Below are 71,852 nucleotides of genomic sequence, written 5' to 3' on the forward strand. Positions count from 1 at the left end.
GAAAACTGCGAATGAATGGTCGAGCGTTGGACTGGTTGACGAGCGGGCGGGAGAGTGCTGACCGGAATAGCATCAATTGGCGCGGCCGGCTCGTCCCATTCAGAAGGTGTCCGGTCGGACGAAATGGCTTCAGCCACTGGCGCCTTGCCTCGAGCGGTTGCAGTGTCCCGCTCGGAGGGTTGGATAGCTGAGGTAGCCGAGCGCAGGGGAGTCTCCACTCGACGCCTCTTTTGGAAGGGCTGCTCCTCCTCCTGAGCGGAACCTTCCTCGGGGGCAGTTCGTTCTCTTGAGGGGGTGGCTCCGCTAGCCACATTTTGTTGGGAAGCTTGAGCGGCCGACTCAGCTTGAGTCCCGCTCTCTCCTTCATGGGATCCGACCGGCTGGATACCCAGTGCTTCCATTTCTTTGGCGGCCGCAGCTTCTAACGCTGCCGCTCTTCTCTTCAAAACGCCGGCCATCACCGAATCCATGACGATGTCCGCTGCAAAAGAAAGAAAAGAAATCAGTTAGCGATCAAAGCAAATGCCCAAGTAAAGTTCTTACCGAAGCCGGTCGGAAGAGGAGTCCGTATAGGACTCAGGCCGAAGATGTACATCACTCCTTCATGAAGGAGCTTATTGATGTCGAGTCGCAGACCGACTAGTATGTTTGCAGCATGGAGGTAGTCCGGTCGGGTCTTGAATTTCTTCAGCTCGGGAATAGGAGGCAAGTTGACTTGCCACTTTGTCGGGAAGGTGGCCTGATCGGGCATACGGATGTAGAAAAAATAATCCTTCCAATGTTTATTGGAAGTAGGAAGTTTGTTGAAGAAGACCAAGCCGGGTCGAGCTTGGAACATAAAGGTGCCCGGCTCGGCTTGCTTGGGGTAATAGAAATAAAAGAAGACCTCCGGTCGGAGGGGGATGTTGTGAATCTTAAACAAAACAACAACACCGCAGAGGAGACGGAAGGTATTGGGTACTAAACTGTCGAGCGGCACACCGAAAAAATTACAGACATCTATGATGAAAGGATGTACAGGAAAACGCAGACCGGCGGTAAACTGGTCACGGAAGACACAGAAAGCTCCTCGCGGCGGCCTGTGCGGCAGAGCGGAAGGACCGGCTAAAAGAAGTTCAAAATCTTCGGGGATTTTGAAATTGTCTGTCAGAATATCAAAATCACGCTGGTCGAATCGGGACTGCATGGTTGTGTACCATGAGCCGAGCGACTGGTCTTCGGGATTGGAAGAGCTAGCCATGGGCCAATCGGAAGGAATCAAAAGGCACAAAGGCAGGAGAAAAACGACAGCAAACGAAAGGAGGTTTCAAGGATCGAAACTGAGAAAGAAATGCGGAGGAAACACCGGAAAGGAGGAAGGAAAGATATAAAACCTTACAGCGGGGAAAGGGATCAAGGAAAAGGCGCCGGAGAGCGTCGGAGGGCAGAAACAGGATCGCCGGAGCTCCAAAGCGCAGGGGGCAGTGGTTGAAATCGTAGAGGCAACTGAGGGAGAGAAGGAAACGAGGAATTTATAGGGTGGAGGCCGAGCGGCCTCCACCGTTGGATCCAGGTCACGGGAATCAAAGCATGCATCGAGCCGTCCATTTCGAATCGCTTCGATCACATCAAAACACCATGCCATCGCCGCCGTACGCCGATGGCAGTGCTCCACGTGGCATTCAATCATTCGGAGCATTTAATGAAAGCATGCTCAACCTTAATGTCGAAGATTGGCGCAGAACACGAGGAGATCCGGTGAATGCCATTGTTGATTCGCTAAAGGCTACCTCTATGGTTGGCCAAGCGGAGGATACTAGCACGGAGGAGCCGCTCGGCCAGATTCGTAGTCCAGTCAGTCGGACTATTCGCCTCCTTCGACTAGACTTGAAGGGGAGGCAAGTGATCCGGTAGTAAGAACAGGGGACCCCGCCCTGTGGAGTCAACGCCACGTGGAAGTCAAAGTGGCAGTCGTCCATCCGGAGAGAGTCGGGTCCGACCGGACGGCCGGCCGGCCGTCCGATGGAATCGAACATCCGGAGAGGGATGGGTCCGATCGGCTGACCAATCGGACGATGTTCGGCTGATGGTTAAAGGCGCCCTGTCGAAATCAGGGTTCCGGCGCTCAGTGGAAAAGGTCGCAGGGCCGAGCGGACTGCACGCTCGGCCAAAGCCATAAGGTAACATATTGCTAATAGTCTCCACAAAGCACGTGATGGAGAATCTCCCCAAGTAAACCACCGCATATGTCCGGCCGGATGTTAAGAGAACTGTCCGCCCGGACGCCAGATCTGGAGCAAAGGGGAAAAGGACAAGGGACGTCTTTTTCTGGCAGCAGGTATGTTTCACGTGTAGGCCATGCTCCAAATCTTGTGACAGGGGATTCCGCTGTCCCATCGAGGACATGCTTAGACTGTAACAGTATGGGTTAGGGAAGCTCACTGACAAGCCCTTATTGGGGTATGTGCCATGGACACGTGTACACCTCGGTAGGTGTACACTCACTTCTTCGCTGCCCTATATAAAGACCCTCATTCTTCGCCGGAGGTATGCATCCTACGAGTTTTGAAACCACTTTTTCTCTATTGAGTTTCGCCTGACTTGAGCGTCGGAGGGTCGCCGCCAGGAACCCCTTCCCGGCCCGACTTCTGTGCAGGTTCGCCGGAGCTTCGTGCCACCAGTCAAGGATCCATGTCAACAGTCTGAGAGCGCCTCGTACCCAGCGTCCGTTGATTTAGCATTCGGACAGGATCATTGGACATATCGAACGAATTACGATAGAAGATTGCCACTAAAGGTCCAAAAGCAATCACACTCCCTTAAGATGGTGTTTGACAGAACTAGCTAGCCAGTCTCCGACGAATATCGACAATGAATGAAGTCTGAAATGCTACTTCAAACTCTCTCGAGGAGCTCAAAGTGAAAGAATTGACGAGGGAAACGTTCAAGCAGGTGGCCAGGAACATTGTCATCATCATTCTATTTTTATCATAGATTAATTGCAGTACTGATTCTGCTGTGTGCAACATGTAATCATTACGCATGTTGTAGCTGGAGCTAGCCTCATCTGCCTCGCTAATCAAAATAGGAAGGAAGTGACATTGATTGGGAGAGGTACCCAACAGGCCTGCATCTACATGTAGAACTAACTGTAAAGACAAAGAAGAAGGTGGCAAATTAAAGAGGCTTTGGCTCTGTGTTTTTGGTCCAATAATTCTTTCTAGAGCTTCCATGAGCCACTGAGCCATAGCCTCTGATGACGAGGTCACCACATTCACTGAATGTGTGTTGGGAAATGTGCATTCTTCCGTCGTTATTTAAAGGACTAGTTTTGATCGATTGTCAAAGATCCACTGACAGCTTTTTATATATATATATATATATATATATATATATGATTGTATGAATGAAATGGACAAATTTTCTGTGCTTTTCTCTTTCGTGAAGGATCTCTACGCGACAAAGGGAGGACAAAGACAGCAATTCGATGCTGTAACCTGATTAAACAGGTGGAATTGAATTGATCTGCGAGTTTATGGTGCTCCGATAATTCTGTAGCTTGTTCATGAAAAATTCTGATTAGAAAGGCTATGGAAATTAGCCAGTAAAAGAGAAAGCAAGCTAAGAGATCATCGACATTGCAAGATCTTCTGAGAGATTTAGAACACTGTAGGGAAATCTTACCTTTGATGATTGCTAGCTAGATTTCAATGAAAAAGTGTAGGTACTTGGAAAGTGGGAAGAGTTACGGATTAATGAAAATGTTGTATAAGTTTTTTTATTTATCTAAGCAGAGCAAAAGAGGATCATGATCGTGATTGTGGGCATCAAATTAGAAGGGAGAGAAAGAGACAAGAGAATGAGAGATGCAGATGCTTTGCAGTCAGAGAGCACAAAAGTAGCTGACCTTTTGGCAAAGCAATAATGATATATGAGAAAAGCTTGAGAAAGTTGGTTGTAGTTGTCGAGGTTGGAATAATTAGATACATATCAATATTTTTCTCTCTTTTTAAAATGATGTAAAGGGAAAAAAAGGATTATTGTTTTTGAAATAATTATGATAACAATTTACATTCTCATGACTGCTATCGCAATTTAAAATTAAGAAAAATCATGCAATGCACGGAAGCATAATAGGGCCTTTTAGACCCTCAAATTTCAAAACCATAACTCATTCCAAGACTTTAAACCAAGCCATTAAATAGTCTCTATCTTAAGGTTACAAACACTTTTATTATCTCTCACACCATTCATCTCTTCGTATTTTTAACCTTATCCATCCTTGCACTCTAGATTTTCATCCTCTATAATGATGCACCAATCCTCTCTTTTGACACGGGAGAGTAATTTTTTTAGAGTATTTTAGTCTTTTTACATATTTAAGATTGGAGCCTATATATTTATATTTGTCCTGTTTACTATTTTAAAGGAGTTTTGATTTAATATTATTTTTAGCCGCTATCTCGGCAAGTTTTTTTTCTTGGTATCCTTCTCTTAATTAACAAGGAATAGAAGTATTGATTCCGATATTCATGTGTAAATCAATGGATTTAATAGTTTTCCACTACGTTAGTGGGTATCAAATCTAGGTTGATCTTGTAAAGTTAGTTGCCACCTCCTACTTGAGGAAGGATGGATTTTGCTTTTCTATTTCCTAGTATTAGTGCATGAATCAACATATTCAATAGCATTCCACAACATGAAGACCGCAACATGTCGATAACATATCTGAAGATGATATGATCAGTAATTCGAGGACGAATTTTCTCCATCATAAGGAGAATATTGATGCGGGAATAAAAGAATAATTTTTATCTTTTTATTATTTGTATACAACTTGGTATTTAAAATATTGTTGATAATTTCTGTCTATTTTATTTTTAGATTTTAGATTTTTAGTATATTTAAAAATTTTCCTTTCTACCATAAATAATTATTTAAGTTGATGTAAAGAAAATTTTGAATCAATAAAAATTTATGGTCATGTCATTTCTTTTCAAACTTTGAGTTTGATTGTCTATTTCTTAACATTCTACGTAATCAACGGGATTTAGTAGATCACTCATGAATTCATTTTGAAAATTTTAATTCAATCAAAATAATTGATTGCCTATTTAGAAGTTCATTTTTTAATATAAAAGTTATTTTGTTTAAATCAATTCAATTTTGAATATGAATTTTGAAAATCACTTAAAATTATATATTTTTATTAAATCCATTAAGATCTTATTAAAAAGTTTTAATATATATTTTTAATTTTTTAAAAAATAATTAATTTGGTCCAGTTAATTGATGTATATCAACTTAATTTATTCAATTTTAATAGTAAAAAATCAATCGATTTAGTTAGCCAAAAAAAATGACTAGTTTGATTTTAACAAATTCGATTTGGTTAATTTTGTTTTAATCCCCATACTTCACTTTAAGCTTTTGATCAATCAAAAGCACTAGCATCTCTAGTTTACTATATTCCATCCAATTCTCTTCACCTTCCAAGTTCAACTTATAGTAAATCTCCAAACCAACCCTAATGCTCTCCGATCTGCTTGTGACCACTTCATGATTCTTTCAAGCTCTTCAAAAGCAAACACTCTCTAGATATCTAAATCATTCTACATTATCCAACTTTGATTAATCATCCATATACTATATCAAATCATTGAACACATGATGCGCACGATATAAATATACACAATTTAAATATTTATCAACCATATCAAAATAAAGTTAGAAATATTATATATTAATTCCCCCAAGGAGGATCGAGGATAGATACTTAGTACCAAAGATAAATTAAGTTGGTAAAGGTAGACAATATACAGGGAGATAGAATCGAATTCTCACTGTCTTCGTTCTCTTCCACCCTTGTGCTTCTCCGGTTCTTAGAACCCTAATTCCCTGTTAAAAAAAAGAGAAGAATTTTCACTCTTTTCTCGCCAATTAAGTTAATTACCTTGGAAGTGAAAGAGTAAGTGGGCGCTTTCATTTCCCTCTGCTGTGTCTCCTCCTTTGTTCGATTCTTCTTGTCCTCTGTTCTACTGCATTCAGTGTATTGTGTCGCTGTCAGCACAGGCCGTTCCTCTTGTTCTGGTATTGCTCATGGGATCCCGAGACTCGTATGGAAATTAAAGCTCGACTTTTCGCAGGGAAGCGAGAGAGGCGCCACCACCACATGTTCACAGATCCACCGCCAGAACAAGTAGCTAGTGGGAGCAGGCAGGAAGCCAGAAAGCTTGTTCTCGCTGTTAACCAAGAAAGCTTAACTATCATATCCAACTCTTACAATTCAGTTAATCCCGAAAGTGATCATCTAATTTCATGAAAGTTTCTCATAAGCCACCGAGATAAATTTGGAAAGCATCCGACGAGAAATTATCCTTCTTCTAGTGAGGTGGGACAGTAGTAGGGTTGCAGATTTCACCTCTGTTTTTTTACAAAATTATAGAATATTCAATGTATATTTATGTAACAGTTGGGGCTTTCGAATCGACTGCCTCGGCTTCGATTGTCTTCCGAGCATGCGGAGTGAATGGGAGACGAGCATAGTCACCGCGGAGGCCTCGGCTTCTATCAGCTCCACCTGGGTCATCGCCGGCAGCAGCAGGGGCCGCCGGCTTACCCGAGGTCGGGAAGGCTGAGGGGCTTCGGCGGGGAGATTGTGGAGGTCGAAGGAGGCCACATTGTGCGGTCCACCGGGCTGAAGGATCGGCACAGCAAAGTGTGCACGGCCAAGGGCCCCCGCGACCGCCGCGTCCGCCTCTCCGCCCACACTGCGATCCAGTTCTACGACGTGCAGGACCGGCTTGGCTACGACCGCCCCAGCAAGGCCGTCGATTGGCTCATCGAGAACGCCAAGGACGCCATCGACCAGCTCGCGGAGCTCCCCGCGTGGACTCCCACCCCGATCGCCGTCGACGCAGCGGCGACATCTTTTTCCGTCGTTGCTCTGCAACCCTGCGATTCCTCTGCTTCGGAGCAGCCTACGGAGGAGTCTGACAAGAACAGATTTGGGGTCGATGAGCCCCCGGTGACTGCTGCCTTCGGCTTCGAAGGCGACGGCAGTGGGAGCAGTGGTTTCCTCCCGCCTTCGTTCGACAATAACGCCATTGCGGATACGATCAAATCCTTCTTCCCAATGGCGGCCGCCGCCGCCAGTGCTACTTCGCCGTCCTCCAGCACTCTTGCAATTGGTTGCCAACGCTACCCTCCGGGCCTTCAAGACCTCCGCCTCTCTCTCCAATCCTTCCAAGATCCGATCTTTCAACACTCTCAGCCCAGCCACCACCACCACCACCACAGTCCAACTCCTTCCGCACACGATTCTCTACTCGCCGGTTCCGCTCACTCATTAGGCTGGGTTGAACAGAATCGGCAGATGGCGTCGTGGTACATGCCCGAGTCAAGCGGCGGCGGCGGATTCGGAGAATTTATTTTCTCCGTTCCGCCAACGCAACCTGCGCCGCCTCTCCCGACGCTCGGCCAGAGCCAGCTTTTCTCTCAGAGGGAACCCCTTCAGTCCAGTAACCCGCCCTCGGTCCGTGATTGGTCAGAACCGGAGCTCCAGATGCACCCGGTGTTCCATTCCTCAATCTCTCCTATCGGATTCACCTCCGAAGCTGGCATTTTGCGATTCTGCATCCCCACGCGTATTCAGGCCGAAGAGGAGCACGGCGGCATCTCAAACAGGCTGCCCTCTACTTCTCGCCATTGATGCAGTGGAAGCAAGAGAACAAGACCACCATCTCGCAGGTAAATTCCAGCCGCTTCCCTGTCGATTTCCTAAAGTTGCTATCTTTTTCGTCGATTGCTTCGTTCTAGCGTATGTGTGTAGTATATTTTGGTCTTTCGAGGCCCATGCATTGTCTGTCCTGATTGCTCGAACTACTTCTACTCGTGATGTGATATATTTGCTCTGTTGTTGCATGAAAACGGCTCCTTAGATTTGGTGCTTTAAGTTTCCATAACAGTTGAGCAAGCAACACAATTTACATAAGCAAGATCAAGAATTTGACAAGGAGACAGAGAGAAATAGATTTTATTGTAGCTTCCATGATTGCACAAAAGTTCTCCTTCTTTAATCAGCATCAAGGTAAATAAGTAACAACTTCAGTATCTGGGTAGGTTCTCCATTGATTGGAATTCAATGTGTCTGAAGGAGACCTGACCTGCATATGAATACAGATATGTCTCAATCATCCAAACCATAGAACATGGCAATCACCAAGAAAATATCTCTACAGCTGCCTGCCAAACTCTTTATTCAATCAACCATCATTTACATAGCTATGGTCTGTGGTCTTGCAACAAATGAAGTCATGTGACAATTTCTCCTCCATGAGAAGGTTGCTCTTCTTGCTTTGATCTTACACTCTTGCTCCTCGGGCGAGTAGGGTTTATGATCTTTGCATCAGTGCCTCCGAGCTTCGATGACCGAGCTGAAGGCCTCCTCTCCCATGGCTGAGCTGCAATCCATTTGTCTACCCAACTCCATTCCCAATTGCCTTTTGCTAGCTCATACATAAATGGCCCTTGGTTCATCCCTGAGCTTGCTCTCCACTGCACATAGCAGATGGAACACAATTCCTAGTAGTGAAGTTAATGGTAAGTTTGCATCGAGCCTTATAGCAAACCTGATGGGAGAATGCATAAGTCATGGCTCGTTCGCGCTTAACCGCAGCTTCTTCCCTTCGTTGTATCCTTGAAATCACTTCCTCCTTCGTCTCGGTGCCTCCATTCCAATCTACCTGTTCAGAACTTCAGATCAGCTTTTCGATATTTAGTAAGTGTAATATTCTGTTCTTCTTGTAAAATGAAATATACATTGACCTCCAAATCCTGAAGTTTCGCCTCGAGCTTCAACTGGTTCTCATGTTTCTTCTGCCGGATGCGGCCTTCGACAACCATCCTTGCTCGTCGAGCTCTAATTTGCATTTGCATTTTGCTCCACAATTGAACATGTCGCAGAGCGTTGGGTGCTTGCTTTTGAACAGATTTACGATGCGCGAAAACCTGCAACCTTTGTATTTTTTTTAGATTCTGAAGGTTTCTCCTCGCCTATGAAATAAACAAGATGACATATAACTAATCTATCTAACCAGGTCCTAAAACTCCAAACTGAAGATGTAATAGGATATTTATTGTACTCTAAGTCTTCGAAAGGAAGTTTGAATTCGAATAGCAGCTACATCTGGATGATCACTAGCTTCATTCTTCAACTTAAAGTCATTTGATTGTGGCTTTGATGTATCCTATTAACATCATTATATGCATCGATCGATCATAATAACCTTCATTTACAGATATAATCTATCGAAATGCATCATTAATGTTTACTTACCCGAGCTTTCTTTGTTTTCTTCCTATGAATTATCGCCTTAAACCAATCTCCAGAGCCCATCTGCTACAACTGTAACCAATCCTAAAAAATAGGGGAAAATGGAGAAAATGTTTCAAATTGGACCAAGATCAGAAATGAAATCACGTATAAACGATAAACTGATCGATAACAAAACTGTAGAGTTAAAAGAAGGCAGATCGAGGCCGATTCAGAGCACCAGACACAAAGAATCAAAGAACATGAACAGAAAAATGGCGCAGGGAAAATTGATCTTTGTGAAAATAGGAGCACCCTCAGATATCGGAACGGCAGGTCGAAGATGAGGAGGAGGTTTCAGTAGAAGGTGAGGGAATCAGTAAAGCAGCAGCAGCAGCAGCAGCAGCTAAGAGTCCTCAGTGGAAGCAACTAACGCAGATATGGATGATATTGGAAGGGAGAGGCAAGGAGAGGGCGTGGGCCAGAAGACAAGGAAAGGCAATGGCAATGGATCTTCACTCGCTTCCATCTTGTTGGCGCCGCTTGCCCATCTCCCAGCTGGTGGGAGGGGAAATCCAACGATGGGTGCAAAGATTTTGTCAAATAGTTCAGCCGTCGACAACCAACCTAGTGTTGATAAAATTTAATGTAAATGTTATTGAGTTAGTGAGTTGATAAAGTGTGAAAGAGTGAAAGTCAGTTACAAAAATTATCCAAGTTCAATGTATCTAATCTAACTTAGTAGCTAAGTAATTGAGTGAGTGGATGAGAGATAATGGAACAATGGTTGTATTAGAGGGTTTGCTGTTAATGATGAGGAGTTAGTAGAATATAATTAAAGGTTTAGTGGATTAATGAGTAAATAATGTATTAGCCTATAACCAACTATTTGTTTATCAATGAATTATTGAGAAAATTTATTTTATCTTCCATGTTTGTGCTTGACTTTTTTTTTTTTATTATTTTTCTTAGTAATGATATCAAAATCAAGTTTCGAAAAGACACGTCTACCAAAATTTTCATACAACCTGTCACTCATTGATTTGATGATCACTATAATTATTGTAGTAAATTTATGAAAAATTTCTTAAGGTTCAAAAAAAAAAAAAAAAAAAAAAAATTATTGGACAATCATGATTTCTAAATTATCAGAACCGACAAAAAGTGTTACGTTAATAGATACATAATTGAAAGATTTTAAATCAAAGAATTATCTCATTCAAATTTAATCTTGAAAATAATTTTCTACAAGGATACCACTAAGGATACCACTAAAAATATTTGGGATCCATATAAAAGAAGTACAAGATATGACACAGGCTAAGAGGTAGCACTTCATTTAGAGTTTGAAATGGCCCAAATGAAACTCAGTAGAATAAGTTATTGAATATTTTTCAAGAACGAAGATAATCATTAACAAAATGTGGATCCTTGACGATAAGAAAAGGATATTATACGTACTCGGGTTAGTTTTGATATGATCAACTAAGTTAAGTTAGATTTTATGGATTTGATATCTTGTGTCTAAGTGTGCAGGGACTTAGGAACACAAGAAGTCGAGTGGAAGACGCAACGAGTGAGAAAGATGGCACGGGAAGGGAGGCGATGGGCTCGATACATCCGAGGGATGAGGAGCTGCGAAAGAGTACACTAGTGGATGAGAAGGGCACACGTAGCACATCCAAAACACGAGAAGCCGGGAGGAAGTCTGCTCGAGGAGAAGACCGAAGCTGGGTTCAGGTGAGCTCAACTATAGATGGCCGGAGAATCACTCATGTGGCCGGACGGGAAAACAATCAACTTATGAGTTGACCGTTTTCAGGTACTTGGACTAAGTCCAGGTGCTCGAACTCCAAGCCTGGATCCTTTCCAGGTGCCTGAGAAGGGCAACCACATCAGCATAGCCATTGTCGAAAAGGATCAATACGAAGTCCATGTTAGCAGACTCCCGGCGCCCGGAGAGGGTCCAGGCATTTGAGAAGTCCATAACCGTTAGAGAAAATAATTATAGAGTGGATCAACTTGACCAAATCTAGGTGCCCAGACCAGGTCTAGGTGCCTGAGAAGTGTCATGTCAGTAAACGACTAGATTCGACTAGTAGACTATAAATAGAGCTTTGGTATTCAAAGTTCAGATAACACACTCATATGAACTTATGTAATCTTTGGTTTAATTTCTTTTTGTGCTTTCAACTTATGTAAAAGGCTATTCCACCTTCATGAAGAAGATCTTCTAGTTGAGCTTCTATTGTTTTAGATTAACAATATTCCCGAGTATAAATCAAGTAAATTCATTGTCTCTTACTTCTTTATGTTTAATTGTTTTTATTTTAATTAACTGTGTGTTCCTTGCTAAGTATGAAAGGAAGAGTTTTTGAATTTTTAACTTGCAGGATATTCATCCCCCCCCTCTGAACGGTTGACACCGATCTTACAAGTCGTATCAGAGCCTGACCGCTATAGAAGGACTAACCACAAGCTAAAGTAAGAAGATGATGGCTAGATCAAGCATTTATCCGTCAAAATTTGAGAGTAAGTTTGCGTTATGGAAGCGGAGAATGGAAGTATTTTTTTTAAACTGACTATATACTTTTAACAATAAAATATTATTTTATAGCACTCAGAGATTAGCACAGAGAAGAAAAAGAAGAGCACTTTTGGAGCAAAAATGAGCATATATACTGACTTCGTAGCCAACGACAAAGAAGAGTTTCATCTGCTCAACGTACTTCCACCCCAAGAAGTTAACTGAATCGTGTTAGTATTAGCCCTAGTACCAATTATGAGATGATTGTAAAGGGCTCTTGTTGTATCATATTTCATTACTAATAAAAGACAAAGTTAGTTATATTTATTTCAATTCAGTACCGATTGAATAAGTATAATAATGTCCTTGGGTAGTAGGTTCTTATCTACAACATATCAATTGGTTGAATTGATAGTGAGATATTGTAGATATACATAGAACACTACTCTTAACTATTCCTAGTCAAGCATTAATATACAAGGCAATAGTAATACGTTGAGACTAGCATGTAGGTCAACGAATGATTTAATCTCACAAGTCATGGATATGAGATATCAGGTTGACACATGGATATATATTAGATAATATATACCGAATGACCCGCCATGAGAATATTTCATTGATCGTTATATGAGTGTTATAAATATTCTCATGTGACTATTGGTATGAATAGTTCTTAGACCTGAAGTCACTACGATTCCCTACATAAGGAGTTGATACTTTGGTATCGTCAAACGTCATCTGTAACAAGGTGGACAATAAAGTCGATCACTGGGTATACAATGAATTATGCGGAGGGATGTGAGTGATGTAGATGAGATCTATCCCTTCCATATGAGGGAAGCGATATCTGTGGGTCCCTTGATTAGTAGGACACAAGAAAGCATGGTCATGCGTAAATGAGTTAATATGAGATATTGAACTTATTTGATTGAGTGTGTCTACTTAGAGATCAAGAAACACAAAGGTTGACAAGAAGATGACACGGTCTATTTCTCATTGATCAATCTAGATATCAAGGATAGATGAACCAAGTCATACAAGATAATAGCCACGGACAGGTTAGGTCGGATCTCGACTTTCTCGTCACTTGGATAGCAATGATGCTTGCTAGATGTCACTTATTGCTTATGTATCTAAATGTTGATTTGGGTACATTGCCAACGTTATGAGAACCTATTGGGTCACACACAAAGAACAAGTAGGTTTGGAGATGTGTTCATATGATGGATCATTGGATTAAGTGTAATCCGAATTGGACTCATTGAGTTAGACTCAAATAGATCCAATTGTTGGATTGAGTTCAATTCAAACTAGATTTGTTGAATTCAAATTGCATGAGAATCAATGGGTTAGACTCATTGGGTGAACTTGAGTTCACCAAGGAAGTTGAATAGTCAAAATTGAACCATTGGATTGAATGGTCAATTTTGAGCCATTGGATTAGAATATGAAAGGGCAAAACCTTTGGTATTCATGGGATGGATATATATATCCTTTTGGATGATATTTTTTAATAGGATGAGAAGGTGAAAAGCCTTTAGCATTCTTCTTCTTCCTCCTTCCCTCTCCTGGCCGAAACTCCTATTGAGGTTGCTAGCATAACCTTAAGTAGTGTTTTCCTCTCCATCTTGTTTTGTTTGTGAGACAAACAAAGACAAGGCTTGTTCGTGTGGATATCATAGAGGCGCAGACGTGTGATCATGCTGAGATCCGAGCTATCGGGAGATCGTGTGCACCCATCAAGGGTATAATCCTATCATGTAACTTAGTATAGATTGTTTTTAGCAATGTTTCTTCCCTTCGCATGGATCTGCTAGATAGAGGATCTAGTTAATTTTCGTTGCGCTTTCGCGTGTTTAGCGCACTAGATCCCAACAATCGACACCTATGACTTCACTAAAGAGCTCTAGGAGAAGTTCTTGGAGTTACACGAAGGAACCTTGGAGGCTAAACTCGCAAGATGAGATCTGCTCTAGAACTAGCTCAGCAACCTCCGGATGGAAAAGGAAGAAACAGTAGCTCATCTACATGCAAGGATAAAGGAGTTGATCACCGGACTCACGAACCTTGGAGAAACAGTAATGAATTGGGATTTATAAAGGTATGCCTTAAATGCATTTTTGAGAACACCGACATGGACATCTATAGTAAACTTCTACTATATCTCCAAGGACATCGAGGTAAGTACGTTAGAAAATTTATTTTTGACTTTCAAACTTCATGAGTCTCGATGTGCAAGTCTTAAAGACATAGAAAAGTCAAACGACAATATTGCCCTAAAAGCAAAGAAGATTGAGCTAGATTCAGAATCATCGTAGGTCGACGAAAGCGAAGAAGCGTATATGGTAAGAAAATTTTCAAAATTCTTTAAATCTAACAATTTTGATAAGAAATAGGTCAACAAGATTCTCTGGAGAAAGAGAAAGGTTTAATGCTACAACTGTTAAGAAGAAGGGTATATTAAGGACAACTGTCCAAAACTAAAAGGCAAAGGAAAGGATAAAAACAAAGGACCAAGATGGTCAAAGAACAAGAACTTAAAGGCGATATGGGATAAATCCTCGTCATCTGAATCCAAGATAGAATAATACGATGGACTAGTACTAATGACTAGTCACCAAGAAGAAGATATTAGAAACTGCTCCGAAATGAGTATCGAGAGCAATAATGAAGGGGAAGTGACGAACTACAAGTCCGACACTGTAAGTGAGATACGACTCTTATACTCCGATCAACTTTATGATGCAATTAAGATGTTATTTAGAAGTTTTTGTAAAAATAGGACTAAATATATATATATGAAAGAAGAAATATGCATGACTACAAGAAGAGTTTGATAAACTTAAGGCTATAAATGCAAAATTAAAAGATCAAGTGGAAATGATAAAAAAAATTCTGCATGAAAAAATTCAAACTTTATTTATAGTTCAAATTTTAAAAATTATAAAGGCCTTAAATGATATTTAAAGAATTATAAGGGTTAAATTGTAAAAGTATCTAGAAATTATATTCCTAGAAAATATTCAAATTAATCCAGTAGACAACAATTTATTCTGTATCAAGATTTTTTCAAAGTCAAAATCTATTTTTAAGTATTTATATTTAAAAATAACTATTTGCTCAAAGATATTTATTTCGATTAAAATAAAAATATTATTTTTAAAAAATTTTATCATGGTAAGAATTCTTCTTTTGATATTGACATAAAATTTTAAGATTTTTTTAAAATAAAAAATTATTTTTTATCAAAAATAGGATTAATTGTTAAAAATTATTTTTTTTTGAAAAAATAATTTTGATAAAATACATATTCTTGAATATTATATTTACAACCCCTAGAAAATCGTTTTTATTTTTTTCACTATTTTTCTTATTTTTTTTAATGTAATAAGAAAGGTAAAAATTAGAAGGGTTAAGTTGAAGGGGAGTTTGCAATTATTTTTTACAAACATGTATTTTATTGTAAAATTTAATGTTATAATTTTTAAAATTTAACTATCATTTTTTGTTTGTTAACCCTAACTTAACTTGGATTGATGCACATTGATTCGGTAATGATGAGGGGTCTCACCAAAGATAGGTCAAAGTAAGGAAGATCGACTGACGTGAAAGACAAAGATAAGCAGGGTATCCAAGTCCGCCGAGCAGACTGGCTATGACCGAGCAGATCGAGTACTACTCAGCGGACCGAGTTCTACCGAGTGGATGGTACTAGCTTGAGAGATAAGTAAGCCGAGCTTTTCTCGGTCGAGTAAATTGCCCTCCGACCACAAAGATAGATAAGCAGCCACTAGTCTCATCGACATGGCACCACACCCGGTCAAATGAGGATAATTGAGGATAGTTGAGAAGCTTTGAAAGGGACGAGCCAGTAGGCCTAATGACACTGTCGAGCGGGAGAAGCCCGACCAAGTGAACGTCGGTCGGTCGAGCATTGTCCCGCTAAATATCTTATCATATCCTTTTAGGAGTTTGTGCTGCTAACAGCAGGGCATGTCCAGTAGGTAAATCATACTTTCAAAGCTTCCAGATTATCACGTCAGAGGATTACATGGCTGCTTAAGAAATAGCGTCAGAAACACTTTTCGTCTTGTCTTTTCCTAGGGCACTTAAGAAAACATGTATACACATTGGGACGAGTGCACGAATACTATAGTGACACTATAAAAGGGAGTTCCCATCCACAGGGAGAAGTATGTGCAACTTCATCTTCTAAATCCTTTAGCTATAGTTCTATATTTCTTGAGATCGTCGGAAACTGACTTAAGGGTTAGAGGACCAACTCCAGGAATCCCTTCCCGACCCGGCAATGAAATTTTTATTTTATAGGGCTACGTGGAGTCTTCAGCGCATCAATTGTGCCGCCACATCCCCAGCTTGTCATCTTCGCTATTTTTGGACAGGATCACATATCAAAATGGGGGAGATTATAAGTACCCCAGGTTAGTTTTGATGTGATCAACTGAGTTAGGTTAGCCTCTACAGATTTGATGCCTTGTGTTTAAGTGTGCAGGGACTTAGAAACACAAGAAGTTAAGTGGAAGACGCAGCAAGCGAGAAGGATGACATGGAAAGGGAGTCGATGGGATCGGTACATCCGAGGGATGATGAGCTGTGAAAGAGTACACTGGTGGATGAGAAAGATATGCATGACGCATCCAAGGGACAAGAAGCCAGGGGAAAGTCTGCTCGAGGAGAAGGTTTGAGTTGAGTTTAGGTGAGCTCAACTTTAGATGGTCGAAGTATCACCCAAGCAACTAGATGAGAAAACGGTCAACTCGCCCAAGTGATCGGATGAGAAAATGGTCAACTTCTGAGTTGACCGTTTCCAGACGCTTGGACCAAGTCCAAGCAGCCAGACTTCGGGCGCCTGCATCCTTTCCAGGTGCCCGGGAAGGGCGGCCACGTCAGCATAGCAGTTGTCAAAGAGCATCAGCAGAGAGTCCACTTCAGCAAACTCCAAGCGCCTGAACCAGGTCTAGGCGCCTGGGAAGTCCAGATCCATTGGAGAAAGCCATTGTGGAGTGGATCGACTCGACTGAGTCCAGGCACCCGGGAAGTGCCACATCAGTAAATGGCTAGATTCGACAAGTAGGCTATAAATAGAGCCCTGATACTTGAAGTTCAAACAAAACACTCATATTAACTTATGCAATCTTTGGTTTAATTTCTTTTTGTGCTTCAACGTTTGTAAGATGTTACTCCACCTTCATGAAGGAGATCTTCTAGTTGAGCTTCCATTTTTTTGGATTAGCAACATTCCCAGTTGCAAACTAAGTAAATTTGTTGTGCCTCTTACTTCTTTATGTTTATTTGTTTTTATTTTAATTAACTGTGTGCTCCTTGCTATGTACGAAAGCAAGAGATTTTAAATTTCTAACTTGTAGGCTATTCACCCCCTTCTAAATGGTCGACACTGATCCTACAGATGTTCTCATTATTGAGAAAATTTTCCGATCTATGACACTAAAATTTAATTTTATTGTATGCTCTATCGAAGAAGCTAATGATGTAAATCTACTTTTGATTGATGAATTACAAAGTTTATTATTGAATTATGAGAAAAAAAATTAATCAATATGAAAAAGAGAAGTAAACATTGAATATTTTATCAAAAAATCACTTAACAAATGGTAGAAGTAATAGAGGATGAGGAAGGGGTGAATGTCGAGGCAAAGGAGATAGAAATAACAATGATTGTAGGAACCAACAACAAAATCAGCATCAACAAAGTTATTTTCAAAGAAGAGGTAGAGGATGTGGAGGTCACTACTCAACAACTAATAGAACAAAGTAAATAGACAAGTCCAATGTTGAATATTATAGATGTCATATGCAGTGGCGGATCCAGAAATTCAAGCATGGAAGAACAATCACGATTCGTGATTTGAGCTGAGTGCGACCAATTTTCTTTTTTAAACGGTTAATAAATTATATGTAATTAAAAAATATATTTTCTAAATAGCTTCCTATACAGGAGAAAAAGGTACCATATATGAAAAAACCCATATAATAATATTAAAATAGTCTACTAATGAATACATGACAATTACGTTCTTCGAGACTCCATATTCTGAAAATGCTACAAAATTGGTTCATTGTTGATAGTATTAAAAATATATTTTCGATTATAGACTATCAAACTATCATTCATCCATTCATCTCCAATCCTATTTCACAAATCTGTTTTGATAATATTCATTGCCGAAACGCCCTTTTACCAGTTGCCGGTCACTGGCCGTATATGGAAGGAGTAGCAGAACCTTGATGTTGGATTGTACATACCAAGTTCATGTAGCAGATAGTTGCAAATGCATTTTGTAACTTGTATCTAGATCCATGGGTGTTTGTGCTTGCCCATATTGGATTGGATATATATGAGTCTTTCTTCAGATGGATTGCTGAAGAGATGCGACTGTAGAATCAATATTTGCCCTTGGTTTGAAGTTATTTTCCGGTCTACATATTGATGTATATATCCAGGCTTTTTCATGCAGTGAAATGGTCATGCTCCTTTCAGCTTTCAACATCGGGAAACTTACATGCACCTTTTTGGTGCTAATGCTTCATTATTTTCATTTCGTTAACGACATAATTTTATTAATACGTAATTCTTTCGAATTGCTTCAAACCGAGTTAATAAAAATCACTACCCGACACCTAATCATGAGATTACTTTAACATTTATCTAGACACTTACGAATTTTCCTTTAGAATTTGCACTTATTTCTTGTTTATTTTAGTTGCGTTGCATGCATGTTTTATTGTTTTTGTTATTATATAATATGATCAACACAAGAACTTCAATGAAAACATTATTGCAAATTAAGTTATGATCAATCGAAAGAAAAATTGTGTTTTACAAAATGCTTTTGCAAAAACATAAAATAATCTCAAAACTGTACAGACCAACACACAAGTTTAGGCGAAATAAAGAACCTTAAACATCAACAGACACAAAGAGTGATTCATTTTCTGAAAAGCAAGAACAACAACAATGCTCTTCTTTTTTAAGACCTACTATGATTGCATAAATACGCACATTGTTATCGGATAGAAACGCAAAACACTACTCGTTGATACAAGGTAACATAATAGAGGCGGTCGCTTGCCTTAGAAATCAATCGGACATTTCAGACTTATTTGCAAGGTCGTCCTTATCCTTGTTGGAATTTGAGTCATCCGAGGACATATTGCGACAATTGGTGCATTGGAGGAGGGGGACCCACCCCTGGTTATATGTATGATCATTATAGATTAGATCGAATGTTATACTAATTTGAAGATATACAATACAAATCAGACTAACTTTGCAAAAGAAGAAGAAATGTCTCTTTTGATGGTATGTCATGAGAAGGAGAAAACTCAACAACAAATAGGATATTTAGATTTATCCTGAAGTAATCACACGTGTGGAGAAAAGAGAATATTTTCTGACTTAGATGAATCCTTTCATAGTTATGTCAAATTCAATAATAACTCTACAATTTATGTTATGAAAAAAGGAAAGGTAACAATCTAAGCTAAAGGGAATTCTACCCATTGTATTTCTAATATTTTGTGTACCAAATTTAAATATTAATTTGCTTAGTGTGAGACAATTACAAGAAAAAGGATATGAGGTTTCTGTTAAAGAAGGGTTTGTCAGATTCAAAATACAAAATTAGATTTAATTGTTCAAGTTAACATGACAACAAATCATATGTTTCTACTTTATCTTTACACTGCATCTCATCCATGTTTTTTTTAGAAAAATTAGATGATGATGTATGGTTATGGTACTTTCATTATGAATATCTAAATTTTAGCGGATTGAAAACTCTACAATAGAAACATATGATAATCAATCTTTCTCAAATTACAATTCCTTCTCAAGTTTGTGAAGATTGTGTTGTTAGTAAATAATACTATAATCAATTCCTATAAAGAAAATCTTAGAGAGCAAAGGTGACATTGGAGCTTGTTCATTCAAATATTTGTAGGCCAATAACATCACATTTTAATGGAAGTAGAAGATATATAATTACCTTAATTGATGAATTTATTTATTTTTTGCGAGAATAATCTGAGGCCTTGGCACCTTTTAAAAGTTATATAGTATAAGTTAAGAAAGAAATTGACAACTAGATTAAGTTTTTGCATTGGATCACGATGAAGAATATAACTTATATGAATTTGTAAAATTCTATCAAAATTATGGGATCAAGAGGAAACTTATAGTACATACTCCAATAAAATGATGTATGCAAAAGGAGGAATCATACTATTATTATGAATGTGATCTGTCAAAGAACTAAAATGAAAAAAGGCTATGGATTATGAAATTACATAGGAGTTATGCGATCTTCTTAAAGAGGAAAAGAGAATTGGTGTAAAGTAGATTTTCAAGACAAGGCTAAAGAAAATCCTTAAATAATTACATTTCAAAGAGGATGAACCTACTAAATTTATTATGATAATAGTTCAACAATAAAGCTTTTTATAAGTCCAATGCTACATGTTCGAAAAGTGAAGATCAGATTGTTGATATATTAACCAAGCTTCTCAATTTTTCTACATTTCAAAAGCTAAAAAAAACTACTTGGTGTTTCTACATAGAGTTTTAAAGTTTGAATTTTTATTAAATTGATTGTTGGTTGCATTTAGAACATCAGTTTAAGGGAGGGATTGCTGATGCAAGAGGATCCGAATACTTTTTATTATTATTTTAGGGTTATTTTCATATTTTGTATTATTAGGATTTGAAGTCTATTTAAACATTTGTTTGATTCATGTTGAGGGGACTTTTTTTATTTTGAATATACTCTATTCGTTTAACCTAGAGACAACTTCTCTATGTTTATCGATTTCTTATGTCTTTCTTTGAAACTCCTTTAAGGAAACAAGCCTTGAGAATAATCATTATTTGGCTTGACATTAGTTTATATCAGAGCCTTTAGATCCCATGAATGATCATCATCACCATCGTGATAGGCAAGTTCTAGCTGAGAGAGTTTCGTATCATGATTGTAACACCTAAGATGAGATACTTAAAGATCTACAAAGATAAGTCGTAGAATTAACTCAACGTCTAGCATCGCGAGATCTTAGAGATCGTAAATTCTCTTATCTCAATTCAATTTCCATGTTTGAAAACTCTTATCACAATCGTGAAAGTCATGGTCGAGAGGAACGTTATGGAGATGTCGGGTTTCCAGTTGATCTTCCCAAGTTTTTTAGTACATTATAAACCGCGGAATTTGTTGATTGGCTTAACGAAGTGGAGAAGATTTTTTATTACAAGAAAGTGCTCGATTGTGTGAAAGTAAAGTTGGTTTCCATTAGACTTAAGGGTTGAGCATCGACATGGTAGGAACAATTGTGACACTCATGAGACAAACAAGGCAAAGCCAAGATCATTAATTGGGAGAAGATGAAGAATCACTTTCTTCCTTTTGGCTACACTCAGACTTTATTTCAACGATCTTAGGTGTTGAGGCAGGATGCAAAATTAGTTGATGATTATACAATAGAATTTTATCGGTTGATAGTCTGAAATAATTTATCTGAGATAGAGGAGTGGACAGTGTTGTTTTGTTGCTAGATAGTGGGGATTATGTAGCCACAGAACATGAATTTTTTGAGCTCAATGATTTCATGTAGAGTGAAAACTCAAAGAATCAACTGGAGAATGTTTCTAACTTTAGAGCTGATTTAGACCGGAAGGAGTGTGGTAGCCTTGCTTGCTGAAGATGCAACCAATTTCCTGGATGAAATAATTGAAGATGATAATTTTACCAACTTGACTGATGAGCCTAAGCAGCAGAGTATAGCTACTATTGCTCATGAAATGGAGAAGCAACCTTCTGCTCATGATTGTATTCATAACTAAGACAATCCAAATATCAAGAAAGAATATGTGGAGCTGGGTGATGTTGTAGATACCATAAATACCACAAATCTTTCCTATCAGGAATATGATAATTATCCTATGAAGGCTTGGATGGATATGATTCATGACAACATCAATTTATGAAAAATGCTTGAAGTTGAGGAATACTTTGCCTTTATCAATGAAGATGTTGAGTAACGAGAACAACAACCAATCTTCCAGCCGGAGGATAATATCTATGTTTAAGACAAAATAGTAACGAGTGAGAAAGATCTTTTGGGAACAAAAGATGCTAAATTGTGACATATCTATTAGGAGAGCGATATGTTGAATAAAATATTCTGTCAGATATTTTGAGAATTTAATCGAATTTAAATAGACAAATTTAAATTTACTTATCTATTGAAATGACTTGAACTGGTAATCTCAGGCACAGCGGTCGAGTGAATTATCGAGCAGTCAAAAAACTGACCAGGTGAAGAGGACGGGAAAGTGAATGACCGGGCGAACTGCAGAGTAAGCGGTCGGGTGAGCGACCGAGTGACGAACTGAGAAGCACCCGACTGCTATCACGAATACTCCGACGAGCAAGAATTGCACGACAGAGAGAGAAGGGGAACACGCCAACGTTTTGCTGCATTAATCTTTAATTTAAGTCAACTTGGATCAGTACAATCCGAACCCTGAATTTGTACTCCTTGCACATGGAGATAGAGTCTCTCCCCTTACATTTGTTCACATCATCAAAGCATGTGAATCAATATAAATCAACTAATTTAACTTGAAACTCCAAATGTGGGACTAAAGTCTCATTCATAATAAAATTCCATGTCTCTTCCACTTCTTCATTGACATATATCCAACACGATATATATGACTACCAACACTTTGAATACGAACATATTTGGATATCAATTTTACTTTCAGAAAGCATGCAAGATCAAGACCTTTTGATCAATAATGAGAAGAATACCGTGGAACCCGTCAGAAGTGAAACTGAACCAATTCCATCCACTTTAAGGAATGCAGGCCATGTATGTATCTTCAGACAACAATGAGATTGAAGTGGAGAGATTAACAATAGAGTTTTGGCCGAAGGCTGAGATGCTTAACCATGGTGGCTTTTTATGGAGTTGTTAAAGCTAAACTAGGTGGTAGCTTAGCCACCGTGACAGAATTAATGGTAAATGGTTCTCTACTGTGTGTTTTACTATCCAAGAACAATGCAATAGTCATAAATCCTGATCTGCCAACACAAGTATAGCAACTATTAGGAGATTTTGCCAAGTTTATACTAGAAGATCTTTCTCCTAGGCTACTTGGTCACTATTCTAAATTCGAGGATGAATTATTTTCAATCTGGGATGACTGATGCAAAAGGATCTTACTAATTTTTGTTATTATTTTAGAATTATTTTGAACCACCTATTTGTTTTACACAACTAGTTAAAGATCTAAATTGGCGTACAATAATGACCGCAAAGTTTGCTAGTTTTTTCGCAATGGAATATGAACTTTATCTCTCCTAGTTCCCTTATAAATATTAAGGGTTTCGAGTGGACTTAATTCCCACCTCAAGTATCAGGTTGATAATTTCCTTAAACACCACAAAACTTATCTCTCCTAGTCAAAGGATTCAGTCAATAATTAAATATTGACTTCGATAAAACCTTCATAGTAGTCATTAAATTCAAAACTCTCAAATTGCTACATCTATGATAATTTGATGTTTTTGATATCATTTTCATTATTATCTTGAGAAAAACATTTTTTATGGAGCAATCATTTGGGTTTATATATTCATCCATAGCTTCCAATACATGCATATTTGTTAACTCAATAAATTTATATGTCGATGGATAAGTCCCTTTCTTTATATTTATAAATGTAATATTGATAAACTCTATAATATTTTTTCTAAAATATTGGACTTCTCTAACAAGTTAAAATGGGCAATGCATATTTTATATCTACACTAATTATTGTAGGTTTCTATCACAGTGTTATTTGAGTTGTGCAATATATCACCGTTACATGATTTAATATTATCGTCGTTGTAAATTAATTTAGTCAATTTATATATGTATATATCCACTAAATAATATTAAGAATATTTTAAGAGAGTTCTTTCATCTATGAATTATATATGTAATATTTCTTATAGAGAATTTAATTCTATGGCATTCTAATAATCACATCATATTTCGTTTTGGCTTTAATTCGATAATTCATAATGGCAACATTAAAGTGCTATATATGTTAAGATAAAAAAAATTATATATTTTTATAATATGACGTTCAATAGTATAACGATTATTCTAGGGGATAACTAAAGAGAAGATTAGAGGAGAAAGACAAGAGGAGAATGCCAAAAGAAACTCGTCAGATTTACCTAAAAAAGAATTTTTTTTATTCATAATAGAGGTTGCCCCTCAACACTTAAACATGACTTTACCCTAAAAGGAAATAAATTATAACTAAAAATTTTTAATTTCAATCTTATAAAAAAAAATAAATCTTTACCCTAAAAAGAAAGTAATTAACTGAACGATCTTAATTCAAATCAAGATACGGATCAAGACAAATACTCTCTAATAAATACCAAAAATACAAAAATTATCTTAAATATCTAAAAATAAAAATTACCAAAAATAGTAAAAAGACCCTAAAAGGGGTTTAAATGGTGGAATTTGGGGCTGAAATTTGGTGATTATGGTTTCATTAGTAACAAATGTAGATTTTCGAATTCTACACGTGTGACGACAAACAAAGCCTGACTTCGAGTCCCGAGTAAAAAATTATGACCGTTTAAAATTTGAGGGGTCATATTGGGCTTCAACATGGGTTGAGCCTGCATCACAGTCCTTCTCTCAAACGAAGGATTACCATTATTCTCATGGTCTGGGTCTCCCATCAAGCATTCGATCAATTGAGGACACTCTTCTCTTCTAAGACTTTTTCATCCCATAGGATTCACTCCCTAGGATTTCTGTCAAACATCTAATTATCCTTAACCTGCTTGGACTTTTCACCACCTAGGGTTCACTCCCCTAAATTTCTACTAAGCATTCGGTCATCCATGACCCGCTTGGACTTTTCGCTTAGAGTTCACTCCTTTGGGAGCCCCCACCTCCTTCGTTCAAGGTCACCATTCCACCCACATTGCTCGATCTAGACCATGACTCAAATATCACTTGTTAGGACCAAAAGAATTCACATATCTCTATAATTATATGATATTGTTTGTTGGAGTAATCCCAATGGTTCGTGCGACCATGTATTTTGGTGTTTGGGAAAATGGTTTAAGTTAGATTCACCCTTGTATTTGATATGTATATATGAGTGTGCAGGTTTGCAGGATACACATATGATTCAGCTTAATGGCTTTGGGTCCGGTGAAGAATGGAGCATCCGAGGGACCGTGGACAAGGCGGCAAGGACAAGGGCCAAGAGAAGAGACTGTTGATACAGTCTGACCTGGCTGTTGTTTTGATGTTGACACTGATTTAAGTTTGTATCAGATAGTGTTTAAACTCAGAATGACTACTGATCGAGGTTGATCAGTTGGGAGGGAAAGTCCTGGTGAGTGAAGCCAGGCAAGGGAAATCCAGATGGGTCAAGACATCTGGTGAAAAGTCCAAGCAGGGAGCTTGGCACGGGAAAAGTCCAAGTATGACGACTTGGCACGGAATGGTCAGAGAGGGCTCGGTAGCTCGTTCTCTGGACCGGACGAAGTCGGAGAGGGCTCGGTAGCTCGTTCTCCGGACTAGGTCAGAGAGGGCTCGGTAGCTCGTTCTCCGGATTAAGTCAGAGAGAGACTTAAGTGGACTTTCAATGGCACATTGGATCGGTCGGTAGACCGATCCCGGTACATGAGACGGTGGATCGGTCGGCAGACCGATCCGGGTGTTCCACGGATCGGTCCGATGACCGATCAGATGACACTAAGTAGCACATTGAGTGAAATCTGATCGGTCCGCACCGATCGGAAAACTCAGTAGCACACTGAGGGTAATCTGATCGGTCAGTGAGACCGATCGGGAGAAAAGCCCGCAGAAGAGAGAAAGGTGGATCGGTCCGTGGACCGATCCACACTCAATCTGATCGGTCACTACGACGACCGATCAGGCTGTTGCCTGATCGGTCCAAGGCACTGTGATCGGTCTGGTGATCGATCCACACATTCTGATTTGTTCGCCTTATCAACGATTCCTTCACTGCTTTTGATATATCTCATTTCATTTATGTGATGTAATCCTCTGTGCTATTAGCTTTTGAGTTTGCAGGTTAACAGGTATCATTCCAAGCCTAATTTCAAAATTAAGTTCGTAAGAGGAATGCGGACAAATGGTCTTTCTGTTGGTTTCAGCGGCGCATGGTGCATTTCAGGCATCAACGGATACTGCTGTGATCTGGCTGCGATCTGCTTGACTCCTGGGGATTGGTTCGAGCTCAGAAGACGCCAGTGTTGACTGTGATATCATTGGTGTGAGTTCAGAGAATCAGAGAAGGAGGAAAAGGGATTGGCTGCAGCGCTGATTTGCGTAGTTTGGACTAGATCTATGACAGCAGAGATCAGGTTTTGAGAAGCAGTAAAAACAGCGAGAGGGGAACAAGAACAGAACAAGAAAGCTTGAAAGAAAAGTTTATGCTGTTGTGCGAAGTTCTTGAGCTCTCGTGTGAACTGCGATCTCTGTTTTCTGCTACTGATCCTCGCGTGGTTGTAAGCATTTCTATTCTCCTTTGCCACCGAGTTTCTGTAAGTCTCGTGCTTTAACTTAGATATTTCTTGAGACTTTGTGGGAAGGTTACTCCACCTAGAAGGAGGATCTTTAGCCGGAATTCTTCCGGGGTGCGATCTACCGAAGATCAAGGAGTCGTCCACCTTACGGACACGCCGAGGAGTAGGGGCAAGTTATCCCCGAACCTCGTAAATCTGTGTATCAGTGTTTGTGTGTTGGTTTTCGTTTTGTTTTAGTTTGCTTATTCCGCTGCGCTAACTAGTTTCTGTGTAGAACTCTCTGTTTAAGTTTTTAAAGAGGCTATTCACCCCCCCCTCTAGCCATCTAAGATCCCAACAAGTGGTATCAGAGCCTGGTGCTCTTCATTTCGGCTTAACAACCCAAAGAGCTAAACAATGGCCATGAAGGAGGGATTCAGCACCAACCGTCCACCCTATTTCGAGGGAGCAGATTTCCAATACTGGAAAAGTCGCATGGAGTATTACCTCAAGACCGATATCTCCATGTGGTTTTCCGTCAAGGAGGGTTTTACACCACCAAAAGATGAAGAAGGTAAGGAACTTGATTCGTCTAGGTGGTCTACCGAACAACTACGCAAAGCACAAGCCGATGCCAAGGCTATGGTCACCTTGCAATGTGGAATCGCCAAGGACCAACTCGTCAAGGTAGTTCCGTTCTCGAGTGCAAGAGACCTATGGAACAAACTCATCGAGCTCCAAGAGGGAACTCGAGATTCTCGGATTGCCAAGAGGGACCTATTCTTGAATCAACTCCAAAATCTAACTATGAAGGACAATGAAACGGTAAGTGAGCTTCATGGGAGATTCAAGGAGATCATCAACGGTCTACACTCTGTGGACGAACGAGTGGAGAATCGCGATCTCGTAAGGTATGCTCTAAAAGCTTTTCCTAGGAATGCCTTGTGGTCATCTATGGTAGATGCCTACAAGGTATCCAAGGATCTTTCCATTGTTAAATTAGATGAATTTTTCTGTGAGATGGAACTTCATGAGCTTGCTAACAAAGGTCAAAAAGAGAAGGGTATTGCTTTGTTTGCAGGACCAAAGAGCAAGGATGGAAGAAGGAAGAAGGAAAAGAAGAAAGAAAAGGAGATTTCCTCATCCACCTCTTCCTCAGAATCCGATGATGAAAGTGGATCATCATCAAGTGAGATGGCAAATTTCGTAAGAAGAATCATGAGAAGGAGCAGGAGATACAAAGGAAAAGGTAAACCTAGTGAACAAAATATTGACAAAACTAATGTTACGTGTTATGAGTGTAGCAAAAAGGGACACTATTGAAGTGAGTGTCCAAAACTTAAGAAGAAGGAGGAACGAGCCAAAAAGAAGGAGGAAAGAGCCAAGAAGAAGAAGGCTCTCAAGGCCACTTGGGATGAGTCCTCATCAAGCTCATCGGAGGAAGAAGAGAAGATGGAAAAGAGCACACGACAATTAGCACTTATGGCAAGGGAAGTTTCGGACTCCGGAAGTGAGGGAGATTCGAGCGACGCTTCAACCGCGGCTTCATCATCGTCGGATGATGAAGAGGTAACCTCTTCTCATATAGAAAAGTGTTATAAGACTATCACTCACTTATCTACATTGCTTAAAAAGTCAAAAACAGAAAATAAATTGTTAAAAGAAGAAGTAAAAACCTTAAGGACCCTTAGGGAAGATGAGGTCGATGACCTACATCTAGAAGTCCTTGAGGATGAGAACAAGGCGTTAAAGGGTGAGGTTGAGAAACTCAAGAAAATGCTTGAGAAATTCTCAACTAGCTCTAAGACTCTAGACATGATTCTAAATGCCCAAAGGGCAGTCTACAACAAGGCCGGGCTAGGGTATCAACCCAAGGAGTCGAGTTTCATTTCTCTAATGTCTAGAACTCAACATAGTAGATCATATGTTTCTAGGGCTCATGGAACTAGGAAAGGTATGACCAAGGCATGGGTTCCTAGGTCTTTCATTGTAGAAGCATTAGGTCCCAAGATTTGGGTACCTAAAACCTCTATCTTCCGTGTCTTGTAGGCATTGGTCGAGGGGGAGCATCTATCAACTTGGTTTGTTGATAGTGGATGCTCCAAGCACATGACCGGGGACAGATCACTGTTTTCTACCATTCAAAACAAAAATAGAGGTAATGTGTCATTTGGTAACAATGGTAGCCTTAAGGTTGTAGGAGTTGGAGACATTCATATATCCGAATGTCTCCATATCAAGAATGTCCTTCTAGTCAAGGGGATGACTTTTAATATCCTAAGTGTCAGTCAATTGTGTGATACGGGTTACACAATTGAATTTCATTCAAGTCAATGTTTGGTTAAACACATTGACACACTTGACACGGTACTAGTAGGCACAAGGGTTGATAATATTTATCAAGTATCGTTTAAAAGTGCTACTAATACTTTGATTAAGTGTTTCATGTCGAAAGAAGAAGAGTCTTGGCTATGGCATAGAAGGTTGGCACATGTAAACATGAAGAACATCCGGAAGTTGGCCAACCAAGGATTAGTGCGAGACTTACCCAGCATCAAGTACCACAAGACCAAACTATGTGATGCATGTCAAAAGGGTAAGCAAACAAAAGGTGTTCATAAAGGTAAAAGCACTGTAAGTACATCTACTGCTTTAGATTTATTGCACATGGACCTATTTGATTGCAGTAGTGTAATATCATTGAATGGAAGTAGATATTGCTTGGTAATCGTTGATGATTTTACTAGATACACATGGACTTTCTTTTTGAAACATAAGGACCAAACTATAGATATTTTTATTTCCTTTTGTAGAAGAACTGAAAATGAAAAATCTACAACAATTAAAACCATTAGAAGTGATCATGGTGGGGAATTTCAAAATCATAGGTTTCTAGAGTTTTGTCAAGAAAAGGGATATAGGCATGAGTTCTCTACTCCAAGGACCCCACAGTAAAATGGGGTTGTGGAGAGAAAGAACCGAGTCCTACAAGAGGCTGCACGAAGCATGCTCAATGAGTACTCACTACCGAGCTACTTATGGGCTGAAGCTGTGAATACAGCTTGCTATGTGCAAAATCGAGTTTTAATACATAGGTTTTTAGGAAAGACTCCCCATGAACTTTGGTTTGGGAAACCACCTACAATTAAACATCTTAGGGTGTTTGGTTGTAAGGTGTTTATTTTGAACACCAAGGACCATCTTGGGAAGTTCTCGGCGAAGACTGATCTAGGGATACTGGTCGGGTACTCTCTTACCAACAAAGCCTATCGAGTCTACAACAATAGGACTAAATTGATTGAAGAGTCCTCTGATGTAGCTTTTGAAGAAATCCCTAACTTAAATGATCAACCAAGGGATATAGGAGAAATTCAATTTGAACTTAGAAATCTAAGTTTGAATGATCAAAATGAAGAACGAGTCAAAGTTGACTCTGATGTTGATGAGCAAAGGCAACAAAGAACTCAATCTGATCCTTTGCCTGATATTGAGTCCTTGCCTGTGCCGAGTGAGACCACTCATGAGGCACCGCCAACACCAAGGCAGTCTAGGTTAGCCACTAGTCATCCCCAAGATCAAATTGTGGGAGACATCCAACAAGGGGTTAGGACTAGGTCATTCTTTAGAAATGAATCTAATGAAGTCGCATTGATTTCAGAGATTGAACCAAAAATAGTTGATGAGGCATTGCACGATCCTGATTGGATCTTAGCTATGCAAGATGAGTTAGGTCAATTTGAAAGGAGCCAAGTGTGGGACTTAGTTCCTAGACCTAAGAAGACCACCATTATTGGAAGTAAATGGGTCTTCAAAAATAAGTTAAATCAAAAGGGAGAAGTTGTAAGAAACAAGGCAAGACTTGTAGCCAAGGGCTATAGTCAAGTCGAAGGTCTCGATTATGATGAGACTTATGCTCCAGTGGCCCGATTAGAGTCCATTCGTTTGATGCTAGCTTTTGCTGCACATAGAGGTTTCAAGCTCTATCAAATGGACGTTAAATCGGCTTTCTTAAACGGTCTCATCAAAGAAGAGGTCTATGTTGAGCAACCACCGGGGTTTGTGAGTACCGAAGCTCCGAACCACGTATACAAGCTCAAGAAAGCTCTTTATGGGCTTAAACAAGCACCTCGAGCTTGGTACGAAAGGCTGTCAACCTATTTACTAGAGAAGGGTTTTGTAAGAGGCCAAATAGACCCAACACTATTTCTACGAAGAGATGGTGAAAACATTTTTGTAGCCCAAGTATATGTCGATGACATAATTTGTGGCTCAAATAACAAGGGCTATTTGAATGAATTCATTTCTCACATGGAAAGTGAGTTTGAGATGAGTCTAGTAGGAAAGTTGACATTTTTCCTCGGACTTGAAATCAAACAAACTCGAGATGGAATTTATGTCCATCAGACAAAATACACTCAAGAGATGCTTAGAAAATTCAATATGAGTGACTCTAAGGAAGTGTCCACTCCAATGGCGACAAACACTCGCCTTGACAATGATGAGAGTGGAAAACCAATTGATCTAACGCAATATAGAAGCATGATTGGTAGTCTTCTATATCTCACAGCTAGTCGACCAGACATACTCTTTGCTGTGGGCATGTGCGCTAGGTATCAAGTCTGTGCCAAGGAATCTCACTTAATTACAGTTAAGAGAATTCTGAGATACCTTAAAGGCACAATTAGAGTAGGTCTTTGGTACCCACGTACTGAGTCTTTTGACTTGATAGGTTATACCGACTCCGATTATGCTGGGTGCAAATTGGAGAACTAGTGAGGGTTGCCAATTTTTAGATTCATCTTTAGTTAGTTGGTCAAGTCAAGCAACATTGTGTTGCTCTCTCCACACCGAGGCCGAATATATTACCATGGGAGAGAGTATCAGTTGTTGTGGATGATACACACCCTAGAGGATTATGGACTTTATTATAAGGGTGTACAAGTGCTATGTGACAACATTAGCACGATCAACCTAACTAAAAATCCAGTCCATCATTCGAGGACCAAACACATTGAAGTGCGTCATCACTTCATAAGAGATCACGTAGCTAGGGGAGACATTGCACTCACATATGTTGAGTCAAAGTTAAATATAGCTGATATTTTCACCAAACCCCTTCCGGAGAATGAATTTAGTCATTTAAGGAGGGAGTTGGGAATGTGTTTGGCTCCTTAGGTCCTTAGGACTTCATCATGATCAATAAGGACTATTAAAATGACAAGAGTAATTGGGACAATAATTTGGGCAACTTGGGAACATCTCACACAAACTATAAGGTTTAACAAAATATTTTTGTTTGCTAGAAATGGGGTGAGATGCTAGGATCAATCAAATTATTCAAAATGTATCATGCATCCCTTGAATAATTAGGTTGAAGAGACATAAATTGAGTATGGGGAAGGCCATTACATAATTCATGTGTATTTGGCTCCTAGATCTTACTCATATATTCCAATCAAGGAATCTTGGTTGGACTTTTGCCTAGAAATTATCTATTTATGGTTGTTGGTTGATGTGTTGATTGATATGGTTGTATGATTCATTTCATTGTCAATACGATAGGTTGTTAAAGGAAATAATATTAACTTGGATATATTTTGACAAACTTGAAACTGATCATAGCAATTCTAAGTCTTAATTAATACCTTGGCTCACTATATAGTTTTATAAGGGTTTCTGAGATTGGAATTCTAAGATTCCAAATGTTTGAGTTTTTGGATTTAAAGTTTGAAACTTTCGGGCTCTAAACAAGCTCAGACCATAAGAACTCAATTTTTTTTAAAATATATTTGTGGGTGTTGATTCGTAGATTCTAGATTATGAATTTGGGAGATTCTGAATTCTTGAGTTCTGAACTTTTCAGAATTCTCGATAGATAACGGCTCATAATTTGACCTCTGAAATTATATCAGACACTGATCGGTCCAGGGACCGATCAGGATGATGCCTGATCGGTCTCCACGACCGATCAGGAGATTATACGATACCTGATCGGTCTCCGCGACCGATCAGGACATTCCTATCCACAGAAGGTTCACTGGATCGATCCAGGGATCGATCAGGAGACACCGGCACGCATCGACCCTTCTGATCCACATCTGATCGGTCCACGACCGATCAGGACGATCACTGACCGATCAGGATGTTTCCTGATCGGTCAGGATTTCTCTGTTCGGACAGCCGTCCGATCAGATCACACTGTGCACTATCCCCTCATTAACACCTCCCGACCCACTCTCTTCCCGATCTTCTTTCACGCGGAACCCTAGCCGACTCCTTCCCTAACCTCACTCTCTTCTCGTTGCACGCCGAACCCTAGACGAAGCTCTAGCCCTCGGAAGCCCTAGCCTAAAGTTAAATGGCACCAAGGTAACTCTCTACCTCTCTAGACCTTTGGCGTTTCGGTTTCATTTCTCACCATATATGTTTTTTTTGTGCTGGTGGCTCCGGTGCTCACTCATTGCCCCATTTTACCACATTGTTGACCCTTAGAAAGAAAGTAGTGGGTGACGGGAGCTCTAAATCTAAGTCACCTGAGAAATCCAAGTCCCAGGCACCCACCCGACCTCAACCTTCCTCCTCTTCAAGGTTCCCGAACCGCCATTTTGAGCAAGCATTTCAACAGAGGACATTCAAGCTGCTTCCATGTCGATCTGTGGATCGAAAGTATATGGATGAATTTTGTCCTTCTGTGTCCGAAACCCTAGCCTATTTTAAACTTGACTCGGTAGTCTACTTAGAAAGGGACATCAACCTTGACCTAGTTTCTGAGTTTTATAACAATCTTCATCAGAACAGTGATGGTGTTTATAAAACCCGAGTCGCTAAAAGACCTATCGATTTCTCCATCAGAGAATTTTTTGGGTATCTAGGCTGCCGAATGTGTTCGGGGGATCTTTTTTCCATTTATCCTGATTTACCAGAATCATTACGTCCTCCACTTGATGTCTCACCTGACTCCATCTATGAGTACTTCTTCGGTCATCCTAGACCAGATGACCTGGATGAGTTGGATGTTGACTTTCCCACCTTTGCTGCCCTACGACTATCTGCCCCTGACTATATTCTTTTTAAGATAGTCACAAACTGTATTCTTCCAATCACATCCAAACCTCTTGCTGAGATCCGACCCTATCATTGTTTGATGCTTTATGGGTTACGCCGGCGTCTCGACTTTGACATTATGTCCAGCATCTACTCTTCGATCATCTCATATTCTAGGCCCAGCGGCTCCACTATTTATATGCCTTATGGGCATATAATTACAGATTGGCTCGAGACCCTTCAGGTAGATGTGTCTAAGGGAAGGGTAGTCAAAATGGTCAGGCAGGATTGCCGACTTGGGAAACGGGCATTTTCCAAGTCTGGCATCATTGGACAAAATGGGGGTGTTCAGTGGAAGGATGGGAGAGCTTTGGGTGAGTTACCACGGGGACCTCCACGACAGGTTGCTCCTGTTGCTGCTCCTCCTCCTGCTGACGATGGAGAGATCGCCGAGCTGGAGAGCCGCTTTGATCAGCATGATGAGATGATATCTGCTGAGCTGGATGGCCTGCGTATTCGGATAGACCAGCGCTATGATGACCTGCGTGGGCATATTGACCAGCGTTTCGATGATATGCGCAGTCATCAGGTGGTGACACAGCAGTTGCTACTCGGATGGATGGCACGCTACCCGCCTCCGCAGTCTTACCCAGGCTATCCATCCTCCAGCGTGCCGCCTCAGGATTTCACCCCTCCTGCCGATGATGGTGATGTTCCTCAGTGTGAGGATGTTGATTGATACAGTTTGTTTGTTGACTGCCTGTATTTTGGATGTTATTTGTTAGTCTTTATGACTGACCTGGATGTTTGCACTTCTGATGTTACTCCTGTATTTATGCTACTCAGTTTTATATTTACTTGCTCGTTATTATGCTTCATTTTCTATCGGTCATTAATATGCTGTTCACTTGCATGTCTTGTTTTGTCTTTTATTTCCTTATTACTGTCTTAGAATACACTTAGAGGGAATTCTAAGCGCTTTAAGAACCAGACGGTAAGGGTTAAGGGGGAGTTCTTTAAGTTATCTTACCTTATTCGTACTTTTTCGGTGTTTGACAAAGGGGGAGAAGATAACTAAGTTTAGATGAATGCAAATGTGAAGACCCTCACATAGTGTTGTATCCGTCTTAGGGGGAGGATCTTGATTCCCCTAAAATTATGAAAATTTGAACAATTCTGATCTAAACTTAAATCGTGTTGTCAAACAACAAAAAGGGGGAGATTGTTGATACAGTCTGACCTGGCTGTTGTTTTGATGTTGACACTGATTTAAGTTTGTATCAGATAGTGTTTAAACTCAGAATGACTACTGATCGAGGTTGATCAGTTGGGAGGGAAAGTCCTGGTGAGTGAAGCCAGGCAAGGGAAATCCAGATGGGTCAAGACATCTGGTGAAAAGTCCAAGCAGGGAGCTTGGCACGGGAAAAGTCCAAGTATGACGACTTGGCACGGAATGGTCAAAGAGGGCTCGGTAGCTCGTTCTCTGGACCGGACGAAGTCGGAGAGGGCTCGGTAGCTCGTTCTCCGGACTAGGTCAGAGAGGGCTCGGTAGCTCGTTCTCTGGACCGGATGAAGTCGGAGAGGGCTCGGTAGCTCGTTCTCCGGATTAAGTCAGAGAGAGACTTAAGTGGACTTTCAATGGCACATTGGATCGGTCGGTAGACCGATCCAGTGACACAAGAATCAGTGGATCGGTCGGCAGACCGATCCAGTGAAACTAAGTTCCACGGATCGATCTGATGACCGATCAGATGACACTCAGTAGCACACTGAGTGAAATTTGATCGGTCTGCAGACCGATCAGAAAACACTCAGTAGCACACTGAGTGCAATCTGATCGGTCAGGGAGATCGATCAGGAGAAAAGCCCGCAGAAGAGAGAAAGAGGTGGATCGGTCTGTGGACCGATCCACACTCAATCTGATCGGTCACTACGACCGATCAGAATGGCCTCAGACCGATCAGGCTGTTGCCTGATCGGTCCAAGGCACTGTGATCGGTCTGGTGACCGATCCACACATTCTGATTTGTTCGCCTTATCAACGATTCCTTCACTGCTTTTGATATATCTCATTTCATTTATGTGATGTAATCCTCTGTGCTATTAGCTTTTGAGTTTGCAGGTTAACAGGTATCATTCCAAGCCTAATTTCAAAATTAAGTTCGTAAGAGGAATGCGGACAAATGGTCTTTCTGTTGGTTTCAGCGGCGCATGGTGCATTTCAGGCATCAACGGATACTGCTGTGATCTGGCTGCGATCTGCTTGACTCCTGGGGATTGGTTCGAGCTCAGAAGACGCCAGTGTTGACTGTGATATCATTGGTGTGAGTTCAGAGAATCAGAGAAGGAGGAAAAGGGATTGGCTGCAGCGCTGATTTGCGTAGTTTGGACCAGATCTATGACAGCAGAGATCAGGTTTTGAGAAGCAGTAAAAACAGCGAGAGGGGAACAAGAACAGAACAAGAAAGCTTGAAAGAAAAGTTTGTGCTGTTGTGCGAAGTTCTTGAGCTCTCGGGTGAACTGCGATCTCTGTTTTCTGCTACTGATCCTCGCGTGGTTGTAAGCATTTCTATTCTCCTTTGCCACCGAGTTTCTGTAAGTCTCGTGCTTTAACTTAGATATTTCTTGAGACTTTGTGGGAAGGTTACTCCACCTAGAAGGAGGATCTTTAGCCGGAATTCTTCCGGGGTGCGATCTACCGAAGATCAAGGAGTCGTCCACCTTACGGACACGCCGAGGAGTAGGGGCAAGTTATCCCCGAACCTCGTAAATCTGTGTATCAGTGTTTGTGTGTTGGTTTTCGTTTTGTTTTAGTTTGCTTATTCCGCTGCGCTAACTAGTTTCTGTGTAGAACTCTCTGCTTAAGTTTTTAAAGAGGCTATTCACCCCCCCTCTAGCCATCTAAGATCCCAACAGAGACTTCGAGGCATACGCGAAAGATGACATTGGGGATGAGCCATGAGCTTGGATGCATCAGAGGGATGAGAGCCAAAGGAAGTAGGCTTGAAGGCAAGAGGTCAAAGTTGCGAAGAAGAGTCAAGTGAGTCATAAGGGTTCGAGTGCGAGAGAAATGTACTCGGGTAGGGAAACCCTAATTTTAGGGTTGTACCAGTCAATTGGTACTAGGACCATTTCAATTGGGGGTGAGCACAGAGAGGTTCTATGCTCTAACGGTTGAGATCAATCGACTGATCCTTGCACCTGTTGACTGGTAAAAAGCCATTGGCCAGGCACCAGTCGATTGATAATGGTAAAACAGTAAGGTTGTTTTCCCAAGCTCTATATAATGGAGCTTGGGGTGACTGACTTTGGTTGACAAAATTATATTTGGTTAAAGTCTAATTAGAGTCTCCAAGCTCTCGTTGCAATCCGGGTGTTCTTGATCGAGTTGTGATTAGGTTTCTCCACCGACAAGGAGGATTGTGATAGCCGGAGTTTCCGGAGACTAATCCACCAACGGATAGGGATCATCTTCCTTACAGACAACCATGGAGTAGGAATCCTAATCTCCGAACCACGTTAAAGGAAGCATGTTAGCACTTTGCATTTCTTTCTTTTAGTCTTTAGCTTTCATATTTGTATTTAGTATTAGATTTTCACTGCACAACTAACAAATATATAGGAAGTGATCGATTGGGGGTAACGACTATTCAACCCCCCTTTTAGTCGTCCATACAATCCCTAACAAATGGTATCAGAGCCAAGGTTGCACTTCACCGGACTAACTGTCGAGAAGAGCAACGCTTAAAAATATGGCCGACTTGATAGCACCTCCAAAGTTTGAAGGAGGAAGCTTAGGGGACATCACATTTTGGATGATGAAGATGAAGAACTTCTTTGAGACGAATTGGGACATCATGATGGTTGTCGAGGAACCATTTGAAGTCCCAAGAGATAAGAATGGGAAGAAACTCCGACCGTAATATTGGATAGAAGAGAAAACTTTACAGTCAAGGGTAAATTCAAAGATAATATTGATTTTAATTGATATTTTACCTTTTAATGTGATAAGTGATGTAAGTAAATATGAGAATGCCCACAATTTGTGGAGCAAAGTAAAGAAAGTTCTAGGCAAAGAACTTTTCCCTACACACGAAGAGGTAGAGCCCAAGGAGATGAGTTTAATTGCTCAAGTTGAGGAGGATCAAACGGAAGTTGAGCCATGCTCAACATTCGAGGAGGAGAAGGATGAAGAAATGTCATCCACAAGTGTGGATGAGGATACATCCTCAAGGGTTGAAGAAGAATCCAAGACAAGTGAAGAGGAAGTCTTGAAAGTCAACCTTGCTAGCACCTCCACCGAAGTGAAGTCAAAGGAAAACATCATTTGCTTCGAGTGCGATGAGAAGGGACACTACAAGAGTAGGTGTCCAATGGGTAAGAAAAAGGTAACTCCTAAACTCAATTCAATTCCTTTAGAATCTAATTTGAGTTGTAGAAAGAAGAAGGAGAAGAAACACATTATATGCTTCACGTGTGGTAAAATGGGTCACTACCACATCAAATGCCCAAGGAAGGGAGAACTCAAGAAGTTGGAGCATTTGAAGAAATGGGAGAAGAAGAAGAGCAAAAGTCAAGGGGGAGTTTCAAAGGTAAGGGAGGTATATCCTAACTTGAAGGTTAATTAAATTTAAACTCCTCCATGCATGCTAGAAATAATTTTCATTATTTGCCCATGCATAATTTTGGGTTTAGATATCATGATAGAAATAGGGTCATGTAGATCATAACTCTAGGAGACCAATTCTTGCTAAATCTAGTCATGGTAGACCTAAGGAGAACCAAGACATTAATCCCAAGAAGGGGAGACACATGCCTAGAATGAGTAGGTCTAGGAATATCCAATGTGGACAAATCAACTCTGGGTTAGGGACCTAGAAAGGAAAAAATCAAGCTTTGAAAGCAAAGCTTGATCATTTGGAGAAAACCCTAGGTAGATTCAATGTTGGATCTAAGAGATTAGTGTTGGGTAACCAAAGACCTAACAATGATAGATCAATTTCGGGATACCGATCTAATGCCTCCAATGCTAAGGGAAAGTCTTATGCTAGGGTTGCATATAACTATAGCAAGGAGAAGTTAAGAAATGGCAAGGGAAAGTCATTTAAAGGTAAGGATAAATTAACCAAGGACAAGGTGCCCAAGGTTAAGAAGGTTAGGTTTGTAGGCCAAGTGTCATCGGAAGTGCACCGATGTGGCCTAATATTTGTGGATGAGTCACCTAGGGAGGTGGGCTAAGGTTAAGAGCTCTAGGAGGAGCTCTAAGAGTCAAGTTGGGACCCATGGCAAATGAATCTCAAGTGAGTTTTACTTGGGAGTATAGATTGGGTCATGGAATGTGCCAAGTGGTTTGGAGACGGACTTGAGTCTCAAACCTAGGGAATTGGTACAATTGGATTTATTTCATGCAAGAAATATGACATTGGAGTCATATTGCATGATAATTATTTTTGTATGTATAAATGTCATATAAATCAATGCTAGGGATGCATTGTGATTTAGTTAGTTTTGAATATGACATTGTGTCATATAAGCACATTAGGCAAATACATTAAAAGAAAGTTAAAACTAGGACTTTAGGTCAAAGTTCAATTGAATCATTTAGCTAGTTTTGAGTTTTGTGTCAATCTTAGGATTGGTGATAGATATATTTTTAAATGTATTTTTCCCAAGTAGACATGGGTAAAACAGATCTCTCCATAAAATTTAGGAATTTTTGGATGTCTGTAGAATTAGTGGTGCATTTCTGAAATCGGGTTTAGAATGCTGAATTGGGCTGGAAAGGGGTACCAGTTGACTAGTGCAGTTATCAGTTGACTGGTAACAGTGCATTTCGAACACATAATGCCTCTGTGTGTTGAATTCAAGAGGGGTAGTCGACTGATGTTGGAGGTAGTTGACTGATACTAGGCTGATACTATTTTTCAGCATATGTTTTGATCGGGTCAACTCGTTTAGATGTATGAGATCCATGGAGGATAAATACATGAGTTTAGGGTCAGTTTAGATGATCAAATTTTAATAATTTGGATATTGTTGGAAGCTTTTTAATGTTAGGCAAAGGGGGAGAAGTAAGGTTTAGTTGGGAAAACCTTAAGTGTTTTTATGTAGGGGAGCCTTATGATAGGTTCTTAAATATCCATGTGGTAAAATTATTATCTCATTGGGGAGCTTAGGTGTAGGGGTAGCCTTGTGATAAGTTACAATGCATGTTACATTTTTTCCATTCGGCAGTGTAAGTCCAAGTTAAATAGCCTTGGCAACGTAAGTCCATTTGGCAGTATGAGTCCAAGTTGTGTAGCCTTGGTAGCGTAAGTCCATTCAGCGGTGTTATGGCGTAAGTCCAAGTTGTGTAGCCTTGGCAATGTAAGTCCAAGTTGTATAGCCTTGACAACGTAAGTCCATTCGGCGGTGTAAGCCCAAGTTGTGTAGCCATGGCAATGTAAATCCATTCAGCTATGTAAGTTCAAGTTGTGTAGCCTTGGTAACGTAAGTCCATTCAGCGGTGTAAGTCCAAGTGTATAGTCTTGACAACATAAGCCCATTTGTTATTAGCATATTTTTTTGCTATGATATTTTTCCTAACTTAAACATATTGTCAAACATTAAAAAGGGGGAGATTGTTGGAGCAATCCCAATAGTCCGTGCGGCCATGTGTTTTAGTGTTTGGGCAAATGGTTTAAATTAGGCTCACCCTTGTATTTGATATGTGTATATGAGTGTGCAAGTTTATAGGATACACATATGACTCAGCTTGATGGCTTCAGGTTCGGTAAAGAATGGAGCATCCAAGGGACCATGGACAAGGCAGCAAGGGCAAGGGCTGAGAGAAGAGATTTTGAGGCATACACGAAGGATGACATTGGGGACGAGCCGCAGGCTTGAATGCATCCAAGGGACGAGAGCCAAAAGAAGTAGCCTTGAAGGTAAGAGGTCAAAGATGCGAAGAAGAGTTAAGTGAGTCGTGAGGGTCCGAGTGCGAGAGAAATATACTCGGGTAGGAAAACCCTAGTTTTAGGGTTTTACCAGTCAATTGGTGCTAGGACCAGTCAACTGGGGGTGAGCACAGAGAGGTTATGTGCCCGAATGGCTGGGATCAGTCGACTGATCCTTGCACCAGTCGACTGGTAAAAAGTCATTGAGAGAGTCGTTAGCCAAGCACCAGTCGACTAGTGTTGACACTAGTCGACTGGTAACAGTAAAATAACAAGGCTATTTTCCCAAGCTCTATATAATGGAGTTTGGGGTGGCTGGCTTTGGTTGACGAAATTGGACTTGGTTAAAGTCTAATTAGAGTCTCCAAGCTCTCGTTGCAATCCGGGTGTTCTTGATCGAGTTATGGCGAGATTTCTCCACCGACAAGGAGGATTATGCTAGCCGACTTTTCGAGGACTAATCCACCGACAGATAGGGATCACCCGCCTTACGAACAGCCGTGGAGTAAGAGTCATAATCTCTGAACCACGTTAAAGAAAGCATGTTAGTGGTTTGCATTTCTTTCTTTTAGTCTTTAGCTTTCATATTTGTATTTAGTATTAGATTTCCGCTGCGCAACTAACAAATACGTAGGAAGTGATCGATTGGGAGCAATGACTATTCAACCCCCTTATAGCCGGTCATACGATTCCCAACATTGTTTACTTTGGGCCTAAGACCTAATAGATTTATTTTTAGACTCTACCCAAAAGGCCTCATACCAATACAGATATCTTTCATCTTATAAACTCATAATTTTTTTTCTATGTATTTTTAATGTAAGAGTTTGATTGTATTCCCAACAATATCTTTTTAACAAATTCAAATTTTTGTACCTACATAAAATATGTGAAAATTAATTTTCATATTTGATGCAGTGGATATAATTGTCATCACATGGCATAACCACGTCAAAAGTTAAGCAGAGCTGGACAACAAGTCAAAGTCTAGCTTGGTTCAAGTCAAACCGACTCGGGTCAAGGTTAATTGAGATTAAGTCAAATCAGATCGAGATTAGATCAATTTTGGACCGAATCTAGGTTAAATCAAACCAAGCTCTAACCAAATTAGCCCCAAAAGAATACCTCAATTTAATTTAGTCCGAGTCACATCTGAATATAATTCACCCAAATTGGCACTCGACTCGGTAGTTGTTGAAGCGTCGATCACCAAAAGATGTGACAGTTAAAGAATTGATCATCTAGAGAGATATCTCTCGATAATGAAAAGAAGAAGTGTGCCATTTGGAAACTAGGTTCAACCTTTCACTTTCTATTTAAAGGTAATTGATTACAATATCAAGGAAAGCAATCTTATAATTTGTTACTCTCTTTACTTTTCTCCACCTTTCTCTAAGGTCTGACTTGAACTTCGGAGTGACCAAGCCGAGTCCCAACTTGACTATCCTCTTAATGTTCTCCTTAAATCTTTCTAAAACTCTGTTAAAAGATCTCTACAGTCGATAGTTAGAAGCTCGATCTAAAAGAAGTCGACTTCCCTAAAGGAAGCCCAACCTGAAAGAAGCTGACTTCCCTGAAGGAAGCCGACTCGAAGAAAACCCGAATTGAAGGAAGTCGGTCTATTGAAGACTGGCTTGACTTGTATACAGCCAGTCAAAAGTATTTGATGGAGAGTACCACATAAATTTTACATGCACAAAAGTGGTTGTGTTGTATATCGTTTTGATACATTGCAAGATCGTGACAAAATTCTACTCGGGGGACCGTATTTTGCATATGGGATTCCTTTGTTTCTAAAGATTATGTCGCGTTGTTTTTTGTTTGATGAGGATGGAAGGTATATCCCTGCTTGGGTACAAATTCATGGATTGCCATCAGATTTTTGGTCCCCCAAAGTTCTCGGACTCATTGGCTCAGAGATAGGAAGACTGATGTATACCGACAAATTGACCCATACAAGGGAAAGATTGACATATGCTAGGCTCTTGGTGGAGGTCTCGATTCATGATGAGAAAATAAGAGAGGTTCCAATTACATTATCTAACGGTGCTCAACTTGACCTAAGGATCATTTATGAAGTCATGCCCGATTTTTGCGATGATTGTTGAAGACTTGGACATTGTAAAGAGGATTGCAAGAATTCCGACCACTGCCATCCCAATCATTCACAATCTACAAGAGGTAGGCAAAAAATTCAATATAGAAAAAGGAAATCAATTCCTCCTCAAGGGCCTCCACAAGCCATTGATGACACTCAACCACAAATGGATTGTGTTTTGGAATAAGACCTTGTATTGGCTGCAACGGTTGTTGAAGAATTGACTCCAAAGGAGATAGGATCGTCACCCCTTCCAAATGTGTCTGATCCTCTTTCACAGTCAGTTGTGGTATCACCCCTTCCATTCGAGAATAGTGTGGTCTCATTATCAAATTCAACCGATACTCAAGCTGATGTTAGGGAGGTTGCTACATATCAAGAGCAAATTGATTCAAGTGAGGCTACTTCTGTCACTTTAGGCACGGAGGGCATGAACACTATCATTTCAGATAGTACCTTCATCCCTCATTTGATTCCAGGACCTATTGTAGAAGAACATGAAGCGGAACTGTCACCTTCACCAACTTCAACTTTAGCACATGTGGAGACTCTACAAAATGGGAGGCGTTTATGGGTTAGAGCAGCCCGCTCATCTCATGGACGATGAAGATTGCATCTTGGAACATTAAGGGCTTCTATAAACCCCTAAAACATGAGGAGGTCATTCACCTCCTCAAGCAAAAGGTAATTCAATTTATAGCATTTATTGAAACTAAGTTTAATGAAGATTCCTTAGATGTTATCATGTGAAGAAAACTATTAGGTATGGGGATGACAAATAATTTCATTTATTCTAATAGAGGTCGTATTTTGCTTCTATGGGATATGCACAGGATCACTTTGGATATTCTCAATACATCATATCAATATATATATTGCCATGTTTGTTGCTCAATTACGACTCGATCTTCTTTGATGACATTTATATATGACCTTCATTCTATCATGACAAGGAGACCTTTATGGATTTCGCTTACCCTCCTTGGAGAAATGATTGTGGAACCTTGGCTCATTATGGGAGATTATAACTCACCATTGGTAATTCAAGACAAAGAAGGTGGAAACCGGTTTATAATTATGAGATACATGATTTGGAGTGCTTTGTTGACATTTGTGGTTTGGTTGATCTTCGATCTATCGGGTGTCATTTGACATGGACGAATGGAAGGATTTCTTGCAAGCTAGATCGTGCTATGGTGAATTCACAATGGCTTGTTGCATATTATGAAAGTTATGTGAAATTTACGCCCCCCCCATTGTCTATCGGACCACTCTTATTACATAGTTTCAACTTTTGCAAGAGAGAGAGGATCCAATAGGCCCTTTAAATTTTATAATATGTGGACATTATGTGATGGTTTCAGAGACTTGGTGGTAAATACATGGGAGGTACCCGTATATAACAATGCACAATTTACTCTCAAGACAAAACTTGCACGGTTGAAAGGTAAACTAAGGGAACTTGATAAGCTTCATTTTCAACATATCAAGGAGCAAGCATCAAGAGCAAAAATCAAAGTTAGAAGATGTTCAAAGAACCCTTCTTAATGGAGAAGATCCCCTAAGTGACTATGACATAATAAGAAAGAAGACAATAATGCTAGTGTTACGCTCCGCAAGTGTACGGAAATGTCGCAAGTAATATAAAAGATTATCGTATCCACAGGGACTGGAATAAGCACTAGAAATGTCTCAATGCGAATTAGCTAAACAACTATCCAATCGTTTCAAAAGCAAAGTAAAGGTAAACAAATCTAATATTAGAGATCAACAAACAAGAGTTTAGTGTTTTGGGTTATGATAAAGGGAGATTCTAAGAGTTTCGGTTTCTTTGTAAGATTTCTTGAATGTAAATGGTTCACCAATTCTTATTCCTCAATTGCCAAACATGTAGAAAGTTGCCGGTTCCCTCTTGCAATAGACAACCGGCTAAGGACTGAGAAATGTATCTAAATAGGATTAATTAGACATGAACCTACGTTGTCCTTACACAGAAGCGCACCTATTAATATGCCTTCCTCAGATATCAACATAGAAGCCCACAACTTATTAATCTATAAAGATACAAGAAGCTAATCATAGAATCCATCCTACTCTCTTGAATATTCCTATTTCCTCTTCAAGATTATCTCTCAAACGTCCTTACACGGGCTTGCACCTGTCACGTGGATCCCTCGGATGATCGAGTGAGAGTTTATCCTTACCAAGTCCATAAGAAATCCAAACAATCAATCAAGAATGAGAATTAAGCACAAACCACCATCAATCATTCAAGATCTAATTGATACAAGCAAGATAATGTCATTGAAACAAGAAAATGGCAAATCCATAAGAGATTACATCAATCCATCATACAAATACTCCCTTAATCCTAGAATACAAGATCTACTCCATGAATCGAGGAAGAAAACCCGAAGAAATAGAGATTACAAGCATTCCTTGAATCCCCAATCCAAGAAAACAAGAAGAGGGGAAAAGAGAAAACTTATCTACGAAGAAGCCTTGTCTTCGGATCCAATCCTCGCTCCGGAGTCGAAATCGTCGAGATCTCCCTTAGAATTGCCCAGAAATCCTCCCAAGAATGGGAGGAAACCACCAAATCTTGCTTTCTCCCAAAGGGGGAGAGATCCTCTTTCAATTCATGAAGAAGGGTTTAAATAGAGGAGGGAATCGGGCGCCACACGGCCCCGTGACACGGCCGTGTGAGATTCACACGGCCATGTCCAGTTCCCTCTCTGCCAAAGCTGCACGGCCGTGTGACTCCACACGGCCAAAACCCTTCTGCTCTCTGGAAATGATACACGGCCGTGTGGTGCACACGGCCACAGCCTGCTTGGTCTCTGGAAGTCTCACACGGCCATGTAGATCCACACGGCCATGTAAGGCTTCTGCTCTGGTTGGCTTCAAATCTTGACACGGCCGTGCGAGGTTCACACGGCCATGTCATCTTCCTCTTCTGTTGGTGCCAAACTCCACACGGCCCCAGCTCCATCCCAGTGCATGGCCGTGTGAGGTACACGACCCGGTGCTTTCTCCCTTCATTTCCTCCAATGCATGCCCAAAGATATTCTTCACCAAATCGACTCCTGTGTACAGAAAATGCACAAAAAGTAGATCTCCGAACCAAAAGAGTAAATATGCTAAAAGGAAAGCTGGAAGTATAAAAATGCATAGATCAAGCATGCTCAAAGTATGTAAATGTGCGTAAAAACATGCATAAAAGAGTATATAATCTACGCACATCACACCCCCAGACTTAAACCTTTGCTTGTCCTCAAGCAAAATGCTGCAGTCTAAATTCATATGTTCTACAACACATTCATAAAATCCAGTGCACTTTCCTAATTCTATCAAAAAGTTTCATTAACAAGCATGATCATGGAAACAAGTAAAGTATGGTTCAAGCATAAGAATCTTGTGCGCAGTGTAAAAGTAACTCAACACCCTTCAAGTTTCAATCCATGTCCTAGTCAAGTCGTCATCAAATTTGAATTCCTAATGTTTCCAGTGAAAGACAAGTAACCAGTGATAGGCACTTACTTACCCTTCACTTGGTTCATATTTCTCAACTAACCCAAGGTCTCAAAGGTGTGCTCAATCTCAAGAGAAGCTAAACAGTCATTTCCCCAGTAACCTAACTCGGTCTCAAAGGGGTGACTTGCTAGATTCCACTCATGACAACTGTTTTTTATATCCCTTATTGTGTTTTTTTTTTTTTGCATTGTGCAAAACTTATTCACAAATGTACTTTTAGCATACATGTTGGGATATTTTGATTTTTCCAAATGAGCTTTAATGATTTGAGCCTCATCCAGTAACCAAAATGAAAGTTGAGAAATCACCATGGAAACCAAGTACTAAGCAAACAAGATGAATCATGACTATTTCAATGACATCAACTATTCAAGCATTAAGCACAAGTGTAGTGAAGATAAAATCCTTAAGGTTGAACCAAAACTAAAACTCATCACCATAAGATTCTTAGCTTGTTTCATGCTACCCAAGATAGAAAAAAGAACTACACAAAGTTTACTAGTAGCATCATGCGAACATCATGAATCGAGACAATAATCGTGCTAACATTTCGCTTGAATCCAAGAAAGCATATAAGTGAAGATTTGATGTTCTCAAAAAATTTTTTGCCATGATTATTTCAAAAACAAGCAAAATAAAGCAACAAGCAATGAAAATAAGAGCCAACATGAAAAACTAATCAAAAACTAAAAACTGAAAACCAAACTAACTAAAAACTGAAAACCAAACTAAACAATACATGACACCCCCCCAGGCTTAAACTTTTCATCGTCCCGATGAAATCAGTATGGTGGAGGAGGTGGAGGTGGACGAGGGAAAGGAGGTCTACGACGTGGTTGGCCAATAGGAAAACTAGGAAAACCTGGAATCTCACCCAAAGATCTATGATACTCATATAAAGCATCAACTTGTTGGCTAGTAAGCGTCATACTCTGCATAAAATCTCTCATCCTAGCCTGATCAGTATCATAATCCTGCACAAACTCAGCCACTTGACCTTGAAAATTCCTCGTAAACTGAAAATGATTTTGTACCTCCCTAAACTGATCATCAGATAAAGAGAAGCGCCCCTCCAACATTTTTCGTTGGTAATCTTGTTTCTCATGAAGTGATTCTAGAGACGTACGAAAATCTGAAAAATCAAACCTAGAATATCCCGTGCCATATGCAAAAGAATGCCTAGCAGGCTCCATAAAACTAGAAGGCTGCGTATGTCCAGATGACGAGGGTTCATTATGTGGCTCAGTGTCTCCAGGTATAGAAGGGTTATCTTCAAAATCTAACTCAGAAATTACCCAATTAGCCCGGTTACGAATAGTAGTTCGTTCAGGAAAAGGAATGGGTAAAGGAGAACCACTCCTCCTAGGAAACGCGAAACCATTCTCATCCCGAACGATCATTTTCATAGCAAGACATGTATCAATGTCAATCATGTCATTACCATGAATTATTTTCAACCCATCAACATCAAGATTTAAATTACAAGCTATTCGGGTAATCAAACCACCAAAAACAATTGATCCCGATGATGCCCTAGCTGATCTCAATAAGGTTTGAACAAAATGAAAACCAGAGTCAAATTCAACCTTATAAAGCATAGCCCATAAAGCGTAAAACTCTATCTTCTTAACCACCCCATCACTCTCTCCCCTACCAAAAATAGTTTTACTCATGACTCTATGTAGATACCTAAAGATGGGGTTTTGCATATGGGAGGCCTTAGCTCTTGAAGGCTCATAAGGTTGATCTAACCCAGTTATTGCATTCCAAAAATGATTCCAATTAAACCTTGGATCAAACCTACGAGGGCTACCGGTGGTTATTCCAAAACAAGAATTAAAGTCACTAAATGCCCATAGAAATTCTTGATTCATTAATCTAAAAGAGATTTTTCCAAAATAATCATCTTCATTAGTAAAATGGACATCCAATGAACTTAAAAATTCCAAAACAAGACGAGGATATGTAGGCAAATGTGTGTACATAATATCACTCCAATCCAAAACCCCAATCATCAAATCTACATCTTCCCTAATTCCAAGCATATCAAGAACAGTTGGGTCCATATATCTAGTACACACTATCTTTCTATTGACAAGAATTGCAAATCTAGTTACTTGATCATCATTTCTGAACACAATATTGAATTCATTGTCATTACCTTCGTTGCATGAAGTCCTTTTGCCTTTGCCCTTCACTGGTTGTTTTCCTTTGTCTCTTGATGGCTCCTTCTCTTTGTCTCCACTAGATCCACCACCTCCTTTGCGTAATCTCTTCAAAATATTGGACATCTTGATGAGTTTAGATAGGGGAAGAATTATTTAGAGTTGTGGAACTTCAAAGAACAAAACTTCAAAAAAAAAACAAAAGATCTTAGGTTAAGAGAACAAAAGTCCAAGTCTTAGAGAGGAGGAGAATCGGATCTAAGAGATCTTGAGAGATTAGAGAGGAGTTTTTAAGAAATTGGGAGAGAAAGATATGTTTTGGAGAGTTGGGGGTGTGCGGAACACGGCCAAGATCTGGCCGTGTGAGGTAGGAGGTAGACTTTAATAGTTCTCCTACACGGGCCGTGTAGATCTACACGGCCTCCCCATCTTTCCTCTCGGGATTCTTTGCACGGGCCGTGTAGATCCACACGGCCTCCCCCTCTTCCTTCTCTGGATTCCTCGCACGGCCGTGTCTGGGACACGGCCTCTCCATCTTTCCTCTCGGGATTCTTTGCACGGCCGTGTCTGGATGACACGGCCCAAACACTTCCATTCTCTGCAACCTTTGCCTGGCCGTGTATAGCACACGGCCTGACTCTGTTTTGCACCTAACCTGAAAACAAAATCAAAAGAATGCATCAAACTAAAAGTAATTACAATACAAATCAAAACTAACTAAAAAAAAAACCCTTGGGTTGCCTCCCAAGAAGCGCTTGTTTAAGGTCTTTAGCTCGACCAAACTTAATCATTCGCTCCTTTTCCTCGCCCTTGGAGGACAGATATACTTTTCGTTTCTGTTGGGAGATCTTCTCCCAACATCTTCCACCACATTGTCTCCTTCATTTGGTGGCCTTCCATGAGGATGGAAATTCCATTCCTCAAGTTTATAAATGCTTGTCCTGCTACAAGCATTTAAAAGAGACGAGACATGGTTAGAGATATTAGATAAATCATATTCCAACTTTTCCTTACCAATTACCAAAGAAAGTTTATGATTTTTGACATCAATTATAGCTCCAGCTGTAGCAAGGAAAGGTCTTCCTAATATAATAGGAATCCTAGGATCCTCTTCCATGTCCAACACAACAAAATCTGTGGGAATAACGTTCCCATCCACCTCTACCGGCACATCCTCTATAATACCCAAAGGGTACCTGCAGGAATGATCGGCAAGTTGAAGTGCCATAGTAGTAAGTTTAATGTTTTTGAGACCTAATTTATTACAAATTGAATAGGGAATGAGGCTAACACTCGCCCCCAAATCACAAAAAGCTTTTTCAAAAAATTCTTTTCCTATGTTGCAAGGAATATAAAAGCTCCCTGGGTCCTTCAGTTTTGGAGAAGTGTTCTTCTCAAAAATAGCACTACATTCCTCACTAAGCGCAATGGTCTCGACCTCTCCTCTTCTTCTCTTATTTGACATGAGATCCTTCAGAAATTTGGCAAATCTAGGCATTTGTAGAATAGCATCAATAAGAGGTACCTCTACACAAATTTCCTTAACCTTTTCTAGAAACTTGCCAAATTCTTCATCCTTCTTGAGCATTGTAAGTCTCTGAGGAAAAGGGACAACTTTGCTCTGATGGTTCAGTGGAAGAGTCTCTTCAACCTCAATGGGACTCTCCTCATTAGCTTGAATCTGATTCGGTATAGGAGGAGGGAGCTCTTCTTCTTTTTGTATCCCTTTTGAAGCAGTCACTTGGGAGTCTCCCAAGGTCCGTCCGCTCCTAAGCTCAATCCTATTGCAATGCTCCATAGGATTCACATCAGGTTTTCCTGGAAGTTGTCCTGGTGCTCTGGATGATGAGGCGGCTAGTTGGGCAATTTGACTATCCTGAATCTTTTGATGCTTTTCAGAATTATCCATTCTCTGAATGAGCTTTGCTATATCTTGCTTCATTTCATTCTGAGTTGAGATAATTTCTTCAAGCATCTTTTCAACATTTGACTTTGGTAAGCCTTGAGAAGATAGATGTTGAAAATTTTGTTGCCCAGCTTGAAAATTTGGTCTTGCCCCCATAGATGGTCCTTGGTCTTGATTATTTCTGTAAGAAAAATTTGGATGACTCTTCCATCCAGGGTTATAAGTATTTGAGTATGGGTTGTTCTGCCTTTGATTGTAACTCATGATTGCATCACATTGTTCAAGTTGATTGATTTGTGCAGTGATAGCTCCCAATGGACATGAGTCATTTGAATGCTCTGAACTCCCACATACTTCACAAGATGTACTAATAGCATTGACCATATTAGCACTAGTCCCCATATTCTCAAATTTCTTTGTAAGAGCGTCCAATTTTGCAGACAAAAGAGTGACTGCATCTACATCAAACTTCCCTGATGCTTTAATTGTTGGGTTTACAGAGGAATAGCCACCACTTCTTTCATTTGCCCATTGATGATGATTTTGTGCTACACTTTCAATGATTTCTTCGGCTTCATCTAAGCTTTTGTTCATAAGTGCCCCTCCAGCAGCTGAATCAAGGGACACTTTGGTATGATAATTGATACCATTGTAAAAAGTGTGCAACACTAACCATCTTTCCAACCCATGATGTGGGCATTGTTTGAGCATACTATTATACCTATCCCATGCTTCAAAAAGAAATTCTGAGACAGTTTGCTTGAAGCTTGCAATTAAATTCCTCATATGAGCTGTTTTGCTTGGTGGATAGAACTTATCAAGAAACTGTTGCTCACACTGCTCCCAAGTGGTGATGCTGTTAGGGGCCAAAGAATTCAGCTATTGCTTTGCCCTATCTCTTAGAGAAAACTCAAATAATAATAATCTAACTGCATCTGAGGGAACTCCATTCATTTTCATGGTACCACATATTTCATAAAAGACCTCTAAGTGTTGATTAGGGTCCTCATGAGGTCCTCCACCAAATTGGTTCTGTTGCACCATAGATATGATTGCGGGTTTGATCTCAAAGTTATTAGCTTCCACTGAAGGTCTTGAAATACTAGATCGAAAACCTCTCGCATAGGGTGCTGCATAATCCTTAAGTGGTCTATTTGCCATATTCAAATGTTCCTGTTCTTCAATTTACCTTTGCAGAATTCTTCTTTTATGGAAAGTTCTATCAATCTCAGGGTCAAAAGGAAAGAATTCCCCTGCAAAGTTAGATCTTCGCATACATAAGAAAAAGATAGCAGATAGCAATTCGACACAAAAAGGAAAATAGAAGAATCAAAAATACAGAATTAAGTTTGTACAAAAAGAATTAACAAGAAGTGAAAGTTATACAAGAAAGTAAAAAAACAGAAATCTAATGCTTAGTTACAACTATGCAATATGAAAGGAAAATAAATGTTATGTTTAGTCTAACTCAATTGATAATTCCTAATGTTATAGCGCAGTCCCCGGCAAAACTTATTGACGCCCGCAAGTGTACGGAAATGTCGCAAGTAATATAAAAGATTATCGTATCCACAGGGACTGGAATAAGCACTAGAAATGTCTCAATGCGAATTAGCTAAACAACTATCCAATCGTTTCAAAAGCAAAGTAAAGGTAAACAAATCTAATATTAGAGATCAACAAACAAGAGTTTAGTGTTTTGGGTTATGATAAAGGGAGATTCTAGGAGTTTCGATTTCTTTGTAAGATTTCTTGAATGTAAATGGTTCACCAATTCTTATTCCTCAATTGCCAAACATGTAGAAAGTTGCCGGTTCCCTCTTGCAATAGACAACCGGCTAAGGACTGAGAAATGTATCTAAATAGGATTAATTAGACATGAACCTACGTTGTCCTTACACAGAAGCGCACCTATTACTATGCCTTCCTCAGATATCAACATAGAAGCCCACAACTTATTAATCTATAAAGATACAAGAAGCTAATCATAGAATCCATCCTACTCTCTTGAATATTCCTATTTCCTCTTCAAGATTATCTCTCAAACGTCCTTACACGGGCTTGCACCTGTCATGTGGATCCCTCGGATGATCGAGTGAGAGTTTATCCTTACCAAGTCCATAAGAAATCCAAACAATCAATCAAGAATGAGAATTAAGCACAAACCACCATCAATCATTCAAGATCTAATTGATACAAGCAAGATAATGTCATTGAAACAAGAAAATGGCAAATCCATAAGAGATTACATCAATCCATCATACAAATACTCCCTTAATCCTAGAATACAAGATCTACTCCATGAATCGAGGAAGAAAACCCGAAGAAATAGAGATTACAAGCATTCCTTGAATCCCCAATCCAAGAAAACAAGAAGAGGGGAAAAGAGAAAACTTATCTACGAAGAAGCCTTGTCTTCGGATCCAATCCTCGCTCCGGAGTCGAAATCGTCGAGATCTCCCTTAGAATTGCCCAGAAATCGTCCCAAGAATGGGAGGAAACCACCAAATCTTGCTTTCTCCCAAAGGGGGAGAGATCCTCTTTCAATTCATGAAGAAGGGTTTAAATAGAGGAGGGAATCGGGCACCACACGGCCCCGTGACACGGCCGTGTGAGATTCACACGGCCATGTCCAGTTCCCTCTCTGCCAAAGCTGCACGACCGTGTGACTCCACACGGCCAGAATCCTTCTGCTCTCTGGAAATGATACACGGCCGTGTGGTGCACACGGTCACAGCCTGCTTGGTCTCTGGAAGTCTCACACGGCCGTGTAGATCCACACGGCCATGTAAGGCTTCTGCTCTGGTTGGCTTCAAATCTTGACACGGCCGTGCGAGGTTCACACGGCCATGTCATCTTCCTCTTCTGTTGGTGCCAAACTCCACACGGCCCGAGCTCCATCCCAGTGCATGGCCGTGTGAGGTACACGGCCCGGTGCTTTCTCCCTTCATTTCCTCCAATGCATGCCCAAAGATGTAGATTCTTCACCAAATCGACTCCTGTGTACAGAAAATGCACAAAAAGCAGATCTCCGAACCAAAAGAGTAAATATGCTAAAAGGAAAGCCGGAAGTATAAAAATGCATAGATCAAGCATGCTCAAAGTATGTAAATGTGCGTAAAAACATGCATAAAAGAGTATATAATCTACGCACATCAGCTAGCAGAGGCGGACATGCTCTTCTACCAACAGCATGCCAAGAGCATTTACCTCAAGAATAGTGATAGATGCACCAAATTTTATCATGACTTGGTGAAGTGAAACAACAAAACAAATTCTATTATTACACTCATCAAACAATTTGGGGAACAAACAACTAGTTTGGATGAAGTCGCTGAAGAATTTGTGAAATATTTTCAAAGCCTCTTGGGTGAGGCCAGTCAAAGCTCTCCAATTGATGTTTCTTCCTTGCATGAGACTAGATTATCTCAAACCTAAGCATCAGTCCTAGAAGCCATAATCACAGAGGAAGAAATTAAGAAGTCTCTATTTGATATAGGCACCGAAAAAGCCCACGGTCCGGATGGTTATAATGCAAAATTCTTCACGGCGGATTGGGACAATATAGGGGATGATTTCATTGAGGCGATAAAGGAATTCTTCATTAATGGTCGGCTCCTCAAACAATGGAATCACACCTTGATAGCCCTCATCCCTAAATCTGATCATGCTCCAAGAGTTTTGGATTTTAGGCCTATCTCATGTTGTACGATTTTCTACAAGGTCATCTCCAAAGTATTGGTGGCAAGATTGGCAAAAGTTATAGATATATTATTTGATCCGGTTCAAGTGGTTGTCATCAAATGTCGATCCATAGGTGATAACATTCATTTAGCCCAAGAATTATTGAGAAAGTATGCTCGTAAGTAGATTTCTCCAAGGTGTATGATCAAAGTTGATTTGCGCAAGGCTTTTAACACGGTTTATTGAAGTTTTCTTATGTCCGCACTTGTTGGTTTTGGGTTTCCCCAACAATTTTATGGATGGATAAGGGAATGCATAACCACGGTCTCTTACTCAGTTAGTCTAAATGGTGGATTGCATGTGTTCTTTAGTGGAAGAAGAGGATTGAGGTAAGGTGATTCTCTCTCTCCTTTGTTGTTTGGCCTATGCTTAGAAGTTTTCTCACGTTCTATGAAAGTTATATCAAGGTTAAATGTTTTTCATTATCATCCAAAATATCAAGAAGTGGAACTCACACATATAGCATATGCCGATGACCTCTTGTTGTTTGCAAGAGCTGATGTTTCTACTCTTAACCTCATTATGGATTATCTAATGGTTTTTGGTGATAAAGTGGGCCTTTGAGCAAATCTGATGAAATCCAACTTATATATGGCCGGGGTTAGTGACCAACTATGAGAGGAGCTACTACATATAACCGGTTTCCAACAAGGCACATTTCCCTTCCGATGTCTTGGTATTCCATTAGCAATGGAGAAATTGAGGATTGCAAATTATGAGGCACTTTTTGACTCCATAAGGAAGAAGATTGTATCTTGGACGAAGCATACATTTTCCCATATCGGAAGGTTGGAACTTGTAAGATCGGTACTTTAAGGAGTAGAATGTTTTTGGTTGTCTGTTCTTCCAATACCAAGTGGTGTTATTGATAAGATTTATGGCATCTCTCGTTCCTTTGTATGGTCAACAAAACATCCACCAATCTCATGGGCTTCTATATGTCTACCCAAAGGAGGATATGGTTTACGTGATTTGCAAACATGGAATATAGTTCTCTCATGTCGAATTCTATGGAATATTCAAAATCGACGAGAGTCCCTTTAGGTCTGATCGGTTCATCATCACTATCTCCAAAATATGGACTTTTGCCAATGGAGGAGTAAGCCTTCGGACTCTCCCCTTATTAAACATTTACTTTATATTTGTGATGAACTTGTACATCGAACTACCTCCATTGGCGCCGCAAACATGAAGATGATAGAGTGGTTTGAGGGGGAAAATAATGGGTCGGCTTTGGCATATGAGTTTTTCCGTCCAAGAGCGGCTAAAGTGGATTGGTTTTCGGTGATATGAAAGCCATATATTTTGCACAAGCATAGGTTTACATCTTGGTTACTTGCTCATGGAAGACTAAGAACGACGAACACCATCTCATATGAGCCCAACAAATTATGTGCGTTGTGCCACCAACAAGATGAATCCAATAATCATATTTTTTTTTTGATGGTGACATTGTCAAGCCCTTACTTGATAAAGTTAAGACATGGATGAGCATCACTTTTGACATCACTGATATGACCTCCTTTCTTGATACATTTTGGCAACATTACAAAGGTAAAGGGAGGTAAATGAAAGCAAGACATCTTGCTTTATCTGCCATGATTTATTTCGTATGGAATGCACATAACATGAGCTGATTTAAGAATGTTGTACCTTGTTTTGAGAAGATATTTCACAAAGTCCAAGTTCATGTTTGACACTTTGTAGATATCAAGTAATTCTTTTGTAATGTATGGTAATATTTTGTGATATGCTCGGATGTTATACAGAGTCCAAGTCATGTTTGGTACTTTGTAGATATCAAGTAATTCTTTTGTAATGTGTGGTAATATTTTGTGATATGCTCGGATGTCATACAAAGTCCAAGTCATGTTTGGTACTTTGTAGACTTTAGTGAGACCTTGATGTATAATGTTATGTATGAAGTTTGTTTACTGATGTAGTCTTACAAAGTCATAAAACTGTTATGCACTTTGTAGACATCATATGATTATATTTTATTCTTTTTTAGAGTATAATATATTTACCTTCTAAAAAAAGGAATTTGATTTCGGTTACTTTGCTGAGTCATCTCATCCTTGATCTTGGACCGAATTAATATTATTTAAAAACTTATGACGAATTAACAACACTTTTAGGGTGTATTTGGTTCAAGTTATTATGTATAACCTTGGTTATGATTACTAGGTAATCACATAACCAAGGTTATGAGGAATAAAACATAACCAAATGTTGTTTGGTTCAATCTAGATAATGCAACAAAAACTTATTTGTTTAAAGGTTTTAATGAATAACCTACTTTAATATTTTACTATATTACCTTTAGTTATAAAACCAACTATACATAATAATAATAATAATAATAATAATAATAATAATAATAATAATATTATTATTATTATTATTATTATTATTATTATTTAAACTCTACATTTTTCTTACTTTTTCTTTTTTATGTTTTTCTTTATTTATATATATATATATATATATTTTATTTTGTTTGTTTTTTTAATGTTTTTTATTTTTTTTATTTTTTTTACTTTTTACTTTTTAAAATTTTAATTTTTAAGTTTTTTAATTTTTTTTAATTTTTAAAAATTTTTATGTTTTTTAAATTTTTTTTATTTTATTTTTTATGTTTTTTATTTTTTGCTTTGCGTTTTTCTTTTTTATCACATTTTTCTCTTATCGAAGGATATTTTGGGTAAAAAAATTTGTTAACCCCAGAATTAAGGAAAATCTCAGTTTTCGAGGTTTTCCGATTCTTGATTGTATGCCCCTTTTGCTGACATGTCGGACATGGAACATTACTCAGAAATCATCGATCACATAAACTAAATAGAATTTTTATTAATAATCTTGAATGAATAATTAAGATTATTAAAAATAACTCTCAACTAAACGCACCCTTAAAACCTTGAGAACCAAATTCAATGTGCAATAGCTCTGATTGAATTTGCGAGGAGGTAATAACAATACTGATGCTATAATTACAACTTATCATATCTCACTTTATTTCTATAACTACCGTAATTATTTATTATATTTACATTAACTCAATCAATCTCTCAACCACTCCAGCAACTCATCCAGCGCCGCCGCCGGCATCATCACTACCTCTTCCTCCTCCTCCTTCGCCACCGAAGCACCACCGGATCCCGCTACCTCCCGCCGCCTCTTTCTCTCTCCGGCGGCGTGCACCTCATGGTCGATATAATTGCCAGTCGTCCAGCTTACCGGAGCCTCCACTGCCTCCGCGACGACGGACTCCTTCCCCGTGAGGCCTTGCACCACGGTTTTGAACTGGTAGGTGTCTACTTCCACGAACGTTGTTATGATGACTTTGACCTTCGCCGGAGGTGCCGCCGCCAATCGGCCACAGCTCCGATGGCCACTTTGGTTGTTGTACGGAAGCATGCCTAGCTAATTACTTAAGGGAATTGGAAATCGATCAGAATTAAGGAAGTTGTGCTGGGTATACTCTGCTTTGAGCAACTGCTTACGGCTAGTTGACATTTATAGGAGTTTGCAAGTTGACGATATCTGAGTGAGTTGAGGAATGGCGGCGAAGTTGACTAAAGATAAAGTCCGTTATGTGACTCTGAAAAAGTCTTCGGTTTCTCTGCTTCCCAATTCGCGCATTTAAAGCCACGCACGTTTTTTATTTTGTAAGAAAATGTCGCTTATTCTGACTAAAGATCGAGCGTTTAAATCTATATTATAATAAAAAAAATTAGTTTTGTTATTTTTATCCCAAAAATACATGCTTGTTAATTGGAAAAAAAAAATACTAGAAGATGTTTTAATAATATTTTTTTTATCAGGCTTGTTTATCAATTTTTTTTGTTTTTATCTTTACCTTCAGACATAGTGCAATGGTAAAACGATGTCCCGCATATTGTGGCAAAAAGACGAAACGCTCACCCCCAGCACCCCCGTCGTACCCGACCCAAGGCCATCACGAGAGAAGTAAATCACAACATCCGAGCGAACATGTGATGAACAAGGTATAATACGGAGATAGAGGATTTATTCTCCAACTGTCCCGAGGATCGACCCTGCGACCTCATTATGACAACACCCGCTACAAATCAACTCGGATGATCCGCGGGATCAACATACCTCGTACATGAGGCGACAAGTGATGGGGGTCGAGCCTTGCGGCTAGAGAAGAAGAGCACACCAAACATGTTCCAAAGCAACTTGATAAGAATAACCTTCTCTACTAATTACTGGAACAACAATGAAGGGCAAATCTTTGAATACAATGAAGAGAAGAGTTATTGCCAAATTCTTACATGCTTTGGATCACGTTGCCATGAAACACACTTGCAAAGTAGTTGTAGATATCATGTGCATTCTAACTTCTAATATTAATTTTAAGTTTACATAGAAGAGAAAAAAGGCCAATCTCTACATTAGTCATCTGGTGGTAATCCAATATATCGTGAATAAAGAGGAAGGCTGAAACTATTTGTTATCGTATCCTAGAAAAAAAAGGGAGCACATCTGTCATGGGAAAGCATTATCTATCGAAGCTCTGAGCTAAATTTCCAGAAGCAGCAAAGGATTTTTAGACGTTGTATATCCCGACGGACAGCATCATGAACAAGGTTTCTGTCTGTTTCAAGCACTGCGATGGGCCAGTAGCTGATAGTTTACTCTGGCAGCCAAGTAGCTTTCAATAGGTGAAGAGAGAGCTACTGCCTCATCGGTAATTATGCTGGATTTGCTTCTTTTGCTGTTTCGCTGATGGAATCAAGACGCCAGTTCTGTTTGTTGCTCTGATTTGGATCATACTGGGATATGTATAAGATCTTCTTATGGTAGTTTCTAAGTGTTTGCCGATGTCCGACACTGACATAGGTTATTCCTGCTTCTGCAATCCGTCTGTACATGTGGGCCTGCGCAGAAGATGCAAGTATTAATGATTAAGCATTGCCATGCATCTACAGAAAATAAACTACAGGTTCTTTGCATGCAATTGTTTATTGCATCCTTGAAAACTTGCAGGAAAGGAGATCATTTTGATACCTCATTGTCGTCGTCTAATGCACTTGTAGATTCATCCAACAAAACTAATTTTGGCTTTGCGAGTAACAAGCGAGCAAATGCAAGTCGCTGTTGTTCACCAAGTGAAAGAACACTAGACCATTCATATATGGAATCCAAACCATTGAAACGAAACAATATATCTCCAAGTTGAACAATTTCAAGCACTTGTTTCATATCGTCAACTGTTGGCTTCTGAGGCTTATTGGATTTACCCCCTAAGTTTGGTACTTGAGATAAGAATGGCAGAGAACCTAAGAAACAAGTAACCAGTTGGAATGGTTGCTTTTCCATAAATGGTTTCAGATAAATGAATAAATTATAATTGGCTAAATTGTATACACAACTACAGTTTTGCAGCCAGCACCAATTTCGACAAATAACAAGGCATCAAAGACCATACTGACATCACGGGAAAAAAATAACCAGATATATAAGAACTATTAGTTTATGAAAAACATGCGCTGAGAAAGTTATTTGACGCACAAATTGTTCACAAAGCATATAAGATCTTTTGAAATGTACCAGCAGAATCATTTGAGGTAGGGTCCATTTCCTCACTCCAAGTTGGATAAAGCAGTTGTTGCCGAAGTGTGCCCAAAACCATATATGGCTTTTGGGGAAGGAAAAAAACTCTACTGTTTCTGGATCCTCTTTGTTCTTCATCTGCCTTCATTGCATTTTGTGATCTTGACAAAACAGTATCTTCTATATTGAATATGATACTTCCCTTACCAGTATTCCATAGACCAGCAAGAGCTCGTAAAAATGAAGTCTTACCACTTCCACTTGGTCCCATTACCTATAAATGTACACCACCTCTAAAATGAGAAATTGATACTATAAAACAATAATTGAAATGAGAAATGAATGGAAGGATTGAGTCAATTATAAGTGAGTTTGTGAAAGAGAGTCGACAAGAGTGATGAGCAGCTAGTAGGAAAACAGCATCACAATGGGGCAGGCAATGACTTGGTGAGTAGTGGAAGTAGTGAGAGAGAAAAGGACACTAAGGGAGATAGTGGACATGTCACTGAGAAGACTGATCTTTGATTTTTTTTTTAATTGGCCGAACAAGACTGCTCTATGTTGGAAATTAGGAATTCAGCTACTGACTTTGTGAGTAGTGGAAGTAATGAGAGAGAAAAGGACACTAAGGGAGATGGTGGACATGTCACTGAGAGGACTGATCTATGATTTTTTTTTAATTGGTCGAACAAGACTGCTCTATGTAGGAAATTAGGAATTTTTTCTAAATGGCAACTAGCACATCAGACTTATGCTTTGAACTAACATCTTCGATACTGGGCTGATACTGATTTGACCCTTGGACAAATATAGTACTGATTTAGCAAGAAGAGTGCTGCCCAGTACTTGCATTGGACCAATATCCTTAATTGGCCCATTGACGACAGCAACAATCCAAAACTTTGCTTAAAACTTCTATCCCAATACTTGCAATGGCACAGATCAGTTATTTAAAATTCAGTTTATTCAATAACTTGTTCAAAAGCTTCTGTAAGAGGTGATCAATATACAACAGTTTGAAAGTGTTCTTTTTTTCAAGTAGCTACTAGAGCAGCTACGTAGATCATCAAACCATGTGTGGGAGCCTTACCAGTAAATGCTCCTTGTCATTGATCTCCATAGATAAATCAGTGATAAGCACATTCTTCGTTCTAGGTGTTTGTAATGTTAGATTTTCAATCTTTAATAACTTGTGATGCCTGAACTGAGAAACAGATCCATTAGAAACCAACAAAGATGGATCCTTGTCACCAAACTGAATATTAACTCGATCAGTATCCTCAGGCTTTGTTATGTATGCTTCACTATCATCTAAAACATCATCAAATTCCCCTGTAAGAAAGACAAGGAAAGAGGTCAACAAATAGTCTATGATTAGACGAAGGAAAAAGGCTTGTTCACTGCACTATAGTAGATGCAGCTCAATAGTTGATGTTTGGCATATTTATGAGGTATATTAAGTTTCTTAGGACTTGTTAGCTAAACAATGAGTCATGTCTTACACAGACAACAAACTTGTTGCAAAAATTATTTCCTATGAAAAGGTTAATTAGACACAGAACCACAATTTTCAGATATTCATACCCTAATTCGAACATGGCCTCTTACTATAATAGTATAATGTGTTACTTGTCTCATAATTTATGGTTAGTGTGTTAACAATTCAAGGGGCAAGAACAATGTAGGTAAGATGGGAAGTATAATACTCATGTTACCTGGTAGCAGCAAGCTAGAATATTCAATTGATTAACTACAAGATTCAATTGATTCGTTCAAAAATATTAAAGCATCATTATCAAGGCAAATCCACAGAGGATAACATCAAGCAGAACCCTCAGAAAAAGGAAATACTTAGTATCAGCATTAAGATTTAACACAGACATAAGAAGCTTATTAGGTCCCAAGAGCCCACTTCTTGAGATTTCTTGAAAACAGTATTTTACCAATTTCTTTCACAAGAGATTTGAAGCTTCAAAATTATCTGCCTATATTGTTCCATAATCTGATGTGCTATCATAATTTTAGCACTTATTACACAAGTTCCATGTAATTGGAAATTACAACTAAAACAAGTACAAAATTCATAACAAAACTTTCATGATAAAGGAATAGAATTTTTGAGTGATGAAATGATAGGGATTTTACCAAGACGATTTATTACAGCAGAGAAGGCACTGATGGCTTGAAATTGGAACACGACTAATGAAAAATCACTTAGTATATGATTGAAAGCAGAAACAGATTGGTTGATCACCCCAAATTCAATTTTTCCTGAGAAGTACATAGGAGCAACAACTGCAGCAGGAAGAATTTGAATCAAATAACGGTAACCATCGGTGAAAAACTCAAGATTTCGAGATGCAACCAATAGTTCCTGCAAAACAATAAACAACAACCTATTAAAAACATTGTAAGAAATGTAATGCTGATGCTGTTGAAACTGTCAAGAGCATTAGAAACAATAGAGTTTCAGGTGGATTGGATGTAGTCCTGTACTTATAGTTCTAGGTTTCAAATTATTAAGTCTTATGTATGCCCATATAATGGTTATCTTATATTTAGTGCTAGCAAGCTTTCTTTCTCCATACTTGATCAAAATCTATTTATCTATGTACTTTTCTTCTCGGATCAATGTTTTCCGAAATAAATTCAGGAATAAAATGATGCCACACTTGCACAGTGTATATGGACTAAATTATTTTCCATGAAAATACTCATTAATTACATATAAAAAATTAGAACTAGGCATGAATCTCACTGAAAATATTTTTAACAAATTAATCAGAATTTTGAAAATCATAAAAATACTTTACACTTAACTTATCTCTAAGTTTAAACCCAAATCATAAGATAGAATTGAGTCCTTAGCGATAGTAAAGTATAGAGTTTAAGAAAGCCCTTCAAAGGATGATGTGTAGAATAGATAATCACCTTCAGGAATCATTCCTGATTGAATTACGAATAATTATCACTCTCTTCCACTCCTTAACCATACCAAATAGCCATTCCTTAGTTTGATCCACAAAGTATGAATGAATCTAGAGTTAATCTCCGAGAGCCTTTTGAATTGATATGCATAGTCTTTGTCCAGAAGTATCTCTTTTTTGTTCTAAATATAAAAAATGACATTACACTAAGGACCTACTTGTAACTCTTTACATTGACAAATATACATAAAGAGAGGAGACACTTAACATAATGAACCCTAATAATTCTCCAATACTCTTCACATAAACAAACTTGGTTTCTCTGTAAGTATATGGTTTTATAACTATTTGTTGATATCAAACATAAGGTACCATTGATGTACAGATCCCATATTATTTTGTTTGTCCGCAAAATAAATTAATAGAAAAGAAGAAAGACACAATCAAATTAGTTTCCAATTTCCAGATTTGATAGTTCAGAAATATAAGGCATAGATGACAAAAACTGATCTTAGTGTATCGCAGATCATTTTTACTATGAAGTACCATCATAGTTATGCTACAAACAAATTTCACAACAAAAATCATTTACAACTCATGATGAATAATTGCAAAAAAAATGTGAGATAGAGATTCTATTTTATAACAAATTTAAGTAAATGGCATAAGAAAACCTTAGAACAAATTGACAAAAAGCCTGATGAGAAATGAAGAATGAATTGCTAAGCTTGTAGTAGCTATGGTGATATTTAAAATGCTAAAGAAGCAATTTTAAAGATATTTGAGAAGCATAGAGAAACCCTACAGTTAAATTCTCAAAAGCACTTTTAAAACGCTGCAGTAGAAGTTGCATTTCATTTTGCTCGCCTCCATAAAAGGCAATCGACTCGGCATTTTCACGAACTCTCACAAGTCCATATCGGAAATCTGCTTCTTTCTTCTCTTGCATGAAATTCAGAGTGACTAAGCCCTAAGTAGAAATGATAGTATGTGTTAGGAGAACTCAGTGTATGAAATAAAAGTGCCAAAGTGAAATTTACCTTCCCAAGAAAAACACTTAAAGCTGTACCACCAAGAGAGTAAACAATAAGTACACCAAATAATGGTGGATAAATTCCATATAGAATGTTGCTGAATGATATCAAGTCAATGGCTGCATTGAACAGAGTCAAAGAAAATGAAAGAGCAGTTCCAGTAAAAGAACTTAGATCATCTACAATCCGTTGGTCTGGATTATCAACAATTGATTGAGATTGGATCTTGTAGAATGTCTGATTTTTAAAATAGCGTTGCATGTAGTGACTTGTCATCCAAGATCTCCATCTCAAGGAAAGAGTTTCTCGCGCATAATCTCTTATGACAAAAAACTGCAATATACCAAAGAAATGCTTAAAAAATACTCATAATTGAGAGTACGGAACATGATTTTACATTAGCAACACAAAAATTACACACATTTTTGTGAATGCATAGTAAGATAGTTCGAGAAGTCTTACTCATACAAAGAGAAAATCTTAGATAACTAAAGTTAATAATGAGTGAGTGGATTATCCTAAAACCAGAAAATTACACTACATCATCAAATATTTATGATGATCTTACTGCAAAATTCATACTAGGCATTAGGGAAACAATTACTAAATTCATCTTAGTTTGAAAGTTGTGTTAATAGTGATACCATAGTGGAATCTTAGTAGACAAAAAGATAAATATTGTCCCCGCACATGGTTGGAACTTAAGGCATATTGTCTTCTTCTAGAAATGATGTGATGCTTTCTTCAGTTACTAAAATCCTTCAATGTCTTGAATTTGTCATTAATCAATTTGCATGTTTTTCTTTTAATTTTTTTATGAGTTTATGGAGTGTAATGAGCTTCATAATTTTTACTTGACAATTATTCTCAGTGATATCAAAGATATAAGGGTGGGCATGTCTAGTCCAAAACTGATACACCAAACCAAAACAAACTAAATCAAATAAAAAATTTGATCTATCAAGTTATTGGTTTAGTTTTGGGTTGCAAAATAGATAATCTTATTGGCTTCAGTTTGGTTTCGGTTTATGTCTGGATGAAATTGATAATACCAAACTGATGAATTATTTTCTTAATGTAAAATATACGATTATTTCTAAATGCAATGCTATAATACCTGAACCAATGATGATAATTGTAAATATAAAATATAAATGCCTAATTAGAAATTTGTATCTATTTGTCTGTCTGATTTTTTACAACAATATACAAGTTTATTTAACTTTTTAATTATTATTTTTCAATTTAAACAGAACCAAACGAAACATGTTTGGTTTAAATCTAAAGTGTTTAAATTTTGATTTGGTCTGGGATGAAATTTTCAAACTGAGAGAATCCGTTTAGTTTCAATTTTGCCTTTAATCTAACAACCCAACCCATGCACCTCTGAAAAAAATGATTTTGTATAGACTATTCCCCAGATACTAGGTGAAAGTACAAAGATATTTTAGGCTAAATTAATTTATCACTTTTACATGAAATCTATAGTCCACTAAAACAGCTAAAAGGTGTCTTCTCCGCATTTGGGGGAATTTTTCTGTTCCATTTTTCTTAAAATTATTTAGGTTTTCATTTCTTCATGTCTCTAAGCACTTGTGAGGATTGTTAAAAGTTGCATTTCATGGAATGCATGTATCTGGGCTGGAGCATAGCATGCTGCAATTAACGCATGCTAATGCATGCAACTGATAACATAATTCAATTAACATTTTTAATGTGAGTGCATGATGCATGCAACTACTAATTACCGCAGGCAACACACTGGTACATCTGCAAGGCCATTCGATCGGCAGTTTCAGTAAGACAGATTTAAATCCGTGTTGTGCAGGATCTACTTATGCACAAAGCAAAGGAGTTTCAAGCCCTCTCCTATTTTTCCAGAGTTTTTTAATAAATTTTTAAAAATTCCCACAGTGCTCCATTATCCAGCCCTAGCCATTTCATTGCTTCAGAAAGAGTGAAACTGGCTGCTTCATCTTCTATGATAATCTTCAGTCTGATTTTTCTTTTCTTACTCTCTCTCTCAGTTTTATCTTGGTCAATCGATCCATCATCGGAGTCCCTTCATCACCCTGCAGTAGTTGTAAGGTTGTGAGATTGTGGCCTCCAACGGTGTGGTGCAGTGGTAAAGCCCTAACAATTAAGAGGACCAAGGTTTGAATCCTAGGATGAATATTTTGGAGGTCGACTTTTGAGTGTGCATAAGTTGTGCTCCAAATTTACTCGGTAGATGAACCGGGAGGAAGGTTGTCTACCTAATCTCAAAAATTGAGGAAGAATTATGAATTACTAGACACTGGCAAAGACTATAGTCATGCCACTGTCTTTCTTTTATTGCCATTAAACTGATTTCTTGATTTTTGGTATATATTAGCCAACACTGAGGTTCTAACGAAATCTTTTTAGATGTAGGATAAGTCTTTCATATCCTGCTATAAAATTTCGAAGGTTGAATGATAAAAACTTGCCTTGACCAACCCCAATTAAGGTCACCCCTCTCCCCACTCTGTTATATAAATGAAGCAGAGATGGAATAAAAAAAATATAACCCATTTATGTGGGATGATAACATTGTCTTTTGTCCTATGCTGCTTTTTCAACTAAAATTCTTGTTTATGGTAAATTTATTATAGATTTTTATGGATATTTTATATTTTGTTGTAGTGTTCCAAACATGAAAAGCGGGGTAGAGTGGTGATCGGAAAGAAGAATTCCTTTCATATCCCACTCTATATGGGATAAGAATGAGGAGTCAAAAACTTTGACTCATGTTATTACCATTCGTAGGTAAAATACTATCTTATCATATAGTTTAGTCTTAGACAATTTTATTAACTATATATGTTTTTATAACAATTGAAGCCTACAATATTCTAATTTATTATGGAAAGAAAAAAAAAATCTTGACCTCTATATTTTAGACAATATACATTTCATGTTCATTGTCAATGTTAATCTAAGTGTTTCCTGGATACAATTTTACAAACTATGATAGCTATATAATGCTCACGCATCGCTAGGGTAAATATTTAGTATATATAAGATGATTTTAGATAAAGATTGCAGGTAAACACAATTAAGTTTCAAATTTATTTCTTAACATAATCAAGAACCTAATAAAAAAAGATCTTTGGGTTAAAAACTTAGTGGCGTTGCAATGCCATTATGGCATGCAGAGCAATACCTAAACAAAAGCCAGCAATATGCTCACCGGAATACCTCCAGCAAAGGCTCCCAAATAATACATAAGCTGCTTGGTGAATTGTTCTTGATCCTTACCTAGAAAAGAAATGGCAAAATAACTGCAGTTATTATGAAGAGAAACTTATTCCTTCATTGTGAAAACAATGTAAAATAGATTATAAATATATATAAATATAAATAAATATTTTTTAAAAAAACTCACTAGCAAGTGCATTGTAGAAATCACGTCCAAGAAAGTTGAATCCAACACTAATCCCAGTTGTTCCCAAGGTTAGGGCAAATAAAGCAGCCAGCCTAAGCCTAGCCTGGACTTTGTCCTCAGACGACCAGTAAGGTGCAGCAATCTTCCAGAATCTCTTTAGAATCACTTTAAGATCTGAACCCACCCTCTCATCCTTAAGAATAGTTAACAGTTATCTAAAAGATACTACGGAGTTCCACAAATAAAAAACAGATTTAAGAAGCATAAAATTGCAGTTTCAACTAAAAAAGTATGATAGGCTTGACAAAGAGTAATGGCTACTTCATAACAATATAACACTTCTAGATTGTTAACCACAATGAAAGTGATCTTGAGTGTTAATTGTATCGAAGGAACAAACCAACTAGACTTCCTTCAAAAATATACTTGTACAAACAGTTCTAAATAGTAAATTCATCATAAAGAAAATTAAAACAATACATATGTTGCTGGAAATGCCAAAGTCCATTATCAGGCCTATATATATGTTCCAGTGGGTCTAACTTCCAATTAAGGTGATATTTAGAAAACGAACCACTTTCAATAGAAGTTAGTGATCAGTAAAAAGAGGAAAATGAATTATTCTGTGAGTTAAGGAAAATTTCAATTTAATAAAATGCGATATTAAAGGAAATCCCGGAATCCTACCTTATATAGTATGGTGGCCATAAGTATGCTGAGATTGGAATCTCTATAGCAAGTAGGATCATGAGAAGTCATAGTGAAGAACTGATGGACCTCAGTATTTATCAGAATTTGTAACAATCTAGAAACTTGAAAAAAACAACATATACTTTTCTTATCAGAACAGACCAAAACCTTCATAATTTGTCAGTAGTGCAAACTAGATTGTTAATGCCTCCAACTAAAGACCATTTGCTAACCATCATTGTGGAAATGGAGCCTAACTAAGATATATAGACTTGAAATGAATCACTAAATTTCTTGGGGAAGATGAAGGTCAATTCACATTTTCCCATGGGAAACAAAACCAACAAACTTATTCTAAATGAGAGCAGACATTTAAAACAAAGGTCACATTACACATGCACAACAAAATCTGAGTAAGAATTTATCAAGGAATGAACTAAGAGGCTCACGTGTGTAATGTGACGTTCATTGAGCAGTCTAGTCCCAATCATAATTCATAATAACGAAGGCAATTGATACCCGTCACCACAAAGTAAATGATCATATGGTAAAACCGAATTCATAGAAATATATTTCAGGGTTTAATTCCAATCATAAATAATATGAGGCGATGATTACACAGTTCGGATCCTCTGTCCCCATTTCTCTCTGTCCCCATGTTCCACTGCCGATCGGACGGACCAGATTACATCTCAATGATGCTTTGCAAATCACGAGGATACTGCACACATCTTAAAGATATCATGATGCATTGAGATGTAATCTGACCCGTCCGATCGGCAGTGGGACATGGAGACAGAGGATCCGAACTGATGATTACACATCACAACAAAGTCGACACGTCTTGATTAAGGCACTGCAAAATATACCAAGTTTGAAGTGACATCGGAGTATAAAAATTTAAGATCGACTAACTAATGTCCTTTCTTTCTTACTGTCTTTTCCTGTGTCATTCAGATTATTTCTTGTAATATGTATCTCTTTCATAAATAGTTCATACTAAAATTAGGAAATATTATCAACTAAGTAGAGCAGACCACTTGACTGTGTGCAAATGAAGAAGAAAAAAAAATTGTAATGATGGCAATTTATTGACAAAAGATGAAGGCATAGACACACATATAATGCTCAAAAATTAGGAATGTAGGTTATTTGTATTGTATTTTTCACATTGGAAATGTTGTCCTAACTAACCATGAGTAACAAAAAAGGTTGAAGGATATGATAGTGCTTCCCCTATAACCATAAGAAATTATAAAAAATCAATTGTAAATTCAACTGCATAAGTGGTACACTCGACAATGAATATGAAGTGACTGCTTGCGGATTATCAAAACAATCACTACCCAATTAGATATCTGCATATTTACTTAAGTCAAAACTGTTAGTTGCACTTTATTTCCTCTTAAGAGATGATAAGCAATATATGAGAAACTATATGACTTGTAAAAGTAAAAAGGAGGTGGTCTACTATTATGACTTTGAAAAAAAAAACAAAAAGGAAAAGGAATATGAAAGAAATAAAATGAAGAAAATATAGCTCTCAGTGTACATCATGATGTAAGGACATTACTACTGATTAAAATACATTTAAGTAACATGAACATGAAATTCAAAATGCCACTACATCATAGACAGAATTTATGTCAGATTGCATTTTAACTGGTAAGGTAGGACTAGGGATGGCGTGCAATCACATTTGAATCCAAGCAGGTTCTCTTGTAGCAATGAGACACTAGCTAAGGAAAATCATTTTATGAAAATTAATGCAGGAATGCAATAAAAGGCTAACATGTTTGAAATAGAATATTTTTTTCAAGTAACATAATTTATTTTAACTAAAACCAAACTTTCCTGAACATCCTTTTTTTCAGGCATTTTCTTTTCTTGAATGTTCAACATGTGCTAAAATAAAATTTTCTCTTCGGGTGGAATACATTAAACCAGCTAATTTATTCTCTTGATCTGGGTGTTGCAGTTTAAGTCATCTCAAATTTTAACTTATACATATTAGGTCAAATCCTGATGACCTTTGTTACTGCTAGGTTCCTAACTCTGTCAAAAGGAGCTCCATGACCAGCGTGAGAGATAATGAACACCTATATCTCCAATGCTCTACTGCTATAAGGAAGAATAGTGAACCTACTTGAGTGATAAGGATGGCAATCTACCCTAATTCATATGTTAAAACTGAAATTACAAACGCTGCCCAAGGCGATTCGATCCGTTCGACAATGGGAACGAATCGACAAGAGCTGGCATCAAATCTCACCTTCTCTTGAGCTGTGTCGGAGGTCTCGACCACGGCCGAGGACCTGGAAGCCCTTCTACGGCGGAGCGTCATCGGCAGTGCCGGCGAGAACCGGAGGGAGCCAGCGGAGAGTCCGTGACGGCGAGATGGGGTTTCCAGCGCCACTAGTAATAGGGGAGCAGCGGTAACAGGCGCGACAATAATAGAAAAAGCCATTATATTTGATGCTTTCCTTTTTTTGCCTTGCCTTTCTCTGTCTTCTGTTCTGCTCCTGCCTGCTCTTACTATTAATGGATGAAACTGGAGCAAATTCATTCTCGATTATTTTCGACTCTTTTTATTGCCTTTTTTGCTTCTCTTTCGATCGGTTGTTGCGGAGTGTGCGACTGTCTAAAGTTGGCAGCCACAAGAGCCCTATCTGATGTTGTTTACTGTCCGTGGTAAACACGTTAACCGTCTTTGTTTCGCTGTCCATTCACCGTCGACGAGGTCGGCTCGTTTTGGATGACGTGGGTGCCAGCCTGGCAAATCAGATTCAAAATTTTGAAAACGCATTGAACGGTTGTTTCTAGCGGGCCTGTGGCTATATAGAGGGGGGCGAGAAGAGAGCGAGAGCCGTGCTGTTCATTTGCTTTCTCGCTTCGAAGTTGATGAGATCTGAGGTGAGGAAAGAGTCGATGGGAGGACAACAGAGTAGAGGAGCGCAGACGACGGAGCTAAAAGAGACGAGAGGAGGCGGAGAGATCCAGCCATCGAGTAAGCGCCATCGAATCTGCAGGTGCTCGCCTCGCTCAGCGTTCCTCGCTCGCCATTCTTGCTTCAACTGGTATTCTTCGAATTCCTTCTCTTTACAGATTGCAATCTGATCCGAGATTTGATTGGTGATGCATATGACTTCGTTCGCCATCAAACCTCTAATGTGATTGATTTCAGATGATCAAATCTATGTATCGATGATCTAAGCGTTTCTCCTGATCTGAATACGAGTTTTCAAAATCAAAACAGAGTTGGTTGAAATCGATGATTTCTATTCTGAATATTTTGAGATAGGACGCTTTATGTCGTTTTTTTTTTCATCTCTTTCTCGGGTAATATTTGACTGCTGCTAGATCTAAATTTAGGGCTTGATCTTTCTCTGTTATAGTAATGCCGATTCGATAAGTTACTCACACCAGAAGGTAGTGAGCAGATCGGGTACTTTTCTGTATGCCTGGTTCTAACTGAATCCTGAGATCGGGAACGATCTCTAATGTCTGTGTCAAAAGACAAATCCAATTCGTAAAATTGTTTTCAATGTTTGAACGCAAACATTTCTTTTGTCTCCACTCTCTTAGTCGTGAGATCGAAGTTGGAATTTCAGCCTTTTCAATTTGGATTAAACTAACCAAACAAAAAGGTACGAGGAGGACGTCTGGACGGAGGTGGCCAAGTATCTGGATGGTAGTGATTTGGTCAGGCTAGGTCTGACCAACCGCTGGTTCCACCGTCTGATCAACGAGGAGAGCGTCTGGAAGTATGCCTGCCTAAGGGACCTCCACGTCCCTCCGCCTTTCCGTGTGTCTTTCCCGTGGAAGCAACTCTACGCCTCCGCCTTCGGTATTAATCTCCGGCCTTTTTTCTAACGCACCACCTCCGTCTCGCATCCTCCAGCCTAACCCACGCCTTCACCCTTCAGATGGCAGCCACTCTTATTCCTTCCGTCACAAGGAGAAGCACATCGGTGAGAATGCAAGTACTAGCACTTCCCTTTATGCCTTGTTCAGTTTGCTGCTAATTGATTCCCTTGTCGAACCGTTAGATCGGATGAGAATAGGGGCTTTCTTCTTAGACTCGCCCGTTGTTCTGCTATCGGAGACTCTGACTCTGCCTAAGAGGCTCCCGCGGCCCCATGACGACCGTGCGAAGACGATTCAGTGCACGGGCACGTGTCTGCTGACCGACACCCGGACCGGAATCTGGATCGCCGGTAAGCCAATCCCCCACCGTTATCTCGACTTGCTTCTTTTATCATTCTTCTCCGACTTGAACAATGGAGGTTTCAGATCTGCAACTGGTTCGGTGCCCTGTGTGCAACCTGAACACGTGCGAAGGTACAGCTGGCGGCCCTGCCCATAGAAGCAAGTTT

The 71,852-nt window shown here is 39.0% G+C and overlaps 4 protein-coding genes and 1 non-coding gene across 11 annotated transcripts in view; 3 read left to right on the forward strand and 2 right to left on the reverse strand.

Annotated features, from left to right (window-relative positions):
* The first annotated feature begins 5,762 nt into the window (after positions 1-5,762).
* LOC122045341 (transcription factor PCF5-like) lies at positions 5,763-8,188 on the forward strand. 2 transcript variants are annotated; one of them, XM_042605522.1, is made up of 3 exons: positions 5,763-5,947; positions 6,052-6,370; positions 6,452-8,188. In XM_042605522.1, exon 3 carries the CDS (start codon positions 6,509-6,511, stop codon positions 7,688-7,690), a length of 1,182 nt encoding a protein of 393 aa, XP_042461456.1. In that variant the 5' UTR covers positions 5,763-5,947; positions 6,052-6,370; positions 6,452-6,508; the 3' UTR covers positions 7,691-8,188. The 2 variants fall into 2 exon arrangements, with proteins under 2 accessions (XP_042461456.1, XP_042461457.1); XM_042605523.1 differs by having other exon boundaries at positions 6,126-6,370.
* Positions 8,189-8,208: 20 nt separating this feature from the next.
* Positions 8,209-9,924, reverse strand: LOC122045342 (protein IQ-DOMAIN 9-like). 5 transcript variants are annotated; one of them, XM_042605524.1, is made up of 6 exons: positions 9,608-9,924; positions 9,317-9,397; positions 9,123-9,227; positions 8,800-9,033; positions 8,610-8,723; positions 8,209-8,535 (listed from the first exon to the last, which is right to left on the reverse strand). In XM_042605524.1, the coding sequence occupies exons 2-6, from the start codon at positions 9,374-9,376 to the stop codon at positions 8,293-8,295; spliced, it is 756 nt and encodes a 251-aa protein (XP_042461458.1). In that variant the 5' UTR covers positions 9,377-9,397; positions 9,608-9,924; the 3' UTR covers positions 8,209-8,292. The 5 variants fall into 5 exon arrangements, with proteins under 5 accessions (XP_042461458.1, XP_042461459.1, XP_042461460.1 ...); XM_042605525.1 differs by having other exon boundaries at positions 9,492-9,924; XM_042605526.1 differs by having other exon boundaries at positions 8,806-9,033; positions 9,608-9,923.
* Positions 9,925-50,777: 40,853 nt separating this feature from the next.
* On the forward strand, positions 50,778-50,883 carry LOC122049922. Its single transcript, XR_006131163.1, has one exon. It is a non-coding gene; the product is annotated as a small nucleolar RNA R71 (small nucleolar RNA).
* Positions 50,884-58,083: 7,200 nt separating this feature from the next.
* Positions 58,084-70,126, reverse strand: LOC122045343 (ABC transporter D family member 2, chloroplastic-like). The gene is made up of 10 exons (XM_042605529.1): positions 69,749-70,126; positions 66,787-66,979; positions 66,592-66,659; positions 63,387-63,713; positions 63,152-63,316; positions 61,565-61,793; positions 60,510-60,751; positions 59,417-59,693; positions 58,874-59,145; positions 58,084-58,743 (listed from the first exon to the last, which is right to left on the reverse strand). The coding sequence occupies exons 1-10, from the start codon at positions 70,040-70,042 to the stop codon at positions 58,558-58,560; spliced, it is 2,253 nt and encodes a 750-aa protein (XP_042461463.1). The 5' UTR covers positions 70,043-70,126; the 3' UTR covers positions 58,084-58,557.
* An 88-nt stretch (positions 70,127-70,214) lies between these two features.
* Positions 70,215-71,852, forward strand: part of LOC122045345 (probable F-box protein At3g61730) — a 2,260-nt gene continuing 622 nt past the window's right edge. The window contains exons 1-5 of one of the 2 annotated variants that reach the window (XM_042605531.1): positions 70,217-70,553; positions 71,124-71,323; positions 71,403-71,447; positions 71,526-71,693; positions 71,770-71,817. In XM_042605531.1, coding sequence (XP_042461465.1) covers positions 70,378-70,553; positions 71,124-71,323; positions 71,403-71,447; positions 71,526-71,693; positions 71,770-71,817 — 637 coding nt within the window. In that variant the 5' untranslated portion in view covers positions 70,217-70,377. Of the gene's footprint in view, positions 70,554-71,123; positions 71,324-71,402; positions 71,694-71,769; positions 71,818-71,852 lie in introns of both variants that reach the window. The other variant, XM_042605530.1, reaches the window with a different exon arrangement.

The sequence above is a fragment of the Zingiber officinale genome, chromosome 2B, assembly GCF_018446385.1.
Source record: "Zingiber officinale cultivar Zhangliang chromosome 2B, Zo_v1.1, whole genome shotgun sequence".
NCBI classification, from domain to species: Eukaryota; Viridiplantae; Streptophyta; class Magnoliopsida; order Zingiberales; family Zingiberaceae; genus Zingiber; species Zingiber officinale.

Excerpts from the sequence above, each read along its gene's own strand:
- LOC122045341 (XM_042605522.1), top strand. The coding sequence starts at position 6,509 with ATGGGAGACGAGCATAGTCACCGCGGAGGCCTCGGCTTCTATCAGCTC.
- LOC122045343 (XM_042605529.1), bottom strand. The coding sequence starts at position 70,042 with ATGAATTTGCTCCAGTTTCATCCATTAATAGTAAGAGCAGGCAGGAGC. Across the intron at positions 63,317-63,386 it reads TAAGTGTTTTTCTTGGGAAG|GGCTTAGTCACTCTGAATTT; the intron begins GTAAATTTCACT and ends ATTTCTACTTAG. Across the intron at positions 58,744-58,873 it reads CATTAGACGACGACAATGAG|GCCCACATGTACAGACGGAT; the intron begins GTATCAAAATGA and ends TCTTCTGCGCAG.
- LOC122045342 (XM_042605524.1), bottom strand. The coding sequence starts at position 9,376 with ATGGGCTCTGGAGATTGGTTTAAGGCGATAATTCATAGGAAGAAAACA. Across the intron at positions 9,228-9,316 it reads AGAAAACAAAGAAAGCTCGG|GATACATCAAAGCCACAATC; the intron begins GTAAGTAAACAT and ends TGATGTTAATAG. Across the intron at positions 8,536-8,609 it reads CTTATGCATTCTCCCATCAG|TGGAGAGCAAGCTCAGGGAT; the intron begins GTTTGCTATAAG and ends TGCTATGTGCAG.